Genomic DNA, 72089 nt, shown 5'->3' on the forward strand with positions numbered 1-72089 from the left:
TTACTAACATGAAGTGAAGGTCATAGAGTAGAATTTACTTACCAAAAGCTTCACAAATCCTCAAACCCGAATTTTGATTCAAATGAGGTCATTTCTTACACTTTGGAACCCAAGTTTTGATATGAAGTTAAAATGGTGATAAGATTTATTATTCTTGCATTAACTAAGCTTGAATTTCCATGAAGTATGAATTAAATTAGAGAGAGAGAGTGAAAGGAGAGTGTGTTCTTGGGAGTAAAGAAGAGAGAGATAAGAAGAATAAGGGAAGGAAAGGATAAGGTGGGTGGGGGTTGGGTTGACTAAGGTGGGTCATGGGTCAAGACTTTGATCCATGGGTTGACCCGTCAACATAACTAATTAGTTCAAAACCCACGACATTACATCTAGCACACCGTCAACCGGCTCAATGAGTATACAATTAGTCATTTAACTACTATAATTCATAACATGACACTTAAAGTCAACGGGTCAAAATTCATGGATGTTACACTGGATCTATACGGGTTAATCAGGGTGGCCTTGAGTCGACTTGATTAATTAATGGGTTGGAGGGTTGACAGGTCAGATAGGCTGCTTTGGGCTCAAATGACTTACATGTTAATGCTTTCAAGTGGGTAGATTTTAGGTCATGGTCAAATTGGTAGTTTTTAGGTTAAAAGAGATGACAGGTTAAATTGATTGGTTTTAGTTAAGTTAGTCAAATGAGTTGTTTCGAATCAAATGAGTTAGCGGGCTGGTAAATCATATGAGTTATTTTTGGGTTAATTGTTTTTGGTAAGTTGGATTTTGAGTTAGATCAAATATTGATAGCTTTATAATGTTAGAGTGTTGAAAACATTTTATATGCAACTGATTACAAAAATAATATTCATGGTTTCATACACATAACTCATTTGTAAACTCTTAGCTCAATATTTAATCTTGTATAATGTATCATGTGATTAGGACAATGCAATGTTTTTTGATCCAGATTTCGTCACGTAAGCGATAATTTTTTTCTTTAATTCTATTATATATATATGTATATAATCTCTTGAATCTAATTATTTGTTTTATTTTATTTTTATTCTAATAATGATGAACTAACTCAAATAAAGTTTTCGTAAACTATAAAATATATAAATATTTGTTTAACCCGGTCAACGATCGGGTATAGATCTAGTATATATATTGTTGGTAGAGCTAAGAGAAAAAAATAGTTTACACTTTTAATCTAAGCTATTAAAAATAAATAGCAAACTAATCCTAGCCATTCAAATAAAAAGTCAAACCATACATGTTATAAACTTGGTAAGTCTTCAAATATATTAAAAATACTACAATTTGTGAAATTCAAATTTAAATCAATAATAAAAAAGGAGGTGATTCTTTTACTTGTGATTTAACTTGCTATACTACAAATCATTTTTAATGACCATTTAGTCCTTAACATTTATTAAGACTTTTTACTTTTAATGATAAATTTTAATTTGTTTAATTATTTGACTTTTCCACTGCATACAAACTTATTTACCCTACTCTTTTACTTGTTAAATCTTGTCGCACGTCAACATGTAACTTATAGATCGTTATAGGATGTATATGCATTACCATTAAAATATTTATTTTATATTAGAAATTGCATTTTCATGTTTAATTCTTAGTTCATGATTAAGCACAGTTACTTTTTGAGATAACATCTCATTTTCGTACACTAGTGTTGATTCAATGAGGTTTTCTTTTTCAAATTGTTGATAAACAAACATCCACAGTTCCACACTAATGACTAACTTTTTGTTTTTGTTACAACACGATTATGACGTATTAAATATTCATAGTCATAAAAGCATATAGAGATGTGCTAAGTGCCAGAACATATATAATGAAAATAACAATTTTGAGTTGTAAAACTAATTTAACTTACCATTCGTAATATTAATAGCATACCTTTTTCGTATTACACCTTTAATTGAGGTAGGATTTTAACACAAAGGGCCGGTATAAGGTAACAGTGCGTGAAAACATCAAATAATTAAAAGAGTTATAATCTATCATTAATGTCAAGAAAGTGTTAATAAACGTTAAGGGCAAAATTGTCATTAAAAAAGAATTGTAGTACAACAAGTAAAATTGTAAGTGAAAAAATCACCTCCCATAAAAAAACGCCCCCCATATCCCCACCACTATTTTTTGGTATCTCGACCACTACTACTTTTTGCAGCGAGGGTCGCTGCAAAAAGTGAAAAAAAGTGCGGGCCCCCATGTCTATAATGGTAAATATGACAGAATAAAAGCGGGCCCCCTATCAGGGTCGCTGCAAAAAGTCTGGTCAGGTTACCAAAAAAGTGGTCGGGTTACCAGGCGCCTAAAAAAAACTGCCAAAAAACTTATAATCTCTTCACGTTTTTGATGTATGCATTGCAATATGGCATTATGGCAAGTTGTTAAAACTATAAATTGTTATACATCTTAAGTCCGAATTTTTTTCCCCATTATTAACACTAAGTTACTCTAATTAACAGTTAAGTTACTCTTATTAGTTTTTTTAAAAAAACGTTAAGGCTATATGGAAATATGAGGTTCTATTATTATATTATTATTATTTAAAACTAGATGTATGCTCGCGCAATGCGACGGCGATGGTGGTAACGATGACAACAATAGTGGTGGCGGCGAAAGTGGTGGCTCGGAATGTAAAATGAATTTATGTAAGAATTGTTTGTGTGGTTTATTTATGAGTTGGATGATATATGTTGTAAATTATTTCATTAAGAGTATTATAGGTATATTAGACGAAGACGTATAAATCAGTACATAAAAAAGAAAAAAGAGTAGTTTGTTTTATATATTTATATTTACTTTTATATTTACAAAGAAAAAAGATAAATGGGTAAAAATTGAACTCTCTGGTTCTGTATACCATCTTGGTACTCTGAGCGCACATCTGATAATCATCTTCACACATGAAGCATAAAATATATTTTTTTTCACTTACATTCAATAATGTTTCAACACTTTAATGCATGAATAAATATACTTTATATAAAACAATAACTAAAATAAATATAACTATAACTATAATATAAATATAACGGGTTCGAGTTAGCGGGTTACAAATATCCAACCCAATCCTGACGTGTTATCAAAATCGAGTTGGAAATCATAACCCAAAGTTGTCTACCCATCAACCTATATTCAACCACCAACCAAAAAAAAAAATCGGGTTGGTGAGCTGATTTCAAGTTATATGGATAGGTCATGGTTAGTCGGTTGATTTTGGTCACATGAGTTGCTGGTTTCACGCGTTAAATGGGTTGGTGAGTTGATCTCAAGTCATATGGGTTGATTTCAAGTCGAATGGATTGTGGGTTCTCAGATCAAATGAGTTGAGGAGTTGACCTATTAACAAACACGAGAGTAAGTACCCGCGTGTTGCGACGGTGAGATGGTAGGGGTGATAGCTAGATCATAGAGTGTGATATGTCATAGAGTATGATAGTCAAATGCCTTAGCCGTACGGGCTCTACCATCAGATTTAAAAATTCGTCGAAAGCATATAGAATGACATCTCTAATGAAAGAGCATAAAATTTTAAGAACACCCATATAATTTTTATAATTTATCGATGTACGGTTTTTGAGATAAAAGATTTTGAATGAATTGGAGGAAAAAATGATTTATGCAGGATAGAGAAAAGAAATGATTAGTTGAGATTTGAGGAGAGAAAAAGGGTATTATAGTTATTTTAGGTAAATATAAAATAAATAGAGGGACATTTTGGGAAAGTAAATGTTGAAACTTCAAATTTAGACATCGACTTTTGCTTTATAATATAGTATAGATTATATTACTTTAAATATAAATATTTTTGGGCTGGAGGGTTGACTTATTAACCCAAAAACAACTTGAACCCGACCCAAAAAAATCAAGTTGGTGGGATACTAGATCGAGATTCTACAACCCTAATCCAATTTTCCAGGTCGGATCCAAGCAGAATTTTGAGTAAGATCGAGTATTAGCAATCTTAAAATATATCAAACCGACTCTAAATATGTTACATCAAAAACTGTACAAAATGTAAGAGTTTATTTTAACAATTTCATAAAATCTTATTTTTGGGTAAACGGATCCTAAATTACTTGGTAACCCGGTCACCGACCAGGTATTAATCTAGTTCAAATAGTTTATATTAAGATCCTTGAGACTATCATTAACATAATAGTTTTTAAGCTTTTTTTTTTAAATCTAACCAGGAAATTAATTCAGAAGAAAGAATCTCATATATTTATCATCGAACCAAATACTTTCTTAGGCATTTCCGAATTGATTGTAGCTTCCATATTAAATTATTTAATGTGCATAAAACAACTTGTACCTTCCATATTAAAAGCTCATCCCTTGTTTTTCATGGTAAATGTACAAATAATTTATACAACTTAAACACAATTCTAAGGGCTGTATTTAGCAAACCCTTTTTTTTAACAACAAATTTAATCTACTTCTAATACATTAATTAATGGGTTTGCTAAATATAGCCCTTAGGGTTGTATTTAAGGTGCATAAATTATTTGTACATTTATCATGAAAATCAGGGGGCGAACTTTTAATATGAAAGGTACAAGTTTTTTTATGCACGTTAAATACAACCCTTATGGTTGTATTTAGTATTTCCCTTAATTAATACTAATTTATTTTGAGGAAATATTAGCTACATGACAATGTAGCCAATTAACTACAACAAAATCAAGTAAAAGATACATCTAGCCTTAAATTTAAATTAATTTCTAATCATCTTAATTTATTGCACAGTAAACATTCTCCTTGATTTCCTTCTGTTTTTACGAGTATGGTACCCACGCAATGCGACGGCGATGACAGCCACAATGATGTGATGGCATCGACGGATGGTGACGGCAGCTACAGCCGTTGGTGGCGGCAAATACATCAAGCGGTGTAGGTATTTGTTATAAGAATATTTGATTTAAAGTGTAGAGATAATATCTTTGGAAGATAATGGAATGATTGTAATTAATTAATTAAGGGTAAAATAGTACCTAACAAGTGCAACTACCCCATGGCAGATAATAACTACTGCAAAAAGGAACATGTATCCAACTGCAAGAGTTGTAGCATCAGAGAGTCTGGACCCCCCTTTAAGAATGTCAACTAAACACGACTTGTAACATTGTTTGGTGAACCATTAAGTCTAGTAGCAATCACATTTGTCACTTCTCCAAGATTTTTCTCATAAGTCAAATTTGAAAGTGCAATCAATGCATTCCTTGATGTAATATTGACCAAAGAAAGTGTTTGCTCAGTATGCAGTGGAACGGTCACCATTGGGCTGGTGGCAGATGATATAATCCATGATAGATTGTAGAGGGTAAATCGTCCTAGGTGGAAAGGCACAAGAACTACAATGCCAAGAAATACAATGTTGCGTGCAAGAATATGCAGGGTAAAAGAATAGTTATAGCAAAAGTTGTTCCCATTATACTCATATTGTAAAGACCGTTATGCACTGAATACATGCATGACATACATCAAATAACTTAATACACAACATCCATAGTTGAAAAATATACTCGCATCATAAGCAGTTTTTACCAAATCAAAATGCATTCCGCATGACAATCTCAACAGCCCTGCCAATACCCTGTGCCCCAACATGTTCACCATTCCCTTCACCAATAAGATTTCGGTTTGCTTGATCACGTTGAATCCCTCCAACACGAGCACCAATTCCATCACCATCATCATCTCTTTCCCTTTCTAGTCCTGTATGTTCTCGTAGATATATGATATAGTCTCTCAAACACCACACGATAAAAGGTAATAAATGCGACGCTTATAGAAAGAAGAAACCCATGAGCACAATCAGTAAGAATGGATGTAGTTGAGATGCGACTCAAGAACAGTCTTCAGGCTGCGCCAAAGCTTTTTGCAAATGAGAAACTCCATGTCTAGAAAGTGACAAATGATATGATCCAAAACCACACGGAAAGCTGAAAACTAAGATGGACGAAGCACTGCACCGTATGATGGTATTTCATTGCCATACCAACAAGAATTTCCCAAAAATGAAGTCATGCTGGGGCATTATCAACATACACATGAGAGAACGAAAAGGGGTATTTGCAAACCTGCGGTAGATGACCACCACACCAGTGAAAATATGAAAGTTGTACCCGACACAGGTATTTAATAGACTTCTCTCATACGCCTCTAGTGAAACTGATACACTAAAAACATAAAGTTTATTTGTGGCCTAAAATATAAAAATCATTACAAGTTGAGGATACAAACCAGAAACTTGCCCAAACTAAATAGAAAGAGATTAGCAAAAATTAAAAAAATAAAATAAAAATAAGCACACATGTATGGTTTCAGAACAATGGGACCTAATGTTTCCTATGCACTACTACCATGACCTCACTCTCGAAATAATCGATTCACCAGTCATCAGTGCTCAACACCCTTTGTAGACCATATGATAGTATCTAACAATACTGCCATTCAATCTTATCAAAGCCAAATGTCTTTTTAACTGATGAGCATAAATCAATTATCAAATTCACTTGGGCAAAGGCTGTTTGCATAAAATGAAAATCAACAAACAAATAAACGATATGAATTCTCACACACCCAATAGCTATTATTCATAAAACATGCTTCTGACATAAGATGTTACGATTCTATCATAATCACATGGCATTCAAATTCATATCCAGCAAAAAATCTTACCGGTTCATGTTTAACAGCCATGTCTTGTAAAAAACACCAATATCTCTAACTTTAACGTATTGATATCATATCTCAACTTTTCTTAATATTGAGAAACAACAATCCAGTTAAATGAAACTATCATTTGCCCAAACTGCAACAAACTTTGTTTCCAAAAAGTCACAGGAGTATACAGTTTACACATCATGATCAACCTGATGTTTTCAATGTACCAAACTATATCTATACAACCTCATTTCAATTTAAGATTGCGCAACATCAATAAGGAAGTGTCATCGTCGTATTTTTCTCTCACTTAGTGACACATCACTACTCTCTTATATCAACCGCAATCCACTATCAGCGCTGATATGCAATGAAAACTTTATACAAATATACATATATAGTGAAGGGATCAAGTGAGAACCAACATATATGGTGAAAACCGTGAGAACCATTAAAAAATCATCTCTGAGAGCTTTGCCCTTAGAGTTAAAGGCTACGCCCATACCGTATCAAACTGCCACCATCTCTTGGATCGCCGCCCATCAAAACCATACTATTCCCATATGTGTCCGGTGACAACCCCTTTAGAACGGATAAGGGCGTACCGAATCCATATGTTTAAATTCAAAAAATAATAAAATTAAACAACAAAATTAAAAAACCACACCAAAAAGGAGAAAGATGGAGGGAAACTAGTGGTTCCCATAGTTCTCTCCATATTTGTTGTTCTCACATTAACCCTACCCTATATATATATATATATATACACATACACACACACATATATATATAGGGGTTGGGTATTGTAAAACAAGTATTAAAGTAAAACAAATAAGATAAGATCTTGACCCCTAGATCATGGTTAAATTGATGCACGAAGATTCACGAAACAATTGATACACGATGATTTTCATGATGCACACCGTTCTTATTTTAAAATTGTTCTTACCGGAGTGTTACCCTATATAGGGGCAGGTTATATAGAATCCAGCTTATTTTGAGTCTAAAAAGGGTCCATATAACTTACACATGTGTAAGTCATGGTGGCGGTGGTCGCCGTTGCCGGAAAATCATGATGGTGGTGGTAGGAGGTGGTTGGTTTTTGAGGAGATGAAAGAAAATCAATTGATCCTTTTTGGACTCAAAATAACTTATCCCTAATATATATATATAGGGGTGAGTTATTTATAGTACAAACATTTAAAAAAGTACATGTGTAAGTTAACTTACACATGCTTGTTCCTTCCATCTCCGACCACCACCACCACTACCATCATCATCTCCGACCACCACCATGATCCTCCGGGGACGGCGACCATCTCCGGCGAGACTTGCACATGTGTAAGTATAACTTACACATGTGTAAGTTAACTTTCTGGCGAGAATCAGGTTCATTTTTGGGTGGATACGGTACGGTCCAGAGGCCCTCATCCGTTCTAAGCTGACCGTCAAGGGACGCATATGAGAATCGTATGGATTTGATGGGCGGCGATCCAAGAGATGGTGACGGTTTGCTACGGTACGGGCGAAGCCCTTGATGCCGGCGCCGCGCCGTGGTTGGGGTGGTCGGAGATGATGGTGGCTGGTGGTGGTTGTCTCACAAAGGGAAAAATCTATAAATTTTAAACCCTAAAATGCTAAAAAAGTTGTACATACACATGTATAAATTACTTACACATGTGTAAGTCTCGCTAGAGATGGTTGTCGTCGCCGGAGGATCATGGTGGTGGTCGGAGATGATCATGGTGGTGGTGGTGGACGGAGATGGAAGGAAGAAGGAAGAAGAAGGAGGAAATACCTTGTACTTTTTGTACTTTTTCAAACCCTTGTACTAAAAATAACTTTCCTATAGTGAAAAGTTATTTTGAGAACCATTTTTTTTGCGAGAACCTTTGAGAACTTTTAAAATTAAGCCCAACCGATGATTATTCTTTACATGAAAATTGTTTGTTGATTGTTTTCTGAATAACTTATGTGTAATTTTGAAGTTTATAATTGTGTGGAGGCATGGATTATCAGCCGTTATACAATTATGTGGAGATTTGGATTCTTGATTACACGTGCACGAATATTGCTATGATTATATGTGATCGACTTGCATACATGTGATCATAGCAATATTCGTGTACATGTGATCAAGAATTCAAATCTCCACATAATTGTATAACGGATGATAATCCATGCTCCACACAATTATAAACTTTAAAATTACACATAAGTTATTCAGAAAAGTTCTCAAAGGTTCTCGCAAAAAAAAGGGTTCTCAAAATAACTTTACCCTATATATATATATATATGTTAATTTTTTTAATATTTAAACTACCTAAAACATTCAACCGATATTGAATCACACATACATTATATGCTAGTTCAACTTTACACAAAACCCTAAGGTACTTTAAACCTAGCTTTTATCTATCAAAAGTTCAATTCATTTCTGTTTGCTTGCATAAATTAAAGCATCATCTAATAAAAGGTCACATACATCACAAAGTAAAATAGAAATAATAAATAAAAGGTCAGACATATCAACCTAGCTTTTGTATCTATCAAAAGTTCAATTACATTTATAAATTGCAGCAACATCTAATAAAAGGTCAAATACATCAAACAGTAAGTTAGTGTGTTTCATAGACTGCGCACCACCAGTTATTTTCCTTGGACCCATCAGGCACTAGGATTTCTTAGTTAATTCCTTATATGTAGGTAGGTTTGGGCTATATGCCGAAACACTTTTAAGTCTACATTCTATATGATTGCTCTTATATGTGTTTTTGTTAAACCTGTGCTTTTAGTTATCTAGGTCGCTTGTTGCTACTTTTCCTTATTCTTTTGTTGTCGGGTGTACTCAACACACAGTTTCTAGAAGACTAGGTGTTTAGCTTAGCAGCCTAAGGTACTTTGATCCGTAGGTTGTTTAGAAATAGTTTAATCCCCTTAGTTTTAGTCAATACATATGTATAGGTATGGTTGTCCTGGCGGTTTACGTTCCTCCTGTTTGAGCTCTTTGCTGAAGACTTTGTTTATTATGTTCCTACATTTTATGTTGTTATTTGCGTACTATGGTTGGTAGAGTTTATGTACTGTGCTAAGGTATTGTTAGGCCGTACGTTTGCTACTCTTCCCTACTCTTAAGGTAGCCATACCCAGCGGACCCAGCTGACAGGTATATCGTCTTATCATGTTCTCGACAAACAAGTATAAACACTTTACCCTTTTACGACTTTTACATTTTTTGGCCGGAGGTCCTTATGGAAGCAGTCTCTCTTCCTTTGGGTAGAGATAAGACTATCTACAACTCACCTCCCCCATACCCTCTCAGGGATTGGGTATACATCAAACAGTAAAATAAAAAAATAAATAAAAATAGAAATATCAACACCTCACAATGACGAGCGATGCGGAGATTGAGCCATTGAAGAAGACAATTCTCATGAATAAACTTTATACTTCCTCTACAAGCACACGGATACCGCAGCGGATTATTGATGTCTCCTGGATTGCGGCATATACGGCAAATATCTCCGTCTTCATTATTTGCATTATAAGTTACAATTTGTATGACATTATTGTTAACATTAGTGGAAAAAATAGTTGAAACATAAGAACCTGATGAAGAATCCGGTGCGGTTGTAGCTCCGCCATGTGCGGCTGGTTGCGGCGGAGCGATATCCATACGCCGATGATCGGAGGTTAGAGTGTGAGTGTATTTTGGAGAAGAAAAGAAGTAAGGATTAAAAAGTGGCGGTATAAAGAAAGTCGGTGAGGGAGTTTGATATTTATAGCGTAAGGATATTTTTTTTGGAAATCGGTTTGTGTCTTAACCAGAGTCCCATGGTTTTCCTTTTACAGTTTTACCGGTGAATCTTTACGCGCCCGATCAAAATCCGTCAACCGAATTACACAGTCAAATTCAGTTAGTTTTATATATTTATGACTCGGACCCTAGATGTCCACTAAATGCTACAAAGAGGAAAACCTTTGTAAAAAAAATAGATTTCGCAAATCTTAATATTTGAACATATTAACAATGCTATTTCGAATAGTTTAAACATGACTTTATATCACATCTCTTCTTTTCTTCTAGCACAAGAGCGGATAAAACTCAGCAAAAAGAGTGGTAATTGCTCCAACAGCTTCTTCTTGCTTACACATGTCACCGCTCCTTTCTTGAAAAAGAAGGCATTCTTGCAAGAATTTCGATTTCAAGATTATTGTCTATTCTTTTATTAGTTATTCGAAATGATCAGTGACAATTATAAGTTAATCTTAAAAAGAAATCAAATTTTATATACGTAAATTAATTTTTGCAAATCATTTCTAAATAAATTCTTTTCGGATGTCTAGTCATATAATATGATTTAAGTCTAACAATGGATCTTTTATAAAGTTATTCACCATAACATTAAAAAAAACACCAACCCAATCAACACATGAATTGGTAATTCTAGGGATTTTATACTTTAAATGTAATACCGTTGAACCTAAATTTGACATCTAGGGATTTTTTTCAAAATGATTACCCTTAAAATTGAAATTGGATATATGAAGAGATGGTGACAACATAGCTTAAGTTTGCCTTAAAAAAGAACAAGTATTGTTTTTAAGAAGAAGTAGAATGTACACCTCATAAAATGTACAAAATTTGTATGGTCAGTAAAAAAAATCATTGTCTATACAACTAACAATTCTTATCTTAACCCCTTGTTAGACATTTTGGATTAAAGTTCCACAGTTAAACTTTAAGTAGATTATATAGAGACATGGTAGATTTTAAGTCTTCTATCATTAACATAGAATAAAAGATACAAAAAAATTAATGCCTTGTTGAATAATGTCTTGCTAAAGAACTTCTTATACTAAGTTTTCCGCATGCCATTTTATAAAATGTAAATAGCGATATGACATGTTGAATAATGTGTGAATGTTCATATATTTTGCTACTTTGCTAGTAGAAAGCTAGATCTTACCACATTTCAATTTTGACGCAATCAGTTATTCGTATATTCTAGCGTGTTATAAAACCGAACGTCTATTCCTAAAGTCATAAGTTATTTAATATTTTTTTATTGATAACTAGATAGCTTGTATTATTATAACCTGTATTACAAAAGCATAGATGTCATTATGTCAATTAAACATAATTTTTTAAAAAAATAAAAATAAAGAACGTATAACAATGTCTAATTGACGTGTCATTTTGTTTCAACTAATATTTGCTTCACAACAAACTTGGTCACCCTCATTATCTAGTACACGTTCTTTAGTGCTGAATGTATTAGGTGGCTGAATGTATAAATAATGTCTTATTGTACTAAGTAAAAAATAAGTAAATGATGGTTATTTTTGTTTATTAAATCAAAAAAATAACATGAAATTTGGCTGAATACGTTAAGTTCTTAATTATTAAGTTTATTAAGTAAAAAAAGAACGGACCCTTAATAAACCCATACCCAATACCGTCTTTTATGTTTTATGGATCTCAAACACTTTCAATTTCAGATTTAGACAAAAACGTATTCCTATATTCATCTTAATATATATTATAAAAAAAACTTAATTAACTCATCACACATCCCATTTAGAAAAACAAGAGTTTTTTCTTTGGTCTTAGAAAGTATACATAACAGAGATTGTCCAGTTGATTGGGGCAACCTAAGGAGTTGATTCTATATTAAGAGTTATGTCAACACAACATACCACGACTGCGTGCCCCACTAGTCTATTTTTTATCCCCTCAGCACCATACTGAACCGAGGCGTGCAAGGAGTTTTAAAATACAAGCTTCAAAGCTCCTTGAAATTACACATATCCACAAATGAACTATTATGATATCAAGTCAATCAATTACCAGTACATTTATGAAAAACATGAGTCCTGGTTCTAACTTCTAACCCACTGCATTGTTTATAAGAGCCGATCATCAGATCATGTCATGTTTTTCTGTTTTGTAGTATATAATAAGATGCAACAAAACATCATCAGGTTTTGCATCTTTCTACTATCCTACCAACCTGCACAAAATCATATTCACATATTCTGAAACTCCAGTAGAGTTTGGTGTCTATACCTAAAACTTATGTCAAGTTGTCAACATATACCTCTTGCTTGCAACACATTTAAAGTCTCGACCTTGTGATGCTCATCATTTTAAGCTTCCCCAAAGTTATGAAGTCCCCGGCCAATCAAATAGCGGTCATCTCTTATTGAGTTGTGGAGATTGGTGAACAAGAAATGTGACCTCTTGGCACAAAAGCACAATAAACTCAGACCAAGGCATCCCAGCCATGCAAACCTATAAACAGCAGAGTTAGCTGCTAAACTGTACCCAAATAGAGGAAATACTCCACGGGTTAATACATAAGGGACACAAAGAGCCGTAAGAAGCTTCATCATGATGGGGGCCATGATCTCTCGTAGCACCATACGAGCTGGCAGCCTTGAAAGGCCAACTACCATTACAAATCTGAACGTTGCTTGCCAGCTTCTATTGATAAGAGGTATCGTATAACCGAGCATGACCTGTTTTGTAAAACAAACAAAATAGTAGGTAAATAATTTGAGTGGGAAACAATGGTGAGTCTCCAAGAGCAGATATCAACTACGCCAAGACTTTACTCAATGGGAAAACTTGGCGCCGGCTTACCACTTACCAATTTCGGTCATTTACTTATGAACGGGTGAATACAAATGATATTTTATCTATTACGGGTCAAATAGGTAAATTTTGCCCATAATTCTTTGTGTGTGCATGTGTATAAACCCTTCTAAATCATTTGTTACAAACTTTGAATTCTATTAGACCAACACTTCTCTGTAGGAAAATGAACAATTGTTTGGGTTCACTATCTTTAACATGTACTAAAAAGTTGCAAATTTGACCAATTACCCAACTTGCTCACTTTGCTGCCTCCAGATACAGCAATAGATTCATAAAATTTTTAAAATACATGCATTGGCAAATGCATCAAATTTATCGTCATTTATGCTTTGAGCAGAAAGTAAGTTAAGCAAACTTACCAGCCAAATCCAGAGCTTGAGAACACCAAGTCCAATCGCCCAATCATAATACAGCACGAACACTAGGCTTTCTTCCACAGATACCAACATTGGTAGAGATACCAAAAGTTTAAACACCAGTCCAATCAACACCGGGATAAAAAAATACTGTATAACAATGGTGTTAGTCATGGTGAACAAATATACAGAAAAGAACTTTGTGGCAGCGGAAGATATGGTCTTTACCCAAATTAACAACAATACGGAGCACTTCACAACTATGGCACACCATTTCCAGATTTTATTTTGCAGCACTGTAGCTCTCCTTGTTCTAATCAGATCTACACAGTACCTTATTCCAGCAAGGGCGGCCCAGATGACATAACTTCCAATAGCAAATGCATACATGTCTGGAATAAATGGTGACAATTGCATGTTAGTTTTGTCTCTCAAAGCAATAAACATGATCGTTATGGAAAACTATGCCGAAACAATCTTAATAGAAGACCTATTTCTTAAAAAACGACGTTAAAGGTTTCTTGGAAGATAAGAGACTTAACAATCACAATGCATAAACAGAATAATCTATAAATTATGAATCAAATGAACTTGAAGGTTTTATGCATTCTGCCCGTTCCCTTTTAGCTACTTTTAATTTATTTTTTTTCAAAAAAGTGTTAGAAATGGATCATAGCCCAAGTTGATCCATTCATGCGTTAATGGTCAAAAGCTGCTACCTGTACATTTTTTATGAACGGCAGAGCTACTGCTACATTTATTGGTACGAGTTATAAGTAATAACGACTGAAAAAATTAAACATCTATATGTATGGACCACAGTGACACGAAGGTGACGGTCTTAAAAATAAATTCTTACCCCTGCAGTTTGTGCCATGACTGATGGGGAGGAAGCGAACAGAAGCATTCAACAACACTCGTCCAATGGATAAGGGCACCACAATTGAAGCAGAAATGACGATCAGCAATGTCATCCAAGCCATCATTAAAAGAAGCACTATACCTCGAACAAACGCATATCTCCTAGAACATAGGATATGGTATCACTAAATGTGTTATAACACACAGACACAAATACGTGATTCATTCAAGCATCGTATGGAAGAAAAACCACAATTTATGGAAGTTATCTGCATTCCATTGTATTTAGTGGCTGTCAAAGAAATGTCGGTGCAACTATATGTTTTGTGCCATGATAATTTCCACTTGAAAAGATTTACACTAAACCTAGACCTAAATCATAGCTTGTTGTATCTCTTATAGAAATCTGAGCGGATGGGACCTATGCGTGAACGACTAACAAGAGTCATTTTGTTGCCTTTTATTCCTTTAAGGTACAATGTTATAATTTTCATGTCCATCCTTCTTGGATAGTAGCTTAAGGAAATCTGGATGAACGTGATGAGGTCCATGAAGATGATTAGTTTGGTGTGCGTGTGGGGGTTGCCTCCCCGGGGGGGGGGGGGGGGGGGGGGGGGATCGTATCATTTGGAATATCGAGTTTCCTACGGGGTCCAGTTATCACTAGAATGCTGCACTTATCTCCATACTCGCATATAAGGTTTTTATTAATTTCAGAGCAGACTGCATAATCTGATAAAGATGCAACAGTGACAACACAGCTTACTCTAAATCAGAGTGTCCACCACCATCAGCTTCTTCTGCAGAGTTAGCATTGGCTCCTTCTTGGTTCAAGTATTCGGAGGGAACATCTCCAAATACAGCTCGATCTTCGCCCCCTAGTTGATCATGTATCCTATCCCGCCCTCCTAGATCATTCTCAATTACTTGCCCACTGTCCTCATGTCTGCCCAATAAGTAATCTGTTAAACCAAGAGCCCAACCGACCGCAGTAAACCAATGGAGCAGAAGTGACTTGATTGTTGCATGCATCTTAAAATGCTCAACAGCAAATGGAATGAGAATTTGAAAGAAAAGTATGTAATTAGGAATCTCAGTGAATGAGACGGATACTCTGCAATGGCATAGTATAACTCTGTAAGTAGATAAGCCACATGGGATACAACTAGAAATGGTCAATGAAAGTAATCTTACGATATATCCAGAGGGAAGATTGAAGGAGCTATCCACATAGCAAGTTTAACTGGCAAAAATACCAATAGTACGATTATGCTCACGTGAAAAGCATTTGACAAAAGAATGTTAAGAGCATATCTATCCGTAAGATTAACATTCGTGAGTGGATTCATATTACGATCATCTGGATCTCGCAAGAAATAAAGAACTCCATGACGCAGAACCTACAGAAAACATATGAAACACAAAGTAAGAGGCTATAAACTGGAAAATAGAAAATGAAATGTAAAGAATTAATGGGTTAGCAGATTATATACCCTTCGAAGAAACATGGCAAATATGACTAGTTGTAATAAGTAGGCAATTCCTACAACCCAGTGAATCAATGAGCTTGCCAATGGAGATACCGAAAAGAATTCAACTCTTTGAGCAATTGACTTGCCAAACATCCTTAATGTACACACATCTATCCACCATCCAAGCATTAGAGTGAAGAAAACAAACTTTATCATAAGCATTATCATTGCAAGTAATAACAGTCTGAAAAGTGACCCTACAACTGAAACAATGCCACAGAACCTTCCAATGACCAGAGGCTCCGCCCTGCAGTACCTAACTAGTGCAACTACCCCAAGGCAGATAATAACTACTGCGAAAATGAACATGTATCCAACTGCAAGAGTTGTAGCATCCGAGAGTCTGGTTTCCCCACCAATTCCCCCTTTAAGAAAGTCAACTAAAACATGCCTTGTAACATTGTTTGGTGACCCATCGTGTCTAGTAGCAATAACATTTGTCACTTCTTCAAGACTTTTCTCAGAAGTCATATTTGTGAGTGCAGTCGATGCATTCCTTGATATAATATTGGCCAAGGAAAGTGCTTGCTGAGTATGCAGTGCAACAAGTGGCACCATTGAGCTGGTGGCAGATGATAAAATCCACGGTAGATTGTAGAGGATAAATCGTCCTAGGTGGAAAGGCACAAAAGCTACAAAGCCAAGAAACATAATGTCGCGTGCAAGAACCTGCATGGTTAAAGAATATTTGTAGCAAGAACTGTTCCAACTACACTCATATGTTTCATAGAGCACGCAACAAAACTTCAATTTCAACAAGTCAGACTGAAATCACATTCAGTATTGCAAAGACATTTGAGCGCTTGATACATGCATGACATATCATCAAATAAATTAATGCATAGCAGCCAAATCGTAAAGTATACTCACCTTATAAGCAATTTCTACCAAATGGAAGATATGCCCTTGCATGCCAGCTAACAACTCAAAAGGAGCATCCTCTGCATTCCTTCTGACAATCTGAGCTACCCTGCCAATACCCTGTGCCCCAACATCTCCACCATTCCCTTCACCAATAAGGTTTTGATTTACTTGAGCAGGTTGTATCCTTCCATCATGAGCACCATTTCCATCATCTTCATTCTCCCTTTCCCTTTCCAGTCCTCTATGCTCTAGTAACCTTAAACACTTCACAGCAATGGTGATAAATTCGATGCTTATAGAAAGAAGGAACCCACGAGCACAATCAGTAATAATGGATGTAGTTGAGATGTGACTCAAGAACAGTGTTTGGGCTTCACCAAAGCTCCTTGCAAATGAGAAACTCCATGTCCAGAAAGTAATAAATGGTAAGATCAAAAACCACATAGAAAGCTCAGAACTAAGACGCATGAAGAGCTGCACCATCTGATGGAATTTCATTGCCATTCCAATAACAATTTCCCAAAAAGGAAGCCTTGCTGGGGCATTATCAGCATACACACGACAAAACGAAAAGGGGTGTTTGCAAACCTGTAGTACATGACCACCACGCCAACGAAAATATGAAAGTTGTACCCAAAACATAAAGTTCAGTTTTGGCCTAATATATAAAAGTCATTACAACTTAGAGTTACTAGCCAGAACCTTACCCAAACTTAAGAAAGAAAGATCAGCACAATAATAATAAAGAAGCATACATATACAATGGACGGAGATGTACCGCCACTTGCAAGACACTAGGGCTCTGTTTAACAGCCCGATCTGTACTAATTTGGTCAGGGTTTCAGAACAATGGGACCTAATGCTTTCGATGCAATAATCGGTCCTCCAGCAGTCAATGCTCAACAGTCGTCTAGATCATATGATAGGATCTAACAAATTCTACCATTCAATCTTATCAAAGCCAAATGTCCTTCTAACTGATGATCATACATCATTTATCAAATTCACTTAGGTAAAGGTTGTTTGCATAAACATAAAAATGATAAAATCAACAAACAATATACGATATGAATTCTCACACACCCAATAGCTATTATTTACAAAACATGCTTCTGACACTTATGATCCTATCATAATCACGTTGCATTTAAATTCATATCCAGCAAAAAGTTCTTATAAGTTCATGTTATACCACCATGTCTTCTAAAAAGCACCAATATTCCTAACTTTAACGTATTGATGCCGTATCTAAATTTTTCTTAATATTGAAAAGCAACAATCCAGTTAAATGAAAATATCATTTGCCCAAAGTGTAACAGTTTACAGTCCACACATCATGATCAACCTGATGTTTTCAATGTACCAAACTATATCTACACTATTATATTAATCCAACCACATTTCATTTTAAGATTGCGCAGCATCAATAAGGAAGTGTCATCATCCTATTTTCTATCTCATTTAGTGACACATCACTACTCTCTTATATCAACCGCAGTCCACTGTCAGCGCTGGTATGCAACGAAAACTTTACACATACACACACACACACACACACACACACATATGTATATATACATTTGATAATTTTTTAAAAATAGATAAACTACCTAAAAATTTTCAGCCGATATTAAATCGGACATATATAATGCTAGTTCAACTTTACACAAAACCCTAAGGTAACTTTAAAACTAGCTAGCTTTTGTATCAATCAAAAATTCAATTCATTCCTTTTTGCGTGCTTAAATTAAAGCATCATCTAATAAAAGGTCAGATACATCAAATAGTAAAATGTAAATAAATAATAATAAGAATAATAAAAAAAATATAAATATTAACACCTCGCAGTGACGAGCGTTGCGGAGATTGAGCCATTGAAGAAGACAGTCCTCATGAACAAACTTTATACTTCCTCTACAAGCACACGGATACCGCAACGGATTATCGGCGTCACCTGGATTGCGGCATATACGGCAGATATCTCCGTCTTCATTATCTGCATTATTGTTAGTATTTCTATTAGTATATGTTTTATTTGATGAATTATTGATAAGTGAAAGGAATAATTGAAACATAAGAACCTGATGAAGAATCCGGTGTGGTTTTGGCTCCGCCGTGTACGGCAATCAGCGGCGGAGCGATATCCATACACCGATAATAGGAGGTTGGTGTGTGAGTGTATTTTGCAGAAGAAAAAATAAAGGGTTAAAATGTGGCGGTATAAGGAATTGGAAAATTTTGAAATAAGTGAAGAAAGTCGGCGAGGGAGCTTGATATTTATAGGCCAAGTTATTTTTGGAAAATCGATTTTCTTTTACCGGTCATTCTAACCCGCCATATGTCAGTCAAACCAAATACACAGTCAATTTCACTCGTAGTATACTATAACTCCTGGTACAAACTGCCCCCATCTATGCATTTCAAACGAAGGACCTTTTCCATGAGAACATACTCTCTAGTCTCTACCAGGATCCCAACCACAAAACGAAAGATACTGAACCTAACAATCTTGACGTCTTGCTGGATCATATGGAAAAAGAGAAATGGAAAGGTCTTCTCAAACCAGAATGTGAGACCAAGAAAAATCATGGAAGAAATTAAGCAGACGAGCTACCTCTGGATAACTGCGAGATCACAGTACAAACAACTAGACTGGAACACATGGAGCACTTTTAGTTTGTAATTTTTGCTCTATGATTTCATTGATTTTCATATATGTACTTTCTCTAGCTCCTTACTAGTTTCAAGTAATGAATAATACAATTTGCCGTTCAAAAAAAAATAATAATAACTCATGACTCGAACTGCTACAAAGCGGAAACCTTTGTGGAAAAAATTAAAGTTCTTACGGTTATGTAAATCCTAAAATGTGAACATATCAACAAAAATAATGCTATTTCGAATAACATAACTTCATATCATATTTGCAATTTTACAATAAGTTAAGCGTCTATTTTTAATAAACTATTAAAATGATCGATGACAACTATACGTTATTTTTATAAAAATTTATAATTTAATATTCGAAAGTTATCTTTTCAAATCTTTCCAGATTAAATTTATTACAAAATTTAACTATGGATTTTTTTTTTACAGATTTATTTATCACTAGATTAAACTTGCAAGTTGTGCGGGACTGACCAATAACATAAATATAAACTACAATAACTAATAGTAAATTATTGTTCATAATGTAAAAAAACTATTAAATTATGACCGATACAATCAATAAAATTATAATTTATAAATATATGATATACGTTATGTAAATATAATAATAATAATCATAATATATAAATATAATATAATATATGGAAGATGGGAGATCTTATACTAATACTAATATATAATAGAATATATAAATATAATATACCAATGATGATATAAATATAAAAAAGATTTAGATTTATTCAATTAACATACAAATATGACTTAGTAGCCAACATGTAATCTGGTCTAGCCGTTTTAATTTTTTTTTAAAACTTTTTAATTTTTTTATTATGATTTGATGATGATTAGGATAAAAAATGATTTTTAACAGAATGCTTAAAAGTAGGAAAATAATGTAAATATGACACATAAGAAAAAATCCTACATGACATTATTTCATAATAGCCAACTAATCAAAAAATTATCTTCTCTTAGTTATATAAAGAGATAACATTAACAAAAAACATTTACCTGTATATTCTTACTTTTAATAAGTTGTAGAAATATAAATCATAATATTTATAAAATTTGTATATGTTGTCTTTTTTATACTTTTATACTGTATTATAAAAAAGATGGCCTTCATATTAAAAGTTACATGAGAAGTGGTCTAAAATACTTTTAATGATTAGATTAAACAATCAATCTTTTTTTTAAAAAAAAATATCTCAATTAACTTTTTACATCAATTATCTACGTCACTCAACGTCGCCTCTACCACCAACAATCGCCCCCACCACCAGATTTTCACCGTCTGACCACCTTCACATTGTATGAGTACCGTGCTATAATGTAAATGACCATTATCCATGAATCGTATCATCAAATATAATTAAAAAAAAGATATAGCTTCAACTTTGTACGTGAACTTTAACATGATACATAGGACCACGAGATACTATTGGAATTGGATGAACCATATAGAACCAACTTCAATTGAAGGGTTTTTCTCTTGCTTACTTAGGGCACAAGGAATCATGTAGCCAAAAAGTTCAACCCTTCTAAATCTCACCAATCACATCTCTCCAACTCATTTTTCATTTTCAATCCTCCCAACTTAATTCTTAGGTATTCATCACTTTCTCAACCCTCCTAAATTTTTTTATTTTTTTTTCATTTAATTAAATCGAACATTTTATAATAAAAAATAAAAACATTTTATTAAAATAAACTAAAATTAAATATTACATAACCATAAACATAATTCAAAACCTACATAAATGATAATTTTAAAAAATAAAGACACCTAAATCAATGCCTCGATCGGTGGTGGCTGCCCATGTGGGTTGTCAAGGTATGCTAAGTCCAAACCCGATACGTGTGCTGTCAGATCATACCGGAGGCGATGATGGACTTCTTCGTCATGTAACTCCCTTAGCACGTTCCGGTTATAAACAATAGGGGCAGGTGGATCCATAATACGAACCGGTAATATTGCCCTCCCGTTGTCTTTTATTATCATGTTGTGCAATATACTACATGTGGCGACGATTTTCCCAATCTTCACCTTTTTCGTGAACCGGAGGGGACGCTCCAAAATCTTCCATTTCCCTTTGAGAACACCAAAAGCTCGCTCAACATCATTTCTTGCCACCTCTTGGAGTCTTTTGAACTTCTTTTCATCCTCTTCGACTGGATGCGGATATGCCTTAACAAACGTAGACCACTTAGGATATATTCCATCGGTAAGGTAATATCCACGCTTGTAATTTCGTTCATTTACGCTAAATGAACTGTCTAGTGCGGATACATTACGCTCAGAATAGAACAATGGCGACTGATTCATTACATTGACATTGTTGTTTGATCCGGCAGGACCAAAAAACGAATGCCAAATCCACAAGTCGTAAGAAGCAACACACTCAATCATAATAGTCGGCACCTTATGATCACCCCACGTGTATTGCCCTTTTACGTATTTAGGACACTTAGCCCACTCGATGTGTGTACAATCAAGACTACCAAGCATTCCTGGAATGTGGTGTCTTTGTTCATGCGCTTGTGTGATGAGAGCAACTTCGTGAGATGTCGGCTTACGTACAAACTCCGGTTTGTATAATTTAATGACCGCATCACAAAAATACTCGAGGCTCTCACGTGATGTTCTTTCCGCAATGCATAAATACTCATCACACGCGTCTGGAGGTTCACTCGTGGACAATTGTTTGATCGCTGATGTGCATTTTTGTAGAGCCGTGAAGCTTCTTTTTCCCCGAGCATCATATCGTGTTTGAAAGTACTCGAACCTAGCTTCAATATCATTAACAATCTTCAAAAACAACCTTTTGCTCATGCGAAAAATGATGACGGAAAAATGGCTCGTCGAATTTTGAGTTTTCAACAAAGTAGTCGCACATTAGCCTATCATGCGCGTCTACCCGATTTCGGTCGATGTACCTACGGGTGTCGTTAGAGCTTCCGGTGTCTTTGTATGCGTCTAAAACTGTTTGGAAAAACTGAAAAAGTGCTCCCGCTTGACGAGCCGGAAAAAGAAGGGGGAACACAATATGAAGACGAGTCGGAAGAGGAATCCATTTTGTGATAAAAGTGAGGTGTTTAGGGTGAAAGTTTTGTGTGAGAAGTGTGTGTAAAATGTATATTTAGTTGTTTGTGGTTGATTGTTTGAAGATAAGGGTTTAAATAGGAAATACTTTTTTTTTTACTATCCGTTGCATTCAAAATCGTGGGCCCCTCTTTTTTTTGACCGTTCAACGGTCATAAGTTTCATCAAAACCTCCAACCCGTGGCTGGCTTCAAATCCGCTCACCTCCAGCCCGCTCCCAACCCTCATGACCGGCGGGGGTGTGTTTCGAAGGGTTGGGCCAACCCGTGCTAGAACCCGCTCCCACTCCGTTCGCCCTTAGAGTAAATTAGCAGATACGTAATTCGAAAATTACTTATTCGCAGTCCACTAAATGTAATACGTACTTTGAGATTACTATGGTCTCCTTTTGTATTATCGTCTATCGAGATAGAATTTGGTGTCTTATTGCTATTTTTATATCCCAGGATAATGTGTATAAAGCAATAAAAAAAATGAAGTTTTTTCTATATATTTAGATTACCTGAAAAGATGAGTGGATGAGTTTTTATGGCTTAGATCTATGTGGCCTAAATGGGATATCCATTTGGCCATTTCTAGAATTCTATGATTTATGTGGCTTAAATGCGGTATCTTTTTGGCCATTTCTATACCTTTTTCTTAAAATTAGGGCATACGGAGTAGGTGGGAGGGCTGCATCGGGTTGGGCTTATACCGGCGGTTACACCACTCCAACTTACATCGGGCTAGGCTAGAGGGTTGCTCAAAGGTATCACAAGCCGGCTCCCATAAAATCAAATACGGTTGTTTGCATTCAATGCTTTTGCCCGTTGAAGCCAAATAAAAAAAAAAAATTCATCAACATTTGAAAAAACTAGCCGTTCCATATATACATATATAAATGTATATATATCTTCTTCTCCATTTTAACTTTTCACATCTATTTTAACTTTCTTCTTCTTCATTACCAAATCCAAACATTATTGTACTATCATAATGGATCATTGAGGGCGTGGGCGTGATGGTTTGAGCCGTGGTCGTGGTTTTGTAGAGGCTACTCGAGGGCGTGGGCATGATGGTTTGAGTCGTGGTCGTGGTTTTGTAGAGGGTACTCGAGGGCGTGGGCGTGATGGTTTGAGTCATGGCCATGGTTTTGTAACTCCACAGCCGACGTACAATCAACAACACCCGAATCTTCAACAAACGATGTCTCAACCATACCATCATTTTTCATCACTTGGAACATGATGTCTCAACAAGAAGCCGCATGATGATGAGAAAGACCCGATCGTATTGGAATGGGTGCTCAACAAGAAACACCACATCGCCAAAACGTACAATTGGCCTTTCGATGGTTAATTCATTCGGTTTTTATTTCTTGGAATGGACGTTTAATTACTTTTTATTTGGTTTTTATGTAATGGACGATATCGTTTAATCGTATGGTTTTTGCTTGTTGTAGTTTTGGCCGTAACATATGATTTTGATTTAGTCAAAATGGTTTATTTCTTTGTTTAAATACTTTCTTTTAATTTAAAAAATTAAAAATATTAATTTGGAAGGGTTGGAAATTTTAATGAATGTCAATGGATAAAGTTTAGAGAGTTGGTTGGGAGGGTTGAATTATAAGAATGAGATGGAAGAATTTGATTGGCTAATTTCGGTAGGGTTGATAAAATCATATAAACCACTCCTAATACCCTTATTGTATCTCATGAGGTTAGAGACTAAAACCTCTTGTAAATATCCTAAGATGTTAAGTACCAAGTCAACTTCAACATTTACTATTTTTACTTTCTTTTTTTCCCTCGGCATGTATATATCTAATTTTTAGATTTCATTGAAAAATGTTGCTCACAAATAAAGTTACAACAGCTTACATTAAAGTGTTCTTCCCAATTGAGATATTGATCACGCCACATGAATCCAACATGGCAAAGAATACGACCTGCATTTGTATATATTCATACTATAGACAACATCTTATAGAATTCTAATGGATTTTTTTTTTTAATTTTTTTTTTCATGTTTGTATCGCGGCTTCTTTCATTTCAAGTAATGCATCCTCAAAGCATTTTGCCAAGTTTTCAGGGTCGGGAATGAGGTCTTTGGCAACTAGAATCTGCATATCGGCCTTTCCGGCATAACTCACCATATGCATTGTGATCGCCTGCATCCAAATTCAACACAGTCGATTATAATTACATGTAAATATATACAAATGAATTGTACAAGTCGCTAATTAACTTGTACGTACATGTGATAAGCTTGATGATGTCGTCCTAATATAAGTAACCGGTATGCCAGCAATAGTGAACTCCTCTCTCGGGCCCACAATATTTGAAATCGTGAAAGACGTGTTGCAAATCACCTTGTAATTGAGCAAACTTGCAAACTACAAAGACAAGATTATATATTGATCCATCATATATATATACACCACTACATTATATTTTACACATTTGTTTCTTACGAGATTTAAAACCATAACCTTATACTTGATGGACAACTTACATACCATTAGGCTATGGCCAGTATATACTTAAATAAAATTAAATCAATGTGAAGACAGAGACGATATTAAAAAAAAAAAATTTAAGATGAGGCAAAATAGTATATTTTTTTTTATCAAAAGCTGATAAAAAAGAATGCAAAATTTAAAAGTATATAGATTATTTTTTTTAAAAATACATGGTAAAATTTCAATTTTGAGGAAGGTATTGGCCATATATAATATTTTACCTTTGCTCCAATGTATTTCATAGCGAAGTATCCAATTTGGTACGAAAGAAAGGCCTCCATGGACAACTTCTTTTGATCAATCATCATTTTGGCTCTTTTCAAATATTGAAGAGGATCGGAGCATTTCTTATGGTAGTAAACTGGTAGGAGCATAACACCAAATTTATTTCCCCATCCCGACCCTGCATTTTTCTTCATCAACTCTTTTATATCCTGATAAAAGTACAAATTATATATACTATTAGCTAAGACTATATGTGATGATTTTTGACGACTTTACGGTTGAGATCGATATGTAACCTGAAGTCCCGGTGATTGTCTTAGATTAACCAACGCGACACCGGTTATTTGGAGTCCCTCTTGAAGAGCTGGGAAAGACAATAGTGTAACAAACACAACGAACATAAAGAATGTGAACTTTATAATTTCAATGTTGATTTAGTATTATCTAATATAATGATGATGAAATTAAATAGACAAAAAAAAAGAAAAAAAAAGACTTACAGTTTGGTGATCGACTGTCCAAATATTTTGATAGCCCACTTGATATTACTCCAAAAAGAACATCATTTATTGTCTGCATTCAGCAAGATATATTATTGGGCTTCAGTTCATATATCAACAATATAACAAAGGTTTTAATATTTTTGCCTGGATAATCAGTTAAATAGAAAAAAAAATATATTAAAAGTAAAATTATGTATAAATGAAAATAATCTGAAGATCAAAATAAAAAATTTAGAAATATACTCAGTAATAAATGCACTTTAGTTAAAATGCAATAATATCAAAAGGCAACTTTTTTTGAGTTTTTTTTTAAAATAGTGTAGTGACTAAAATTATTTACCAAACTAGTATAGTTTCAAAATTATTTACCATTTTAGTATAAAACCTTATTAACATTATATTTGTTAAATTTAAAAATTGAAAAGAAAAATCAAAAGCAATGGGTAGACCGATAAACCTCTAGACTCTAACACTAATTACCTCCAATTCACATAACCTAAAATAAAATCATTAAATATACACATATAATAAATTAATAATGATACATTATTTGCCCAGGTAATCAAACACTCATTCATTTTTAGCTTGTGCGAACTTGCCGCCAACTTGGTTGGTTTCAGAGTTTGTTATTTAATAAATAATAATCATCGACGGCAGAATCATCTGATTGTAGCGCTCGTCGGATGTCATTGTTAAATTGTGAATTTGGTCCCCTGATTGTGTATCTCGTTTGTAAATTAAGCTGAATTCCACGCCATCTTAAAACCATATTTGTATTCATTTGGTTGATGAGAGGTCTATCATGCACTAAATTTTGTTATTGAAAGTCTAGTGACATTTACAATTTGAATTTACTTCCTCTTCATTGGCTTGTTTTATTTTAAAAATAGATGTATTGATACATGAATAAGTATATAGATTTATATAAGAGATGGGTAAATGATCTTTCTATATAAAATTTTACTAGATCTTAAAAAATGAAATATTATGGCTTTGAGAACTGGTGAGTGATTAGTGTTTATGAGTTTGTTTCCTGGTCTACAAATAGCTTACAATCTTTATAATTTTAAAAATAAAGTTTTCTACTAAAATGGTAAATATTTTTAAAACTATACTAATTTGGTAAATAATTTTAGTCAATACACTATTTTAGAAAAAAAACTCACTTTTTTTAGCCTTTAGTAAATTTAATTACGGGTAGTAATTACTACAAAATAAAAAACATATGGAGCTCTTTATCCCCTTTCATTATTCGGTAGACAAGAAGAAACCACGTACAAATTAACATCACCATTGGTTTGATTTTTCTTCTCTCTTATTTGATCTACAATTGCTCTCCTAATTTCTTTTCCTTATTCCTTTTCATTTCTTTTGTTTTGGATTTTTTTTAACAGTTAATCGGTATTCGACATCAGAGAACACCTAACCGTATAATTGTGTAGACTATGAGATGTAGACCATAAGCCGTTACAAATGATTCAGGGAAAAAACCCACAGGCTTGTCACTCCTTAGTAGTCGGACCAAGACCTGTGGGAAAAACTATGGATGAAAAAGGTTTTTTTTTTTTAATGAGATTTTTTTATCTCTTTGGTTCAGGATAATCTTAGGATAATAATTTACTTTCTACTTATTATAACGGTTAATTAGGCTTCGTTATAGTCGGTTCAACCGATAAAAAGAGTAATGGAAAAAGGATTTTATAACGGCACGATTAGTGGACCTTAATTAATTCTCTAGAACTCTCAATATTCATCGAGATTTTATGCAAATAATAATGGACCTACATCTATAATATATATTGCCGTGTTTTGGTGGATATTTAGTTGGCCAACCGATAAGGACGATTTGCAACCAATTCAACCACATACAATACAATACGTCAATTCATCGAACTCACACTATACACCTTGCATGCTTTTAATCCTAACGAAATATCTAACAGAATCTATGATATATTATTTCTTAAAATTTATAATGTTTAGTATTTTCATATGTATCCTATTTAATCGTTTACCATTTACAGAATTTGTCAAAAGTCATAATTTTTTTATATATAGTATAATTATATTTTCATATGTTAGACGGCCCATAGCTATGGTCAGCAAGTCCGTCTCTCCGACACACCACTTGTTTCATGTATTGATTTAATTGAAATTTACGAACTTTAATTATGCAAAATATACGTTCTTCATTTGTAGTCTATACATATAGAGTGATGTAAAAGAAATTTTAAAACTTACCGCATTAGTGACCGCATTCTTCACCGTTTTCATGTCGTCAATACTAAACTTCGCGGTTGCAAGTTTTCTCGGCCACATTTCTACCCCTTCTCCACCACGAATCCCCGTCTTTTCGTCTTTCACCCATAACGATCGCATTAAAAACTCAAACATATAAATCAAAGTAAACCATACCATTTTCAACCATGTCAAAACTTTTTCAAACGTTCCTAACTCCACACTTTTTTTTCTTGATGAAACCAAGGGTTGAATGGTAGGCGTTTGACTAGGATCATCGAGTTTTTTACACAAAGTTAACATCAAAGACATCAAAGAAATACCGTCACCAAGTGCGTGGTGTAAACGCAGCACCACGCACTTGTGAGCAGATAATAAATGAATCTCCCATAACGGTTTATCCGTACTCAAAGGACAAGAAACCGTAAGGTCAGCTAGAAATTCATTTATTGCGGCCTCGTCATCATCCACGTGATCATCAGAAACGCGATCGGGGTGGAGGAATATGTGACGATTGATATCAAGTTCGGTTTTTCGCCAATATTCATGGCCTTGATCGTCCGTGACTAAAAGGCTGGAAAACCTAGGGTGTTTGATCATAAGAGAATCATATACCACATCTCGAGCCTCATCGAATTCGATGGGTCGAGATAGGCCGAGAGCGCAGTTTATGATTTGGTGGGTTAAGGGTTGTGTGAACAAACGACCGGCTGGTGTTAATGGTTCGTCGTCGGAACCGAAAGTCATGTTTTAGAGACCGTGGGTTAATTAGTTACGTATATACGTTATCGATATATATTGGACTGGTGTGGTATACACGTTTTACGTTACTAAAATATGATGATATAATAATGATATTAGAAATTGTATCTCCTTATAAAGTCTACTTTAAGTATCTTTCATGAAAGTCGTTATCTTAGTTTTCAATTCAAATTTGTATCAAAAGAGTTAGCTTTTTTAATTAATATATTCTAGTCTTTTCCTTATTATTGGTATAATAATCTATTTAGTTGGTGGTTGACTGTTGGCTATCGACTTAATTAGTTTGTATTAGTTGTTCAAAACTTAGAATTGTGCTAGATTACTTGAACAAACACTTAATTAACTTTGATAAATAAAATGCAAACTATTTTTACTGACCCAGTTTTTGATTATTAAAATTTTATTGACTTCCAACATTTAATAATTGCTACAATATTTTCATAACCTATGGGAATATTCCGAAAATATATATATATTTCTAACCTTTACATACCCTGTTAAACGAAACTGGGTTGTTGTTATGGTGTGGTTTTTATTGATAGACACTATATTTTTATTAATGATGAAATATTTGAATTCGAGATCGAACAGTACTATATAAGTAATTCGAGCTCGAGTAATTATTGAACAATCCAGACCCAAATTTTGCTACTCAACTCATTGCAACTCGCTTAACAATCCTGCTCATCGAGTTATCGAACGTTCTTGTCCGGCCACATGGGCAGATGTGTGTTTTTGACTACCAAAACGTTGTAATACTATATTAGATATTCAAAGTGACATATGAGACTATACATTGCCCACCAAGACCAATACCTATTTGCTAATCAAATACATACGAGTAAACAATACTCGTAAAAAAGATGTCACAGTTATCCATTTTTAGAACACCTAATATTCAAAGACCGTTTTTTTTAACAAAAGCTGAACATAGCACCATTGACCATTCTAACTAATAACTCCATAACTAAGCAGCCAGCTATACGCCTACGGAATATCATATCTAAGAGTTGGTGTACCAAAAAAAAAAAAAGACTGGTTCAATTTGACCAAGAAACAATCTTTTTGAAGTATATACATTCTCCCATATGGCCCTGAGTATGCACATGGAACAAGCTACATTAATTAGATTAATGTAGTAACTTATTTGTCCAAGAAAAGACCCAATTACTTTGACGGGATAAAACTTCGTCCTCGGGAGCTCATGTAAGAGCAAGCACACGCCAATGGAACTTGACTAGTCAAACGAGCCTACCTATAGTGAATTATGTGAGTTGTCTAACTTTATATAAGATTGTTTGTGACCATAGCACAAGCCTCAAGTTTAAGGACGAGCAACTCAACCATAATTGAAATAGTTTTATATAACTGAACAGGTATCAATCTTGAACCAAAAATACAAAACTATGTAAGGAGCTATAAAATAACAAAGTCATAAAAAGTTATTCAAGCTTGGCAATGATGAAATATATGAGTTTGAACTTGAACAACAAAGTAATTCAAGCTCAAACCCAGTAATTATTCAACGGGTAGGGCCAAATTTTCGGCTACTTGACTTGGTGCAAATAACTTACACCCATGCTTGCCCGACCACTTATAAGTAGATGTAGGTATGCATGTAGGGATGTGCACGGGTCGAAACCCGGCCCGACCCACGACCCGTGAGCATGAAAACGTGACCTGTGATCCGGCCCGTGAAGGTTCGGGTTCGGGCGGGTCGCGGGTTTCCTTCACAATTTTTCGGTTTTTGCCTTGACCCTGCCCGCCCGACCCGTGACCCGTGAATGCACTAAAAACGTGACCCGTGATCCGGCCTGTTAGGGCTTCAGGCGGGTCGGTTCCGGGTCAGCGGGTCTTTTGCTCATCCATGTATGCATGGAAGAAAAGGGGGAAATTTCAGACTGTCAAAAAGGGGATGAAAATTGAAAAACAGCTTGAACATAAGACAATCATTTTGACAGATTTTTATGGATGAACATAAGTACACTAAACTTGCCAAGGTTGAAACCCTCTTAAAGGGAACACTCACAAGAATAAAATCGACAATCAATGATCTATGAAACACTACAAAGCCGGCCCAACAACCCCTAGAGACACAACTGGTGCACACAAGGTTATCAATAACTTTAAGATAATAGATACTACATAAAATAATTAGATAGAATTGGCAGGAAAGGTCTATACTCTATGGTGTTCCTTGCAAGGCACTAAGGGGGTGTTTGGTTCATAGAATTTCTAAGAATTCAATGGAATTGGAATTTGAATTCCACTCTTTCCCTTGTTTGGTTGGAGAAAATGATGGAATTGGAATTCAAAACTTTCCATCAAATTCCTTAAAACAAAGAATTCCCAATTCCTTCACAATATCAATGGAAAGTTTGCAATTCCATTGGAATTAAAACAATTTTACTAAAAAGCCCCACATAATGAAAATATATTTACCTATGTCTTGAGCTTTGTCTTCCTCAACATGTCCACTACTATAGTGCTATACCGCCACCAACCAACCAACCACCGCCACCAACCACCGAACCCAGTTGCACCGTCAACAACCACCTGACCATGTACCATGGTAAACAACAACACCGTCTTCCTCAATACATCACTACTATACCGCCACCAACCATCGCCACCAACCACCACCGTCAACAACCACCTGACACATTTACCGTGGCAAACAACACCTGATGCTTTTGTATATAGTATTGAGATGATCTATTGAATGAAAATACATGATCTATTTTAGTTGATATATATATATATATTATATATATATGAGATAGATTCATTTTGAAAAAAAAAATGGAAGAAAGGTGGATGCAGATTACAGAGGACGAGAAAGTCAAAGAAAAGAAATAAAAAAGAAATGAAGTAGGTAGTAAATGGGATAGTGTGAGGAGATAAAAAACTAGAGTATATAATATATTTTTGTGAACATAAAATTTATTTTTCATCCCACAAAAATAAGCTGGAAATCTTTTATGAAAAAAAAATAGAGGGTAATTTTGTCATTTGTTATAAATTACTTTCCAATTCCATTAAATAAATTCCAATGAATTCCGTCAACTAAACATAAGACAGATTTTAAAACTTTCAGATTTCAATTCCTTCAAATTCCAATTCCATTCATAAATTCCAATTCTTTCAAAAACATTCTGTAAACCAAACGCGCATAAGAACTTCATATCGCAGTGCATGATGGCCCAAAACTAAACAGAAAACCATATTTATAATCAGAGGAACATATGATAGTGCAAGTTGACTATGGTTATCTTATCACCTAAACCTAACTTGTCCAGTGATCTAGTAACAACCATTTATGCACATAATGGAAAAACTGTTGACATTCCCGTGATACATTAGTTACAATAATATATATATATAACATCAAGATATAATGATACAACACAAAGTCTTCAAATTAAACCCTACAACCCTGATATGTTACCTCAATGATCAGACAAGTGCCATTTTAGTTGGTTGTCAACAAGATTGCTAGAAGTAATACTTTTGACTACACCGACACCATCATGAACAGTTTGCTACTTAAATCAATATATCTCTTACACCAGAAGCATATGTATTAAACTGTAATTTAGATCACTGTACAGTTGATCTAAACACGAATAGCAGACGTACATATGTGCACTCTATGCCTAGCACACCTGACATGGTGTAAGTGTAACCGTGTAATCAACAAACCGTGCAACCTTAATCCCTCAAGGTCAACCAATCACGTGGATAGAAGAGCGTCTACAAGTTTGCTTGAAGCAATGTACATAGACATTGTGAATTCAGGGGTGTTTGTGATTACATATATCATACATGTGTATTCTCAAAAGTTATAAGAACCTCCGATAATACTTAAATGGGCACACTTATTTTGCTGTAAAATAACCATAAAGCATAGCAAACACAAACACACTTTTACACCTAAAGCCAATTTTCTTAAATCGATAAAATTGGCTATTTGGATAAGCTAAGGGGATTAATAGTGTATCTGCATTATAATTAACCTATTAAATTCCCTGAAAATAATTAGATGGGCTTTTCTAAAATATACTTAATCCCCATTCTAATGACACTTTACGATTAAGCATAAGCTTACACAAACACCTCAAAGTACTCTACCTAGCTTACATACAACTTAGATCACTATAATCCATTGCAATCAAACAAACACACAACAATGTAGGTATATTTAGCATTAGCATAGCCCATAATACGAAACACGGAAAACCGAAAACATACAACGAACATCCTAGAGACAAATATATATATGGGGGAAGTGAGTATGGGGTTGTCCCCCATCCAAGCTTAGATGGGGAACCCCTCACATTTAGTTTTTATAATCATAAAAATCATGGGGGCCATGTATTTATTTAAAATTCAAACAAATATTAAAATATTTGTATGTGAGAGGTTCCCCATCTAACCCCATACTCACTTTTCCATTTCTATATATATATATATAAAGGGAAAAGTGAGTATAAAACTCACCCAACTTGGGTGAAAAACCCCTTACATACTAATATTTTAATATTTTAAATAAATTCATGGCCCCATGATTTTTACCTTTTAAAAAAAAAGCATGTGAGGGGTTTTTCACCCAACTTGGATGCCTAACAGCCTCATATTCCCTTCCCCATATATAAGACCAACACTATTATCCTAAACAATACGAGTATATAATACTACTAAAATAGCTAGGCAAAAATCTGACAGAAATATATCTGCCAAAAAGTCACAAAATCTTCATTCAAAATCAAAAACAAAATTCATAGAAACTAGACATACTCCAAAAGACATTATTATACATAAAGCCTATCTAACGATAAGATTTCTGGAACCTAACACGAGCACCACGACCACCAAACTTTTTAGGCTCCATTCTCCTCTTATCAGCAACAGACAAATTCCTGTCATATCTAACCAAAACATCCTTAATCTCTTTCTTTTGTTCTTCATCAACATATTTCTGATAATAAGCAATAAGTGCTTTTGATATGCTTTGTCTGATTGCATATATCTGTGAAGTATGTCCACCACCTTTGACTCTGATCCTCATGTCAACCCCAGCAAACCTGTGTCGACCCAAAAGTAAAATGGGCTCGAATACTTTGTATCTGAGGATTTCGGGCTGGATTAGCTCGATGGGTGTTCCGTTTATCTTGATTAGGCCCCGACCTTCTTTGCAATGGGTTACGGCCACGGCTGTTTTTTTCTTTCCGAAGCATTGGACGGCGTTTTTTGGTGGTGGTGCTGCCGCCATGGTTGGTTAAGTTTGGGAAATTTGATGGGAAGGGAGAGAGATATATGTATATGTGTATCTAATCTGTATGTATAGGTTTTAGGTTTTCGAGATGGGTATGTGGATTTAAGTTGGTAGAAGTGGGCTTTTTTTTGGTGCGAGTTTTGTTTACGCCTCAAAGTTTAGTGGGCCATCGAGAAATTGGTCTAGCAAAATAATACTAGTAACTTATCAAATGTCACATAACTTGGTAATGTCGGATACATAAATCACAAAGTTATTGGATATTGTTATTCACAAATACACTACAAATCATATTGCATTTGTTCACATTTTTAGGTGAGTGTGTTGTCACATTTTTTAGTGTGTAGAAATATATTGAATTAAAAGTGTGAACTTTTATTTCTATACACTTTTTAGTATATAAAAATTTCCATACACTTTTAATTCAATATATTTTTACACTAAAAAGCGTGACAAAATTTTTAATTTGTTCACACTTACCTAAAAGTGTGAACAAATGCAATATTATTTGTAGTAATGTATAATACGTTGTTTGCTGGTTATACATTATATGTAGCTGACAACTTGACAATAACGTTTATTTCGTCATTTTCCAACGTTAGGGGCTTGCATTTTAGAATGGTCATTCATCATTATGCTATCGGTGTTTTCAGATGATGGCATCTTTGGTGAGTCACTAATTCACAGTGTTTATGTAAAGGCCCTCGTCCACATAAACCATGTAAATTTCCATCTATAAACGCAGACATAACTCGATCACAAAAATAGTTTGCACTAAGAGGATTCTAACATTGGATCTGCACATTTATGTCAGAGTTATCACCAAGCTAACTTGTTACTACCAGTTATAATATCGTTAGAACTTCCAAATGTTTGTATCAGTGCATTTTAACATAAAATTATTTTGATTTCTATGATTATTTTCATCTTGTTTGGTAAACTGTATTTGCTTATAATTATGGATGAAGTCTTAATTATATGTTATCTATTGAACACTTGTGAAAATCGCACTATCCTTTTCCTTGAACACCCTTTAAAAGGCATAATTTAGCTTGAACTAAATCCATCTGTTCACGGAAAACTTGACTGTGTCAATCACGTAGATAGGGGTTTGAGGAACCTTATCATACTGGCTTGAATATCCCAATTCAATCATGAAACTATGGCAAATCAATAGTTGGACTGAACCAGGATCCTTTAAACACGTTTGCTGTTGAACTCAAATCCCATCTAACTCAACTGCCAAGTCGCTTACAGCACTGTTATAAGATCTCTTTATAGTTCAAAACTTGAAATTATACAACTGCTATAAGTAACAAGCATGCAAGATAGCTATGGCACCACGCCGTTAATGTAAAATTACAACATCCATATATCATCCAGTGGTGGTTTTTAGCTCAGCTCAGCCCAAACTAAAACGTGTTTATGACAAGGGTGTCCTGCTAAAGTATGGGCTAACCTACTTGGATGGTCTGACTGAGTGAACCTAAAGATGGTCAATGAAGCTAAGTGCAGAGGCAAAACGATCCAGGTGGATCCAATTCAAACGATTAACATACCTAAATAAAATGATATGGGAGGTTGTATTACATTAAAAGTGATTTTCAACATGTTTGGCACATTCCTCTTTTTGCTATGTTCTCATATTTAACCTATTCGAGTCGTTTGAGATATAAGAAAACTAGTCAACATCGACTAATTCATGAATGTATGATCCAAAATTGTCGCCTTAATGCTTCATTCAAGATTTCACATGTATAAAAAACATATCTTAGAGTCTTAGACTCATCGTTTTATTGGCTCAACCGAACTCACTATATCAATTAGCAAATACCATGACAAAAAAAAAAAAAAAAACAGAAAACCAGATCAAGTAACTTGTTTGAATTTGAAAAAATGAAACAAAATTTACTTGTATACCTTTACCTATTTCAATTAAGAATGTTGCACATTAACGTCTTCTTACTCTTGTAGCCAATGTACTTCTAATTTCAAATGCCTTTTGCTCATTTGAACTATGCAAAAAACTAGTCTCCATATGATATTTCGGGCTGTCACTATATCGCAGATATTCATCCTGTTCTTCGGATAAAGAAGAATAATCTTCCCTCATAAGCAATGCATTATGAAGAATCGAACAAGCACCAATATAAGCCACCATCGTCTTAATCTTTTCCTTAATTGGTTTACTCAAAACACCCCAATTCTTCAAACTATCAACTGTCCTAAAAGCCGAAACCATCATTGAATTATGTACTTTGTTAAAATTCTCTTCATTCGAATTCACCATGGGTTGGACAAATGGAACCATTAACCATGAAAGAAGAGGGTAGCCTTGATCACCAACCAAGTATTGTGGTATAGATACACCTTTTAAATCTATAGGTTGGTCATTTAGCAAGTTATTTGACTCAATATCTTTATATAAACTCGACGATTTAAGCACAAGTTGACTACTACTTTTCCCATTGTATCCAGCAAAAATGTTTAGAATCTTTGAAGATGAATCTACAACAACTTGAGCAGCTATGGGCTCTTGTTCCTCTAAGTCAAAAAATCTAGTACAATGTATAACCCCACAACAATTTAGCAACCCGGTTAGTCTCTCAAACGATTCACTAACCGGGCCCAACTCATTTGGGCTAGGAAACCCAACCCAAAACCTAAAATCTGTGCATAACACCCTACACAACTGATTAACACAAAACCTCGCTACAGGTTCTGAAACATTAAAACGTCTAGAAACCTCGACGTAGTCAGAACCTGTAGCGAGTCTAAAAAGCCCGATACCAAGTCGGGCTTCTACGGGCAACTTTAAAGGTTCGTTGACCGGGTCACGACACTCAAGCAAAGGCTCAAGTAAGGCCGAAAGCCACTCGAATGTAGACGATTTCATCTTAAAACAAAGGTTAAAAGAATCCGGGCTTCTAGGTATTCCGGTAAAGGTTTCTTGGACATAACGGGTGGTTTTAGACGGGCTAATAACGGGCTCATCTTCAAGTTCGGGCCGTTTTCGTTTGTTGGAAAGAAGAGAAAGAGTGGTGATGGTTTGTGAGATCGAAAGGAAGTTGATGAGAAAAGGGGTGATCGGAAAAGATGATGGGTTGCCGGAAGTATGGGGGATGGTTAAGAGGGTGGTTAAGAGGTCTGAAATGAGGGATGAAAGTAGGGCCGCCAGGGCCTTTTTGTTCATATTTGTTTGATTTTGTGTGTGTCTTATTTTGTGTCAGAGCAAAGATTTGGGGGATGATGATTGGTGAGTTGAATGGAATCTTTGAATATAAGTGGTTGACACCGTGGGTGTTTTGGCTTACGTTGTGACCATGTCCAAAATAACTTCTAAGGTAAGGTTTTTTACTTTTTTTTCTAATGAAAAATTTGACCTTTAACGAAATTAAAAAATACTCGTAATAAGTAAACACTCGATATCAATTTTATACAAGTTTTTTAGGTCGTAATACTTTAAGAGTGTAGTTAAAATGTAAACACCTTGTCTTACGGCGGTATGAAAAAAGTGTTACCAAGTTTTAGTTAAGATAAAATAAAAAGACCTTTAAACTTATCCACCCTTGCTGATATTGATTATGGGTTTTGATCGTTTGAAAACTAAATTTTTCGTGAAAGTAAAAATACACTGTGTTCTGAATTTAACAAAATGTGTTTTTAATATATTTTTCGAAAACACATTGTGTTAAGTTTATATCACAGTGTGTTTGAACAAATTTTTGATTTACAACGCTATCAAAAACGCATCATGATTTAAAACTTAACACAACGTATTTTAGATTAAACAATAAAACACATTGTGTTTTATAAAAACACAATTAAAACACATTGTGTTAAATTCAGATCACATTGTGTTTTTGCAGTTTTCTAGTTTTCACAAAAATTTTAGTTTTCAAATGAATATTTCACTATTGATTAGTATAATTCAAACTTAACCGACTTAAATTTATTGGTGATTTATATACTCAAATTCAAATTTAAATATAAAATTTATTATGAAATAATTCATGTCCCCAGTTTAAAACTTTTACTCATACTATCCAAACCCAAAAAATAATTAAACACAAATGGTTATGTTTTGTAATGAAATATTCGGACGTTCATTATATTTAATGAGCTTTCAAATCTCGGTTATTAGGTGTACTCGACCAATTAAGAGCTTGTAAACTGACAACGTAGTATTGAACGTGACAATTTCCATGGTTGTTACATATAACTAAATACATCTCATAATCAAATTTAAAAGTTATTTATATACTATAGGGTTAAGTGCACCAGTGTGTTAATAATTAAGAATGAAATATTATAGTGTGCACAAAGTTTTAAAACCTCTATTGTATGAAAGAATTTAGTAAAATATTCAAATTGTATAACTAACTATGGCTGACTAATCAAAATTTTACACGTGACAACTCATATAAGATGACACGTATACCATATTACGTAACATGGACACTTTTATTAAATTTGTATATATAATAGAAAATTTGGTAGTTCACGCATACTATGACATTTCGTATTATAATTACTTACTTTCCGGTGCATTTATCCTTATATTATAAACATCCAATTAAATTATTATACAAGATAACCATTATGTCATCATCCTTACAATCAGCCTATCTCTATTTCTTTACTCTTTTATAAAAATTCTAAACACCTCTTATTTTTGAATAGTTACATAAAGGTTATATTGAAAATGACCAATTTATAAACTCCTTTTAATCAAAAAATATTATAAATTACTCAAATTGACTTAATAAACTAATTTATACCATAAAAACTTGGGGTGAGTATGGGTCGGTTTTTACCTAAAACTGAAACCCGAACCGATTTTTGGTTTTTAGAAAATCAAAACCATTGGATTCGATTTTTGTTCGATTCAGTTTGTCGGTTTTTCAGTTCGGTTTGGATCAGTTTCAATTTTTTTTTATAATTTTCTTTTACGTTTTTTGTTTATTATGTTATAAATTTAACTTTCAATTGTTAAGAAAAAAAAAGATATAGAAACTAAAAAATGAGATGTTTTTTATTGACTAATTATATATTTTTTATTTTTTAGGTGTTAAAATTGATAACTTTTATAAACTGAATTTATTTTATTAACGTTTTCATCTAAAAGATACAATTTATATAGATTTGTACACTAATAAGACAAAAAGTTTAAATATATTAGCATATTTACAAATTATAAATAGAATAAATACAAATGTAATATGATATCAATATAAAAATAAATTAAAATATATGATTCGGTTCGGTTCGGTTTGGTTTTTGATTAGTTTTCTGACATATAAAACTGAAACCCGAATCGATCCGTTCGGTTTGTAAAAAAACGAAAACCAAACCAATGGATTTCGTTCGGTTTTCAGTTTTTTCAGTTCGGTTTTATCGATTTTTGATTTTCCAATTCAGTTTTTACTCACCCCTAACAAAAACCCTTATATTTCTAATTATAAGCTTTTAGGGGGGTGGGAGTGGTTTCCCCAACCCCAAAGTTCCCCAAATATCCACATCACCATCTTCCAATAAAAACTCTCCACCTCAAACTTCCCCAATTCACCCCAAATCATCCCAAAATGGTGGCGCCACTCACCCCAACCCCAATTTCCACATCATCTTTTTTATTTCCATTTATTTTTACTTAACAAAATCACAAATTATATTAAAATTAAAAAACATACCCTTTTATTATATTAAAACAAAGAAACATTACATAATACTTAAAAAAAATAAACATTACATAATACTTAAAAACAATAAACATTAAATAATACTTAAATAAAAGAAACATTACATAATACTAAAAAAAAACTAATCATCGAGATACGCCAAATCTTGAGCCCATACGTGCTCCGTAAGATCATATCGAAGGCGATGGTGAACTTCTTCGTCAATCAACTCCGCATACACACTTTCATCGAACACCGGTTGCACTGGCGGGTCCATTATATGGATCGGTGAGATTGCCCTCCTGTCCCTCTTAATGATCATGTTGTGTAAGATAATACATGTATGAACATACTTTCCAATTTTGTCTTTCGTTAGAGGTCGAAGAGGTCGTTGAAGAATTTTCCATTTACCTTTGAGGACACCAAAAGCTCGCTCGACATCTTTTCTGGCCGCCTCTTGCAATTTCTTGAATCTTTTTTCCTTAGGGTCGGTTGGATACGGGTATGCTTTAACAAGTGTTGACCACTTGTTGTAGATCCCATCACTAAGATAGTAGCCACGTTTATAATCTCGGCCATTCACGTGGAATGAAGAATCCGGAGCCGTTCCGTTACGCGCTGTGACATACAAATCGGATTGGTTCAACACGTTGATGTCGTTGTTCGACCCCGGGACACCGAAAAAAGCATGACAAATCCACAAATCTTGTGACGCGGTGATTTCAAGCATAATAGTTGGACCGTTGTGGTTACCCCTCGTGTATTGCCCTCTCAAACGTCTAGGACATGCCGACCACTCGACATGTGTGCAATGGATGCTACCAAGCATCCCAGGCATATGATGTCGAAGCTCGTGGGCCTCGAAGATGCGTGCAACGTCGTGTGACATAGGCCTGCGTAGGTACTCTCGGCTATACAACCGAATGATGGTGTCACAAAAATAATCAAGGGTCTCTCGTGCGATTCTGGCTGCCATGCACAAGTACTCGTCATACTCGTCTGGTGCGTTACCCGTCGCGAGTTGCCTAACGGCGGATGTGCATTTCTGTATCGCCGTAAAACTTTTTCTTCCTCTTGCATCGTAACGTTCTTGGAAATACGGGAAGTTTGCTTCAATGTCGCGCACGATATCTAAAAACATGGTCTTGTCCATTCGAAACTTCTTTGGAAAGTAATCGTCTTCGTATTTTGGTTGTTGAACGAACCAATCGTTCAAAAGAGTATCAAGACCAATTTCCCGACGCCGGTCCGTATACCGTCGAGTTTGAGGAGCACTAGAAGTTGCCGTATCTTCAAGAAAGTGTAACGCGTTAACAAAGAATTCCATAGAGCTATCGTTTGACTCGTCGGGAGAGTCGCTCGAATTATCCAAAATACCGGAAGCCATATTTTTTGGTGTTGGGTGTAAAAAATTAGTGATGAAAAGGTTGGGGTGTTTGAATTTTATAAAAATGTAGTGAAAATGAGAGTACTTGTGTATTGTTTTGGGAAGAAAAGAGCGTATATATATAGAGAAAGAGGTAAAAGAAAAGAGAAAAAAAAGGCAACGGCTAGCTTCCCCCGCTCCCCTCGCCACGTGTCCAGCCACCATTGGTTCCTTTCCTGCGAGCGGGCCCCATTACCCTTTCTCTCTCCTCGGTGAACCTTGCCCGTTTTCGGCGAACCTTGCCCGTTTTCGGCCAACCTTTCCCCACCCCGACCCACCGGCAGCGGTGTTCCCACGCGGGGCCGGGGTTCACCGCGCCTCACCCCACGTCGACTCCCACCCCCCTTATATTTTAAAATCACTCCATCAAATCGTCACCATCATCCTACCACCGCCACCTCAGCATTGCACTAGTTGGTATCATAAGCATATTCCGATTCCATATATCTCACCATAAACCCACCAAAACACGAATCTTTTTTCCCAATGAAATGAAAACGAAAATCTAACAACACCTGCTCTCTCTCCCCCCATTTCTTCACAATGACTTCAGATTCCTTCATCAATCCATTCTTTCGTTATCTTCTTCTTCATCATCCCACCGACTAAAACATCTCCACAAATTTCAATCCACCCTGAAATTTATATCAACCGGTAAATAATTTCTATCTTCACTCCTTTTGTTTATTTTTTCAAGTTAATCATAAATTTCAGATCTTTTTTCTTTATCTGTAACAGCAACAAAATTATTCCATCAATTTATTTTTTTATTATCATTTTTATTCATTTTTGAAAGTAGATAATAACTGGGGTTTCACTTATATTCACAAAGTTGCTTCCTTTATGATTATATATTATAGAATGCTAAAAAGTTGCTTCTTTTTTTTTTTGTGTCAGAATCCCTACTTGTAAATGGAAATTTCAATAAAAAATATCAAATTTTGCTGCAATTTTTTTTATATACATTTTAAAGATTAAGCCTTTTATTTAGAATGAGTGATTATGATATATTTTTGAGCTTTGAAACTATTGTTAGGTGACTTTTCGGATAGTGGGTCAAGTTTAGTTGATCAAATTTGAAAGCTTTCAACTTTGCAAGATGCAAATTAATGATTTTTTCTAGTATTTATTTATCATTATGTTTTTGGACTATGCAATGTTTGTTAGCTATTATCTTTTCATAAAGCTTTGATTTTTTTAAGGCAAATGTCGATATCGATATCCTACACACTTGTTTACACATTTGTCTCTAACTCGAATTGAAGATATGAGCCCGTAACCTATTAATTGATATGTCACTTATAATTCCGCTAGACAAAAGCCATCCGGTTTAAATCTTTAATTTTTAATCATGTACTGAACTAAAATGACAGAACTTAATGTTTGAATCTTTTAAGTACTCGCAATTTTGGCCTAACTTTGAATATGTAAGTTATGCGTAATGAAAATTTAAGCTCGATAGACTAGCTATGACATGGAAAAAGTGGTATAAGAATGTTATCTAATGCTATGTTAATTATTGTTAGTTCATAAAGATGAAGCCTTGGCAGGATTTTATCGGTTTGACATCAGGTTTAAAATGTTCGAGTACTTTTTATAACTTCCATATTTGGATTTGATATATTTTGATTGTTATTTAGTTAAGTGTTCCTAATTTGATTATAAATGTATTTATATGACCCTAACTTTGATATATTTATTTTTTTCAGGAACATGACTATATAACATCAAGAGTTTGTGGTATCTATGCATTCAATATAAGTGAAGAGTTCTGGGGGGCGTAATGTGTGAACTGCTAAGTACTGTTTTGTGTTTACCATTGTGATCATTATTGTAATTTGGACCTAATGCCAGGTCAAAGGAGCATTTTTGATCCTTTCCCTGAGCCTGTTGATCTGAATCAGGGGTCAAATTCGAATAGTACTAGTATGGATGAGTCTGATGATTGGAACATTTTATCTCCAATGGAAAGACGGTTGTTAAATAACGATCTTTCCAGGGAGCTAAATATCAGTAGTGTGAATACAAATAATCATCATAATTTAAGAAGTTTTAGCAGCTGGGATGTTGGAGAATCAAGCTCTAGAGCAAGTTTACAGGATCGCGTTTCTAATGATGGTTTGAAACCGGACCATGATTCGAGATTAAAAGAGCACCGACCTAAATCATCAACAATCAGTACACATGACAGTTTTCCTGGTGGCCAGGTTGCTGCTGGCTCATCAAGTATCCATATGAATGTTAATTTAGATGTTGGATATGAGGGCCCTGATGGTGATGATAATGGGTTCCATTTTATGGAACTTTACAAGTCTGACAGAACCGAGTCTGCGGCTAGTGGTTCCTCTCATGGTATCGGCCCTTCTGAATGCGAGTCTGGGTCATCTTTGGGTAGTTGGGGTCTTAAAAGAAAAGCCTTAGAAGGGACATCTTCACAGTCTCTCACTGGTGGCAGCTCAAGCTGCTTTCCAGAATCTTCTAGAAGCCTAAATATATCTTCAAGTCTAGTCGACCCTATGCCAGTGAATTGCCAGGAGCCTCCAAACACACAAATTGGAGTTGTCACGAGTGCTCCAGGAGTTCCAGAAAACTCTCAAACACATTTTGGCCATAGAGGTTGGGTTCCTTATAATAATATAACATCAACCAGAAACTCTACTAGGCATCCAAATATAGACACATCTCAGAGATCGTCTAATAGACAACTGTTACTTAATGAGTTTTTGGACCAGACATCCAGAGGAACTGATTCAGGTAATATATCAGACCAGCAACCCCCGTTAATGCATATTCCCAGTATGCCAAGAAACACGAATCATTTCTGGTGGGGTAGTAATATCAGGTCAAGAAGTGGTAACTCGTCAAGTTCTCCAGGACTTCCTCTAGAGAGAAGTTCTGAACCAAATATTAGAAACCATGTGCAGCATCATAATTTTGTTCCATCATCCGAGAGGAACTTGGTGCAAGATCCAACTCGTTGGAGCTTAGCTACCGGAAGTGTAAGCACGAATGGAGGTGGTGGTGCACCACCTATTTCAAGGAATGTTAGTGGTTCAGGTGGTTTTCATCCATTTAATTCTCTCTGGACCCCACAGCTTAATTCCACAATGCCAAGTCAGCAAGGATCAACCGAGTTACCGCCTTGGACTCTTTTTCCATCTGCAGGGGTGGAGTCTGGAGGGCAGAGAGGCCCCTTTCCCCTGTTTCCTGCAGGCTCTTCTTCTACCTCAGAAGACGGTCATATTTCATCTAGGGTTCCTAGTCAGAGACATCATTATCAACCCTTTCCAAGGTCTGCATTACTAATGGAGATACCTGGGGATGATTGGCGTGCTTTAGCTGCTGACATCGAGGGAAGACAAAGGCTGGTGTCCGAGGTTTGTGTTTCGTATTCTCAGTTTTAAGTATTATTCTTAGAGGATGCTGACTACTGTGTGCCTTTTTTTATTTGTGTCAGTAACATTGTGTAGAGTACTTTCATCTTAGGTCACTTCCACCCTCCCACCTCCTCCCGTTGCACATAATTTTGCTAGCTTTGTTCTTGGATTAACATTAAGCTATAAGAAAAGTCAGAAATGTCCAGTTTTATATGTTAGGCACCCCATTGTAAAACAAACTGTATATTAAGAATCCAATATGCTAGACTGCAAAATCTTACTCTCATATGAGCATGGTAAGACATGCAAGTAAAAGTACGTTGAAGGCATAGTTAAATGTAATAGGTATACTTGTATAGTGATTATGGAATTCTATGTATGTATATCCATTTGAACTTATGCACTTATGCTATCATATACGTACTTGTATAGTGATTAGATTATGGACCTATGATAACACAAGGGCACCAGAAGGTAATCACTATGTGTACTTCTTTTTGTTGGGTAGGACTAAATATGGTTGACTTGAATATTAATTGGCTGTAATCTAATTCTAATGTTTACGTGTATTTGAAATGGAAGTTTCTTTTGTTTTTTCTTATTTTCACTTTTATGTGTATATGTACATTGTTAATGGTTTCCAATGGGGTGAAACCCCGGTGGTACCGCTACTATGAGTCACCGGGCATGGGTTCTATACGGTGTGCGCCCTGGGTATCAATATAGTACATGGGACCAGAGGGTTCTCACCCGCTTACCTTTTTTTTTTACATTATTTATGGTTTAAAATATTATGTAGAATATATTTCAGTTTTTGAATGGTGCCCCAAAGGTTTTTTAATTTCTAATGCATATATCATGCTAAACATTTCTGGGTATAGAACAATAACTACTTTTTTGTTAGTTGTATTTGTAGAGGTTTAGTTATTATGTTGTTTGTGTAGTCATATGTTAGGTCCATGTAAGTTATTGTTAAGATGGAAAAGGAGAAAGGTTGAAAAGAAACTTTTCCTTTTAAGTCTAGGGTGTAAGTTGGAAAAGTTGGAGGGCTTAAATGCAATTACCGCTGAAATAGATGGCTAATATAGATGACATGTCACCAATTGGAAACATGGGATCTTTCCTTTAATAAAGATAGTGGTTTTAAGTCATAATATGTTGTTAAATACGGAAGCCGAGGTTGTATTGTAACCAAGTGAAGAAACGATGGCCACCTTTCAGTATCAACTAGAAGAGCAACCACACTATGCAACATAACATATGGGGAGTGGTGGCGGCGGATGTCCAGATGGTGGAGTGACGGCGGCAGTTGGTGATGAGGGGAACAAATCAACAGCCAGTTATTGTCCCCGTTTCCATGTTAGGGTTTTGTTTTTCGGGAGGGACAAACCACGTACAAAATATTGAACAAATGAGAAAAGGGTTTTTTGTTTTATGATAGGGTAATGTTGATATTCTTGGAGATTGATTGATAGAATAGTAATAGATGGGAGGGGTCAAATAGATACATCAAGCTGTTTTTTAGGAGGAAAAAAAAAACGGGGAGGGGGGGTTATCTTTTTTTACATAAAACTATGAATATTGAGGGAGTAATTTCCATACCGACTGAAAATATCACTTTTCCATTCAGGGTATGTATGTAGATGTTACTCTTTAGTATCAATTCTAGATAACGGAACCTGAATATATCAGACAATTATAGTATATTGCATGAAACTAGCAACTTGCAAAGACTATCTCATATATGTAATGAATTACAACAAGAGTTATAAGGTTTGCAAATTGCTTTCTATGATTGAATTAAATATCTATGTTTGAGGTTTTAGATATCGTTTACAGTGAACAGCTTGTTTAGGGTGTAGATAGGTGATAGCTTCCAGAGTTGAAATACAATCTGGAATTTTGGAACTTGATTCACATGAAGATGGCGAGATTTATATTCTTGGATATATATAGGTTAAATTTACAATTGTGCCCATTAAATCATTAACAATGAATAGTAGCCTTCTATTTAGTAATCGGCTAGTTATCATAATAAACATTCCCTTACCAAAAAAAGCACTTTCTCGGAGAGCTGCTTTAAACTAATCCAGATAATGGTCAAATAGGATATGTTTAACGTGAACTATGTGCTGATTCCGCCACTTCAGTTTTCACCTTCCACATTATAAAGAAATGATATATGCATTTCTGCTTGCATGTCTTATTTCGTATGGAATCTGTCCTATGTTTCCTCTCTTTTATTTGTGTAGTCAGTACTCATTAGCTGGAAAGTTGTATTGTTTGACATAGGCATCTCTGGATTTAAGCTTTTAATTTTGTTGTATGCATATGCATCTCCATGACTTGTATGCATTTCTTATTTACTATAACTGTGTTTTTTTTCTTGTTAATATCTAATTCACCAAAAGTTTCTCAAGTTCTCGAAACACTTCATTTATTGTCCATGTTACAGATCCGACAAGTGTTAAATGCAATGCGGAGGGGTGAAAACTTACGGGCTGAGGTTTGTTGTAGTCTTGTACACTCTTATATGGCTTTACAATATTGTTTCTAGTAGTATATGCATTTTCTAATTAGATGCAACCTGCATATTTGATTACTTGTGAAAATACTGGTGGCAGAATGGGTGGCTCGGGAGATTGAGCAACAGGTCATGGGTTGAAATTTCAAGGGTCAAAATGGCCTGTTTGGGTGGGTTGGCTAGTTGGGTCGTCCTGCACTACTGCCTCACATTTTATTTTATTTTTTGGTCACTTTTGGGTTCAATAAGTTATTAAGCTCTTATATATGATTATTAAACTGTTACTACAATAATGTCCCAATGTTTTTGAGTTAAACAATACAACAATTCGGAAGGCCATAAATACGTGGTCATGGACTACTATTTTCAACCCATTAGCCATAGGTTTATTTCACTTATAGCTAAGTTATGTAATTTTGCCTATTTGACCTGTTAGCTTTAAAAAAAGTTGGGTATCAGATCTTTTGCGACATTGATATGAATGCGGTTCATTTGAATGGATATTCATTTACAGCCAGAGTTCATGAGGCTCTAATGATGATACACAAGAAGTCCTTTGCCAGTAGCAATGGTACAGACTTATCTGATCTGATCTTAACAAACAGTTTGTGATATCTGCCAGGATTATATGCTGTTCGATCCGTTTATCAATGGGGTCGCTGAGTTGCATGACAGGCATCGAGACTTGAGGCTAGATGTTGATAATATGTCTTATGAGGTGAGAATTTCCCGTCTTTAATTTCCTCTGTTTACTCTGTACTTAAGTTTTGAATAAAATACGAATTTCGTTCCAGGAACTTCTAGCACTGGAAGAACGTATAGGAGATGTGAACACCGGGCTAAGTGAGGAAGTCATTTTGAAGTCGATGAAACAGAAAAAGCATATAGCATTTATGGCGTTTTCGACCCAACATTTGGAGCCATGTTGCATATGTCAGGTGAGGAACTAATAACATTCTTCTCTTTTAAATATAATACACAATGTTTGAATAAAAGCGTGTTGATTCAGTCGCATTTGTTTCTCTTTCATATTCTACTCTACAAATCGTATTACCGTGTGTTCTTACTCGTGCTATTGTATTGTAGGAAGAGTATGACACAGGGGACGATATCGGAAGCTTGGATTGTGGACATGATTTCCACAGAGATTGCATCAAACAGTGGCTAGCTCAGAAAAACATTTGCCCCATTTGCAAGATGACTGGGCTGGCCCCTTGAAAGAAAAAATGACAGTAAAAAAGAAATCTTCTAAAAAAGTTTTACATTTAAACTTAATTGGGTGCCCCGACGTTCTGTAAGTTTACATGTCCTTTTTGCAGCCTCTTTCTGTTGCTCTAAAACAAGAGGTGTAAGATAAGGTCATAAAAATATTCATGGAAAAATTGAAAGTATTTATGGAAAGTTACCGTTTGGTTTTTGGATGTTTAAATGGTTCTTTTTCAATTGCTCTTAGATATGCCAATTGATTTGCTGCTATAATGTCACGGCCCTTAGCCATATGAGTTTTTACATTTTTTCTTGTGATGGTTTGATAAATCTTGTCTTGTGATTTTATTTGGGAACTGATAATAGGTGCGAAGCCACTCTATAGCACACTTCTATTTTGGAACTTATTTAAGTATATTTTTGATCATAATCTTATGTTTTCAAAGCTTGTTTTTTAAACCATTTGTAACCTTTTACCTTATCAAAAATACTGTCATGCGCATTACGTTTTCACTACTATTACTCTTTATTTTTTTTAATTAAAAATCGACTTGTAGCCTTGTAGGGTTAGGGGTTGGCAACAATTTGTCCATAGTGACGTTGTTTGTGGTTGTGGTTCTGTCGTTGCTGGTAATTTGTTCCAAAGATCGGGATTTTGTTAGGTAGATAAAGATCGGTGTTGAAAAAGATAATGCTTTGATTGAAAAATTAAATTCACATAGAAATAAGTTAAAGTGGGTGTTTATAAGAAAGAAAAAAAATTATTTTCCACACACATATATTTTTTTATACTACAACTATAATTAACACCCATCCATAAGACAATAAGTACAACAATTTGCAAATAGATGTGAAAATGCAACTCAATCTTCTCACAAATGCAAACTAAATGAGTTGCGATAAAAACAAAAACAAAAAAAAAAAAGGGATTTTCTAACTACAGCAGGCTGTTTTTAACAATTAATTACTTCCTAAACATAATTTTATTTTAATGAAAACTCCCCCAAATTAATAAATGATGAGTCCGTTTTGTTTCATTCTTACACACAACCTCAAAATTACATGATAATTCTTCGTCAACATTTTGTTCCTAATTATTTTTATTAAAACTCAAAACTTTTTCTATACCTTTTATTTATCAAAATAAAACTTACTTTCTCCATCAGTTTGTTTTATATGATCTCTGTATTCATATATTTGTGTATTGTATCTTCAAAACTCTTCTTTTTTATATTTTTCAATTAAAGTATGTTTTGTTTTGACATACACTAGTCCTAGCTAATACCCGTACGATATACGGAAGCTATATAGATTTTACACCACGTGTCATTTAAAGAACATCTTAATACTGTCTTAGTTTATTAGTAGATCATCTGTTATTGTTAGCTTTACTTGTTTGTGTATATGATTCATTCATAACTTTTCATGCTTGTTTTTTATTGTTTATATATATATATATATATCCCCATATATATATATATTCATACGACATGTGATATGTTCAGATGCATATTTCGTATGATATATGTTAACTTTGACAAGTACCAAAAGAAACGGACTCATTAGTTATTTAAATAAATCTGCATTTATGTTAAATTATAAATTATGTTTAGGAAGTAATTAATTGTTAAAAACAGCCTAAAGGGCTGTAGTTAGAAAAACCCAAAAAGAAAAAGAAAAAAAAAACCCAACATCGTTTATGCTAATTCACATGACCAAGTAGTTGAGGAGTTAGAACTCACAATCACATGATACATCTATCCATCACTCAGCCTTATTTAACCAATGTATCAACTATTCGACGATATAGCCCCCTATATTATAAAAAGACATTTTTTTAAGCGTTGCATATTTTTGGGTTATACCAAAGATAGTAAAACATATAGATTCCCGAATCTTCCAGAAAGATTGTTTTTTAATTAGATGATATGATGGTTTTTTTCAGATATATATATTGAAAGGGAATTGAAAATATAATACTCCACTAATTAATAAACATGCATGTTTTGTATGTATGTAGAATTGGCGGTAAATGCTGCAAAATTGATGTTATTATTAGACAAGATGTCTCATACACTGTGCAAGATGCAGAATCGTGAAAAAGTCCTTGAAGCCGTAACTCTAAGTATCCCTGGAACCGCGGACATCAAGAAGGGGGGGACTGGCTTCAGGGTTTTCCTAGATTTGAAATTAAGCCAATCGTTCTGATACGGTCACGGCTGCATCCTGCGGACGTACACGATAAAATGGACACCCTTTTCTTGGAAGCTGAAGTCGTCCCGCGTGGTCATCATCAGACGTTATTACAGCAGGGTTAATTTAGGAAAAAAACGACATTATTTATGAGTGTGGCGATATCCATATTATAGATGGAGGTATAGTAGAGGTAACTCTTCACGAGTACTCTCCTAGTCGCCACCCGGACTTTGGAAAAAAAATCTGATAATTAATTAGAATCAATAATATCAAAGATGATGTAAACCCTTTCATTGATCGATTATCTTCTTTTATTAAATCCTATATGTTAATTAATTATAATTATAAAATAATTTTGTACGTGTGTTTGTTATTGTTTTTGTTGAAGAATCAATTCAGGAACGTTGGCACTTTAACACACACATACACCTTTCTTGTTTTTTTTTTTAACAGCAATGCATTATATATTAGTTACTAGATATAGTACTTCTTAGTTAGCTCAAGTATCTGAGCACATGCCTTACAAGTAGGAGGTCTTGGATTCAAGATTTGGGAAGTATATAGGAAGTCTTTCTATAAAGGCTTGGCTTAGGTATAACCAGGTTCAAGTCTGAGAGGGCAGGGTTTACCCCTATTGATCGTCGTGTGTTCGGGCAGATTATTAGGGGGTTTTCCTCCCATCAGGTATTTGAAATAGACATTTCTACTACGAGGGACAACGTATGTTAGACCTTCCGCTGTCAAATCGCGACACGAAGTTCTTAAACGAAATTCACGTTTCAAAAAAAAAATTATAAAGATAAATGACTCGCGTATATACACAGGTAATTATATTTAACTCACATATTGGTTTGGTGTGATTTTTGGTTAAATAAAAAAACAAAACCAATTATTCAGGTTTTTAAAATATTAAACCATTTATGTTTGGTTTTTCGGTTTATTGGGTTCGTTTTTGGTTTATAATTCGTTTTTGTTTTTGTTTTATATGTGGGAGGCTCATATTTTATAAAACCATATCATAACAAACGGAATTTTGCATAATAAACCTTTTTTGCATAATATCAAAAGTCTAACTAAATAATTATTCAATGAACAGCTAATCTAAAATTAAATACAACATATTCAACTATTTATGACTTCATGCACGTATCAATGCTAAAATACTCAAAGTTTACTTTCATAATCCATATCAAATTTTATATGCTCAAATTACAGATGTATTTTTACCAGGGATATACATATATGCATGTTAAATGCTAATGTCTAACTTTATTATGTAATACAAAATATGGTTGGTTTGGTGTTTTATATGCATCCAAAAATTAAACCACTAATATGTTTTTTTCAAATACGAAAGTCATAAAATTGGCTTCTTACTTTGGGGCACGTATTTGGTTTGGTTTTTTTGGATTGTCATGGTTATAATGATTTTTGTTTTGGTTTCGCTCAATCATAATAATTTAGACATCAAACGAATTTTTTAAGCGTTTGTCTTTACTACACAACGTATTTTATCCTTATCTATTCTAGGTCAAACAATAGAATACAAGGAAATCAAACCCAAAATAATAATAAATCATGCATTAATAACTTCAGTATCTTCAATTGTTTATAAACTTTTAGGTATTGTTAAATAAAGTCGACATATGGCTTTAGTTAAGGTATATAGAATAGTTATACATTTTAATAAAATTCAGGAAGTATGCTTTTGATATGAAAGATATAATTGTTTTATACACCTTAAATACAACCTTTTGAACTTTATTTCACATTTTTTTAAAATTCATTTTACCATTAATGTGTCAATGTATACCAAAATAATGCGTTAATAATTTCATGATCGCCTGATGTCTATAGAATTTTAACCATTTGATTTCGAATTCGTCATTATATTATCTTCGTTTCCATTTCCTAATGCGTTAAATTATAACATAAACCCTTCAACCTTTAAAATAACCACATTACTTCTTCATGTTTCGATCTCTATTATTTTATTAAATAAAAGTAGGATTTTTTTAGAGTAGGATTTTTTTAGAAAATAGTTAAGATCGAATAATTATTAGAGTAGGATTTTTTTTTTGGTTAGATGGTTTGAAAGGGAATTGAAAATATATAGTACGTACTTAACTACATGTATGTATTTTTATGTAGCATTGGCGGTACATCTTTTTGGATCGAGATATAGTATTAAACACGATGCCGCATACAATGTGTATGTAGGATGATGAATCGTGAACAAGTCCTTGAAGCCGTATATCCCTGGAACCGCGTAGACAATGAACGAAACGCCCTTTTCTTCGGTGCCCATATATTGAAAGCAGATAATAGCAGCAGCAGATATCATAGCAGCAGGGTCAATTTAGAAAAAAACACTACGTATAACTGTGTCGCTCTCGAAATTCAAGATGGGGGTGCAATGGCAACTCTCCAGAAGATACGATGCACGGAAACGCCTATTCGGGTCTAGTAAATGGATAGACCGATACTGCACACATTTCCAATTAAATTTAAGGCTTGTTCTAATGATGGTGTGTGTTTGTTATTGTTTTTGTTGAAGAATCAATTTACTGCATCGTTACCACAAGTTGCTTCAAGCCTTCAATTCTTTATTTATATTTCAGTCTAGGATACATTGTTATCAAATGACATATCCTTGCATATATTTTTTTAATCTAAATGCATATAGGCCTATTCTGCTTTTTCAAAGTTGATCTAATAAGCAGTCTCTTCAGTGGTTACTCCGGCTCTTATTGTATTTTTTTTTTCCTTTATTTTTTGGTCTGGTGTCTTGACACCGAGGGTGACCATCACCTTTGCCTCCAAAGGATATATATGCAATGATCAATCAGGAGGAAGTTTAAGATTACAGGCTGATGTTCAATGATTTAATACATGCTTATATTGTCAATGCTAACTCAATCAGCAAAACTATATAGACAATCTGTAGAACGCCCATTTAGTTTGACACACAATCCAAAATAAGTCAGTGTAGACCATAATTATCTTAGGATTCCAGTCCGGAACCTACAAATCGGCCTGTATTAAAACTTAGGCCTTACCCCATCCAATTACCAAAACTGTGTTGGATATTTTAGTGTAATTGGATTAACTTGTTTGATCGAAAATGTATAATAATATATCATATAGGATTGGAGGTGCGGAGTGCACACCTATTTGAATTTATTATGCCCCTAAGGTACGGGGGTCCGGGGCCGACATCACCTCTGGGAGTGAGGTCAAGGGGCCTCTTCTTTTTCTTCTGGTTCTTTTCTCTCAAGCATAATGACACGGAAAATTAATAATTTTTTATTATATCCGATTGAATAGTTTGGGTGAACCGTCAAATTGAGTCAATCTGAAAGCGATCACGCCCTTTAAAGATTGTTTATATCCAGTTATCTGTTAATTATTTGCGAAATTCCAACAAACCGGCCCCTTTCTCACTACTTCATTCTCCCAGTTACAAGTTTACAACGATGTCATCCCATCTCTTTCCCATCTGTATTATTAGAAAATGCCTCTACCAACCGTATCTCCTTCTCTCTCTCTTTTTTTTTTATCTCGAATATTTTATATATTGTATCGTTAGAAAAAAAAAGAAGGTTATTGGTTAAAAACTACCCATCTCTTTCCCCGGTTTCTCTTCGGAAAACACTTTTGAGAAAACGTTTGAGGAACTTTGCTACAAACTTGCATACCCTCCAGATTTTCTACAAAAATACATGTTTGAGCTGTTATCAGTAACTACACCATTGGTTTTTCATTTTACATGATTATTTGCAATTAAAATCATTATGTAGTGGATACAAATTTACAATTATCCAAATGGCTAAGTTTGACACTTTGTGCAAGACTGAAAACAACAGCTATATTATAATCATTAACAAATGAAAATAGTACTTTATACAAGGATGTAGTAGAAAGCCCAAAATGTCCACACTGAAGTCATGGGTTTTAGTTTGGTGTATGAAATAAGTTCTCTTATGTTGATCGAGGACAGGATTCATGGATAGTGCCATACTAAAAAAAAACATATCTTTCTTGTTAGTTGCTTTGCTTTTGCCTCACATTCTATCATTGATTAGACAATCTTCTTGGTCAAGTTAGCTATTTAGTCCTTTCTTCATCATACGTTTGACCAATATTTATATTGGAAGTTTGCTCTTTAAAGGTCAAAACAATGATTTTGCATTTCATGAAAAATGGGAATACTGTTTATGTTTTACAAGTACCTTACTCTAGCTTTAAGAAGAGTTTAAGATATGTAAACTAACTAATTATTATATTACTAGCCTAGTACCCGCGCGCTGCAACGGATATAACTTACAATGCGCGAGATGTCGAGATGACAATAATGTACAACTTTTAGTATGGTACTAGCACGTTACAATGATATTTCTTAGATAGTGGTCGTGAACAGAGGCAGTATTGGGTTGTTGCTTCACTATACGAACAAACTAATGGGTTATGTGTAGTGGAATAGAGGACAAAAATATTACTAAAACAAAAAGCAAACATGCAAAGAATTACATGTGTTTTTATGACATTAGTATTATAAGTTGTGATATTTGTGTTCCTGTTGCATAAGTTAATACTTGGTCATAATAATTATTATAATGTTTTAAGAGAGTTGGTTGTGATATAAAAAGGGAAAAAAAACAACTAATAGCATCAACGTAATTTGAGAAACAGGTATCTTAAAACAAAATGTTTGATCCTTACTCGACCAGCCACTCAAAAGTGAGAAGAATATTTGTAGAACTTAAGAAACAACAAAGTTTCTGAAATACTTATTCAAAAAAACTATTGAGAATATCATATGTTAGTAGGTAGATCATGAAGCACCTTCGGATGCTACAAAAGTCCTGGACTACAACGAAAAGAATAGAGAACCAATCACGTAGCTATGTAAAGATAGAAACTACACCTCGAGAAAATAGTAATACTTGACATTATGTGGTATGACAATATAATAATACCAGAACCAAAAGGATAAGATATATATTATTGGAAATTCGACAAATGAGTTATTTCAAAGCAGACTTGAAACATAATCGAGAAATTTTTCTTTCAGGTTACAATCACCTTCCATGAGTCCTTTATTCAAAGGATTAATGTTTCAAGAGGTGATATGTAATGAAAAATAATACATTAGATCATGTCTCCAACTCATGCAACACTTAGAAACATTTGTTGCTCTTCAACAGGTGTTTCCATTAGTTCCACAGATGTATCAAATATATTGCAAGATCTTGAATCTGACATATATTGATACACATTTAGATCATAAAGTCAGTAGCTTAACAATGTCGCAACTGATATCAATATAGCTAGTAATTACAGCATACCTTAAATGGAAAGGGGTTGCTTTAGGTTGTCTAAATTGGAAAGTATCGTTTTTTGGGTCGTAGTATATGGATCAACTTGTTGAAACATATCAAAAGTTGAAGTGTTTAGGAATATAGTTACCTGTATCGAACATCAGGTACATTTAGTCAGACCACCATACCCATACATGATTTTGCCACAAATAGTTTTAGATATCATTTACTTAGTCCCGCCACTTACTTGGTATTTCTTATAATAATACACCAAGTATACAGTTAGAAATTAGAAATTTACTTGTCTATCTTCATCCATGGATTCTTTATTCATACTCATTCAATTGGAAGTATGGATCTAGTTTTAAAATGTTGTTTCAGACTTTCATAATCCAAGTTTTTATTTATTTTTTTCTCAACTGTTTACAGTTTTGTATAAAGTTTGTAAAGCTTTTTTACACAAAAATCTTTTATACTTCTGAACCAAAATACAATTTATAAAATGGAGCAATTTTGATGACATTTCCATTTCACAAATACTTTATCTATTATATAAGGAGATCTCTTAACTTATCAACCACGATACATGATTCACTAATCACATAATAAAAAATGGGCTATATATGATACAAACTCATTATGGACTCATATACTAACCTCTGTGAAAGGCAGCAAGGAAGCAGCCCTAGCCGTCATCCTTTTCCATTTGCCCATAACCTTAACTCGAAGCTAATTCAGAACTCTGCATAATCAAAACTGATAATCTCAATTAGCCCAAATCAATAAAAAAGCAAAAAGACACAACACAATGTACATTCTATAGACAAACATGTTGTTCCCTTCAATCCTAGCCAATGCAAATTTGTTACAAATATAAATCTTAATCTTCAGATAATAAGGATTAAGGAGTTATGTGCTAACAATTTACATTTATGCCTTTTCAACCACTTTCACTCGTTTCAACCACAGTTCCAATTGACTCACTCATACATTAATTGATAGAATTTCCCGCCAATAGCTCTAGCAGAAAATTGACATACCTGTAAGCATTGCTGGTATAGTCAGTCACGAAAACGATGATAAGTCTAGCCCAAAGGCTGGGATAGTGGGACATACACGTAAGAAAAGTTGGATGCATACATACATGCCCAATAAAATATATGATAATAAAAATACAGACACCAAATGGCCTGAACCCTGCTTGCACGGAAGCACCCCTAACCCCACAAACAATTCTACCAACATCATATTGTATAAATTTTGACATTCTTCATCATACAACTCTCCTTTTTCCAAACTCATAAACGTAAATGTAACTGGAACACCCACCTAAAAGCTCATAAAGTAAATATATATTTATAAAAATCATATATTGTAAAAAGATAAAATAATATAACTATTTCTAGAGATGACTAATGAAGTAAACCAAGAAGTAACCAAATCATGCATTACCAGGAGTTTAAGTAACGTGAAGACCGTTAGAAAAGAGTCGTATCATAGTCATCAGAAAGTATGGTGGTTCAACAAAACACACCCTTAAACGTCAAAGAAGTGCCATTTTGGGAAGAACTTTATTCAGATATTAGATATTGCATTATCCGTTCGTTAACTCTTTTGATAAGTAAGAGAGACCCTTCAACATGCAACAACAGTACCGTTCCTTCAACCTCCATTCCTGCAAATGCATTTTTGCTGACATTCCAAAACCCGACATAGAAATAATGATCAGTACCAAAATAATTGTCTACAACAACTTGCCCGACCCGCCCATTTTGTTACCTCTACAAATTATTGTAGTATCATATATAGTATAGACATTAGAGTATTTCATCAACTGCTCCACATAATTAATCACATATCTTCTTTATACTGTTGGTATCCTCTTTAACAAATACAGTTTCACTAAACTAAGAATAAAGAGGTGTATTAAGTATGAGAATCATTAACCGCTTTAAATAGTTCAACATACAAACCACATTTGACCATAGAGAAAATGTGAAAAGCAATTAGGCCATTAGGGTGTGCAAACATATAAAGGCAAAAGCCATATATCTATCCTATAAACACACAGATCTGATTATATTTGATCATAGAATATATTGTGGAAAAAAAATTAGATGTTTTTTGCCATCAATATATCTATCCTGAGAATACTTTTTAAAAAAATCAAATATACCCGGCAAATTCAAAACGAAAAGAGAGAAAAATACCAGTAAAAGATGTGATTATGAGAGATTGGTGATGGCAGAGGAGGGGGTTGGAGATGGATACCAAATATGGAGGAGGAACAAAGAATTAAAAAATTCAAGAAATATGTACATGACATCAAATCATCGCAATTAAAAACAATATTAATAAAAATAATAATGGAGGAGGAACGAACCGAGTTGCAAATATGAAAAATCTGCAAAAAAGTCTGATGGAGATGGAGGGAGATGGTGATGAAGGGCGGCGGTGATGCCAATTTATGGCAATGGTGGAGATGGAAGGCGGCGGTGACGGACGGTGGCGGTGGAGATGCAGGGCGATGGTGGTGAAGGGCAGTGATGATGTTGATAGCGGCGGTGAAGATGGAAGGAGGTGGTGGAGATGGAAGGCGGTGGTGTACATAGAAGGCAGCGGTGGAGATTGAAGGTTGGTGGGTGGTGGTGGAGGAAGATGTGATGAACGGCAGATAGGTTTTACGGAGTATCTTTTTGTAAGGGCATTTTCGGAAGAAACAAAAGTGCTTAATCTCTTAAACTCAATACTCTTTATAAGGGTTTATAGATAGAATGAATAATCAAATGATTATAAAGCAATTAATGGTTCATTCTTAATTAAATCCACCTATCGGTTGGTAAATTCCTTTTTCTTTTGACTGAAACACGAGAATCATAAGATAAACATTATGTGCTTTTTAATGGATAGATATAGTCTACAAAAAAAAATCAGACAAGGACTATTAGAGACATGTATAATCTGGTCTACTTTTCGGTTTGAAATTCAAAAAGCCAACAACCTAAAACAAGTAACTGTACTAGACTACTAGTAATGTGTATCTTGCATTGAGCATGTCATAACTCATAACATCTATTGTTGATTTGTTGGTTTACATGGTTTGCCCTCAACTCTCAAGTTTCAGCCCACATAATAATGGGCTTACATCACTAAATTGGGCCTTCCATTGACCGAATTCTATACTTTTAACAATTTACCTTCACGGTTTCAATATCCCTGGTTGAACAACATTAGAGATTGTGTCATTCCTCACTTTTCATATACTCCCATACTGTTATAAGGATGACTACATTAATATCTCTTTTTTTATTTGTACCTGAATATTGGTGTCCAACCCGAAAATTAACATGTTATAAAATTTTTATCATCATATGGTCAAAGATACTATAGATTCACCATAAATGTGTATATATATGGACTATTTTTAGAATGCTTATAATGAATGTTTTAATTTTTGAAAATGTCAACTTTTTTTATTATTAATTTTTATTTAATGTTTTTATTACTATATAGTAATTTACATAACTATTTATATTTTAAAGTATTCTAGCAATAATAACAATTAATATTTATATCATTTCATGAGACATAACTATTAAATACATTACAAAGTGAACAAAATGGCACGTTACATAGTAGTACTCAGTTCTTAGTAGAATTGAAAGGTTAGTATTGAGACTGCTTGGATACTATTTTGAATTTGAGAAATGTTATTACCAACCATATGTCCATATCCCTTGCTAATCTTTATAATCTTTAAAATATAATAATATTATAATTGCGTCCTTGCAATATGTACGACAACATAATGTATTCTAATTATTATTTTAGCAAAGATACACGGTTAAAAGGTTGAAAGTGGTGACATCAATGTAACAGTTATGCCGATTTTGTATGTATTTCAGAAATATTTATGTCTTAAGAACAAGAAACATGATCACCCTTGTGCCCCAATGTGAAAGTATTTGATATTGTGCTAACAAAAGAATCATATTCACAACCTCCATAAGCGATAGTAGATGCTTACGCCATAAACCAAATTCCACGATTCTCCTTCCACATTAATTCACTTCTAATGGTGAAAGACGAGAGCATGGGCCCGAAAATGAAACACTCAATATGTTACTGTTTATACAACATTATTTATTACGGAATTACATTCTTATTCTTGTGAAATTAATCATCAAATTGACTATTGTATATATATACATTTGTCACATCAAAAATACTCTTTTGAAACCATAAAAACAACTTGAGTTACCTATAACTCTCACTTTTGATTGTTCATTTTTCCTACATACTTGAAATTAATTTGAGCAATCCATCTTTTGGCCTCACGAAAAAATGCAATACCTTGCATTATGCAACAAACAAAATATCATTCTTGACACAAATATCATCACATCATCAATATCTATAAGTATAAAATAAAATTGTAAAATGAAAATAAAGTTCACTTATTAATTACCTCTAAAAAGTAATTAAAATATATATAATAAAAAAAATGAGAATACAAACTAGGTAAATTGCAAAAGTAACCTTCAAGTTTTCTATTGCAAACAAACCAATCCCTCCATCAAAATTTTCTTACATACATAACCCAAAGATACAATTTGTATATACCCCCACCACCTTCTAGAACCTCAATACACCTTTTCTTTTCCTTTTTACTTTCCTTTTTCCTTTCTAAAACAAAAAGAAAATAAAAACAAAAATAAAAAGTCAAAAAATCATCAAAATGGAACGACGTCGCTGCACGCAAAATTGTCCAAACTCCTAACTGATTTTTCCGGCCACGAGTCCCTGAGCAATTTCAACAACATTTGCGCTTTCCGTTTCGCGCGTGCAGTACACTCGCTTTGCACAAGCAGCAACAGCTGCGTCAAAACCCCCGCCGCCACCGCCTCCCGTTGCAACCGTTCCGCCGCCGTGCACAACGACAACAAGGCACCAGCGGCATACTCCGTCGCTCTATCAGATATTTTCAAAATTATTTTAACTAACAACGGCACTGTAAGCGCGTGAGACGCAAACGCCGCACATCCTTCCGGAATCCGGCATAGTAGCTCCACTGTAGCTAACGCGCGTTCCGCGTCGCATTTTTCGAAATCGGACAACCGGTCAATTATCGCCACCACTGCTCCGGCCTCCACCGCTTTATTACGGTGCTGCTTTACTAAACATAATGCAAATAAAGCTTTTATTCCTATCTTTATAGCGCGTGGATACGTTAATGGAAAGTTTAAAATATTAACAATTCCGTCGAAAATTCCGTCAAAATCGCTCATTTCAGCTCTTTTTTCTGAAGATTTTGTTCCAGCGACCACGTTTTCGATCAACGAAGCGGAATTTACGCGAACGTCGATTGACGTATGTGAGAGGAGAGTAATAAGTTGCTGAAACCGATCAGAATCGGCCGAAATTAGCGCACACTCCGATTCCGATAACGGAAAGGAAGATAAAATCGCTAAGGATTCTATCTTCAGCTCGGAGTGTGTGTTTGTAGTTTCGGAGAACAAAATACCGATCAGTATCTCACGTGCGTTATGCGTGGAGATTACTGATCGGTTTTTATCCGAGTCACGTGCTAGTCCACGTAATCTGCGTAGTGCAGACAGCCTGGCATGTCTAGTATTAGACTCTGATCCAGCCTGGTTAAGCAACGAGCGTACCATAATAGGGTCCGCTGGTTGCTTAGGTGTTGGAATCCGTTCCACACCGTATGACCTGTTTGCCACACACCATTCTTGAATCAGACGTCGTAACGTGTGATTCGGGATAAGTGTGAAATCCATTAGTGGCAAACGAGTCACTGGACAAGTCGTGTTTCCGGTACTCACCCATGACTCGATACTCGACCTGTCGTAGGTTTGACCAGTGTTGACTATGACTGGATCTCTCATTAATTCTAGAGAAATTGGACACCTGAAATGATATGGAATTTGAACATTATTTACATCTAATGGTTCTAAGCTACCAGGCATGTTTGGTGGTTATATTTTTACCAATTTTGAATCAGTAAATTTGGGAATGGATGGAAATAGATATGGGTTTTGGCATATATATGAAATGGGAATGAATGAAACAGAGACAAAAGATACAGAAATAGAGAGAGAGAATTGTTTTATTTCAATTTTTTTTTTTGTTTTTGTTGTTTTGGAAAGGAAGAAGGGGGTGGGGGGGTGTTATACTGTTATCTGACCATGGGGTACTTTGTTTATTTCACCACACGTGTGAAAGTACACCACCATTAACATGAGGGTTAACCATGGTTGTTGAATGGAGTGGGGTTTGGTCAAAGGTGAATGGGACCCATTTACATGCTGGAAGAGTGGAGGAGAGGATATCTTCAATTTACATCAATATGGGATTCCACTTTTTTATTTGGTTTGTTTATTGCCTAATTTGTATGACTTTGGATTATTGGGGTGTTTTTGTTTTTTAAACATTTTGTTTTTGCAGTTTTTATCCTTCTTTTTTGATTGTTATGCTATTCAAGGATTGTAGTTTTAGCTAGGTAACACCAAAAGCAATGAATCATTTTTTCCGATATTGTGATGAAGTTAATTAGATGTTAATCAAGGGTGTAGGCTTCAACAGTATGCTAAGGGGGAGGTGGGAGATGGAAAGGAGATAAAATTCTGGCTCGATAATTGGGTGTGCAGTGAGCCACTTAAGCCACTTAAGGTATTGTTCCCTTTATTGTTTAAGCTTGATAAAGATAAGAAAGCTCTTGTGGTAGATAGATATAACGACAGGGATGGCAGATTCGATGGTAAGTGGCAATGGTTGAGAGGTTTAGCAAGCATGGAGGAGTCGAGGGAATTTGATAATCTTACTAGGTTGCTTGATAGGGACTAATATTAGGACCAGACCCGATAAATGGGTATGGATGGGGGGAAAAGATAATGTTATGACGGTGAGAAATGTGAAAGAGTTTTTATGGGAAAATCTGGATGCCGGGAACAGAACCATTTTTGAGGAATGCAAATGGGTACCCAAAAAGTGCAATATTTTTATGTGGAGAGTTGCGTTGAATCGGATTCCCACCATGGTTGTTCTTCAAGCTCGAAACTGCTCTGTTGGGAACCAGGTTTGCGTCTTTTGCGAGGAAAGAAATGAAGATGTTGACCATCTATTTTGTGAATGTGAAGTGGCGGCAAGGGTGTGGCACGCCATCAGTAGGTGGTGTAGGCTGCCACCTTTTTATATCTTCAACATCAAAGACCTCATGGATTTTCACAAGCAGCGGGCGTGGAACAAGGAAGAAAACAATTTATCAAAGGGATTATTACGATTAGTTGTTGGAGAATCTGGAAAGCGAGGAACGAGATCAAGTTCGATAATGGAAAAAAGAATGTGTTGAAGATCGTTCAAGACATAAAATCATTAGGGTATCTATGGTTTAGTACAAGATCAAAAAATAAAAGTATCACGTGGGAGGATTGGTGTAATTCCAAATTCATGTAAATTGTTGTAATTCCAATTCATGTAATTATTTATACCGCCGATAAGTTGCCAGGGTAAGTGATAATAGAAACTTTACTTGTCAAAGAAAACTTAATGATGGTAGATAGAAAGAAAGTGATCAAACATTTTTACGAATTAAGACCCGACATATCAAGTTTATCAATCACGAAAAAAATAAAACATATATATAAATAATAAAATTGGATCCACAACAAACCGTTCATCATGTAAAGAATGTATTGTGAGATAAATTTAAAATAGTAGATTTTTCAAACTTTATAAATATATATCTAATATTTACTCCATTACAACTTTTATGGCGCGTTTGGTTCACAGAATGTTTTTAAAAAGAATGAAATATGTCAACGGAATTAGATTCTAAAGGAATGAAATTTGATGGAATGTTTTTTGTTTTCTTAAAATTCAAGAGAATGAAGGAATCAAATTTCATTCAATAACCCCAATGAATGGAGATTCTATCATTTGATGGAATGTTACATTCCAATGGAATGAAATTCCATCATCTTTTGACAACCAAACATATCACGGAATGAAATTCAATTTCAATTCCATCAAATTGCATCAAAATATGTGAACCAAACGCGTCTTTACAATGCTACCTGAATATTGTTTAAGATTCAGACCAAAGGGAATACTTTTGATTGATTCCTTCCTCATATCAATTATAAAGATTATATGAATTATAAGTTTGATTTAGTTATGTAAAAAGCTAGACAAATTTGGTCTGCACAATTCACCTCCTTTAAATTGAAAATGGATAGTCATGTAGGGGCCTAGTTCGGTTTGTCGTTTAAGACTATATTAATTTGCTCAATTATGAGATAATATTGGTCATATTCGAACTCAAACTTCATTAATTTGATACCTGTGTCGTTGTTGAATACTAACATGCTAAAGTCAGATTATGACCTCAATATCGACTCTTCCTCTAATTAATGAAGTAACTCGTCATTAAATGAAAGAGCTAGCTAGTACACTAAAACAATTACACATTGGGTATATTTGACAAAACTAACTGGTAGCTGAAAGCTGGTGGCTGGTAGCTGAAAGCTGGTAGTCGTAACTGATCAGCTGGAAACTGTAGCTATTAGATATATTTAGGTGTTTGTAAGAGTAGTTGTAGCTTTTAACAAAATGTGTAAATGACAAAAATAGACAATACTAAGCATAATGATGATGATAGATTGGTATGTATATATACAGTTATACACACATATAACATAAGACTATTAGGAATAAGGCGTTCTTTTTCTACTTTTCACCTCTGGAAAGCCTGGAACATTACCCCAAGGGGCTTTCTGGATAGAGAAAAGAGGGAAGGCTTCCCTTTTTGGACGCCTCTTTCTACTATATTTTTTGTGAGCCCCACCTAACACTCTTCCGCTTTCTTTTACTTTTTCTCATTTTTTTATAATTATTTTATTTAATTAATAGTATATAAATAATTAAATTGTGGGTCCCTATGAGAAGCCTAAAGGGAAGCCTTGCTCCCACAAAAACTAAGGAAAGCCCTTTGTTGATTGTACTGTCACGTGTCGTGAGATGCCCCTATGAAAAGCCCTAAAGGGAAGCCTTGCTCCTCATAGTCTAAGGACATAAGGTGGTCATAATCAATTCAATACCTCATCATCGATAGCAAATTAGCAACTAAAAACGTAGCTAAAATTTATTAGGGTCGTCAGAAAAAACGTAGTTATGTTAAAACGTATTAGGGTCATCACATGCACCAATCCAGTTCCGAAAAAAACATAGCTATGTTAACGATGATCTTTAGAGTTCAATTTAGCATAATCTTTAGCATTCAATTTAACATAATCTTTGGCAGGTTGAAGTAATTTGATAATTCCATGCTACAAAACAATAATTTTCAGCATTCAATTTAATTAACATGGTTAATTATAAATGATTTTATATAAAACTTAAAACGATTAAACGTAAAAGCATTTAAAAAAGATTGGATAGAAATTACGAGTAAAACAAAATAGATTGTACATACCAACCGTTAAAGCTAGAGATTAAAGATCCGACGAAACGATTTTTGACGAGTAATCAAAGACATATGACAATCTGGAAGAGAATAAACGTGTGGGTTTTTATGGCCGGTAGTTTGGGCACCGTATGGATTAGAGAAGGGAGGAAGAAACTTATTACGTGGTGGATAATAAGGTTATATAAGTAATTTGAAAACTAAAAGCTTACAACTTTTTTTAAACGCTTGTGTTAATAGCGTTAGATAAATGAGCTTTTTCATCTAACACAAAAGCTTCTACCTCATTTAACCAAACAAGACTTTTTATTGATTAGAAGTTTTTACCTAAATGCTTGAAACACCTAAAAGCTCTTAAAAACTCCATGCCAAATATACCCCTTGAAATGGTAATTTGATTATTTGCATTAAGAGTAAGCTTGGACTCAATTACATTACCATGTCTTAAATTTTGAAAGTATTTTGTTCATTTCAAGATTTAAAATTAAAACTTTTAAGTTTTAAGTCTCCTCAATTATCAATTTATTTATTGATTATTGGTTGATAATATGTTTGATCTAGTGACTTTTTTATTACCACTACATGATTTCATAACCCATTGCCACATGATGGCATTGTATATTTGTATGCAACTAGAGTATAAAATTTTGAATTATATATTGGGAATGTATACATCTTGTATCTCCTGTTTAAATATATGTCAGTTTAGTTTCATTAGAATGGTCGATATTTTTGACCACTGCTTTGGCACATGTAGTCAAAGAACCTCATCTACCATTCAAAACCACTTGCATTGGTCAAAAATAATGTGTGAAATTTATGATTTATGCCTTATGGTGCTTCTCAAAACAACTAAGAATGATGTCATCCGCATACAATAATAATTATTTACTATATTGAGTTAGATGGAGTGATTGCCTCAATCTTTGAATCCGATGTAATTGTGTATAAATCTATTGGAAAGGGACATTTAATTTGTTTTTAATTAGTTAAGTGGGTATGGGTGTCTTACAATTGCAATTCCAATGTAGGCAGTTTGTTAAAATGTATGTTGAAAGTGCTTTACAACCAAATTTTGTTGTCATTGTGCAAATCACAACTTTAAAACTGCAGTTGGCCAAACAAAGCAGAGTTTGTGGTCTTCTTTTGAATTTGGACTTACTTCACACCCCTATTGGTTGGTTATTATGGCCGAACAGGAAATATATTACTCGTAATATTAATGTTCATAGTATTATATATAATGATAAAGGCCGTTTAGATTATTTAGTTGGATGTACACGTTTACATGTCATAACATTTTGTTGGACATGCTATTTATAATGAAAATTTGTTGGTCGTTAAAAAAAATAAAAATCATTAACACTCTTTATAAGAAATCCATAACATTTAATATAATAATTTCTTCAAGAAAATTAATAGATTTACTTTAATCATTTCAAAAGGACAAGTTATTTCTAACGCGAACCGGATTAAATCAACGTATGCTAAATTTTCCGTTGCAAGTAATCCACACCTAAAAAAAAAGATAAGTTATTGGTTTCTATGTTTCATATTTTTGCATAGAGAAGATTGAACATAGATATTTCTATCTCTTATATTAATAAAAAAAATATTGTTTTCATAAGCTATATTTTAAAGAATAACCAATATGTTAATTCAAACATTCATTTTTTATTTCCTTTTATAAGATCATGATATCATAAGATGTTTTGTAATTAAATTTTTTTTTTTTTAATATTTCATTTCTCTATGTTACCATTTTTTTTTTTGAAAGTGATATTCGTACCACAACTATTGATACATTTACCACACAGTTGTTTTACCGCAGCGTGTTATAAAATTTGTATTATACGGTAAATACATCAATAATAGTGGTACAAATATCACTAACTTTTTTTTTAATCTTAAACTTTTTTTCTCTTAATTTTTTTACATAAAAGCTTATTGCTTAAAAAACAATGAGTTTTTTCTTACAATTGTTGTTCATCTTGGCTTCATTCTTTATTATAATAGATTTTATTTATATACAAACTCGATTCGTTATTATGAATAGTAAGAAAAACAATATGTTATTATTGGCTATAAATCTTTTAATTCGAGTAGCTTTTACATCGTGGGTTTTTTATTTTTTTAAAATTTCTAAATTTTTTTTTTTAGGTTTTGTGTGATTTTAATGTGATTTAATGATTTTAAGGTTCGCTTGCTAGATTTAAAGGTTTATCTTTTTTCATGTCAGTTGCTAGATTTAAAGATTTATCCTTCTAATGTGTTTATAATATTTTCATAAATGTTTTTTTTTTCCAGAATATAAGAGAAGATGGTTAATCTCATAGAGATGGCAATACTAACCTATTAATCATTATTAGGTCTATGCGAGATACACACAAATCAATAAAATATTAATAAAAGTTTTATTAAAATACCTGGTTTAACTTGATCTGAGTAGCTAATTTAAAGAACATTATAGTAATTTAACACATTTAAAAGTTTTAGCAATTTAGTAAATCAAACTTATAGATTTATTGAGCCATAAAAAGATAAACTTTGCCTATAAATAGGTCACATATCCGAATTCATTCACAACTTATCGCATAAAAAGATAAACTTTGCCTATAAATAAGTCACATATCCGAATTCATTCACAACTTATCGCATAGTAAGTAAATAAAAGTAACATTGTCTAAGATTGATCCTTAGAGAAAATTAGTTTGGTTAGAAAAACTACATATTACCGTAGATCAAGATTTTCGTATCAATTTAAACTTTTTCTTAAATAGTTATAAAGAAAAATTACTTAAGGGGTGTTTCGAAATACGTTTTGAATTTAGATTTTACGCGCATCTTGAAAAAGCATGTATATACCTGCTTTTTCAAATTAACGTTTTTCCTATAATTTATCGTAAATAGTTATTTTTATAGTCAAAGATTGTTTCCGGTTATTTGTATTATACAAACACAAACACAATAATCAGATAATTAGTTTAAAATGCAATTTCAAACGTTGTTTTAATGAATCTTAAATTGCTACTGTTATATCCAACATTAATATTAAGGAAAATGATAAATTCTCTTAACCAATCTTCCTAAAAATCCTCTAAATATATCCACTTGTTAACATATGGAATCCACTAATTATCTCTTCTAATCTCACCCCTTGATTTTCCACATATCACAATCTTATTAATTAGGAGAATTTTTAAGCATAATTTAGGAGAATCGATCATTACTTTAATATTAATATTATAGTTTGTAACTTTATGAAGTGTGAAAGAGTTAAAAGGTGATGCAACTGTGGAAGTGTAAGAAAAGAGAAGAAGGTCGGTTCAAAAAGAGTCAAAGGTCAAAGATGAGGAGGAATGTGCGGGGGCCAGGTTGTCGCTTCTTTCCTATTCCCTTCTTTCTTTTTTTATTTTTTTTATTTTGTGCTCCCGCCCGTGGATAACACTAATCTCAGTGGGGCCCCACCCCCAAGATGCTTGATACTCCGGTCCCCATCGTACCCCTCCACTTTTTTTTTAACTATTTTTGTTCTTTCATGTTTCTTTTCATATTTTCGTCTTACTTGCGTGATGAAGTGTGGATATTATTAAAAGTCACTATTTCGGTATAAATTTTTTCTAGGCTTCTGGGTCAAAAGTTTAGTAACTTTGTAAGATTATTGGAGCTTTGTATAAAATATTTTGGTCTAAATTTTGTTGGAGGATTTCAAGTGGAGCTTTGATTATATGATTTTTGATAAAACTGAAATCTATAAAGGTTGTTACGGAGAAGTTTCGAAACAAACATAGATAATCGGAGTTAAAACGTTTATATCTCAAAGACACTTTCAGTTTTCCTTAAAGTTTTGAGTTTGAATTTCAAAGATGACAAGTCTTCGATTTTTCATTCTGATTACTTGTAACGGTTCATGATCAACATCTCGTTCGTTGTTTACGATACGTGCAATACTTCACCATTGAACAATGAATTTCCCACGATATCGTATACCCACGTTTATATTTGAGTTAAAATATTCGTAATTTTAATAACATAAACAAAGAAAATTTCATCTCTTTACCAATTTAGTTTATGATCATTAATTTTAAGCCCAAACCAAAACCCGCTACAAATAAAAAACACAGACTAATGGTTTTTATTTATGTAAAGTTATTGTAAAGCCGAAGTAATAGTTTGGTCTTTTTGATGCATGTGAAATTTAAACCAAATAAATCAAACCAAACCATTTATACTTTTATATTTACATTTATAGTAGTATACTATATAAAAATTTTACATCTTCGATGAAAAGTTAATAAAAATAAAGATGCGAAATAAACTTCCTATCCCTAATGATTTTTTTTTAAACTACCCATACCTTTAATGAGTTAATTTACACTATCAGTCCCTTGTCTTCTGATATAACTTCACTACGCCTTTTGAACCAATTATCTTTACATCAATTACCACCATTACTCGACACCGCTACCACCAACCAATAGTTGCCGCTGTCACCACCCGTCGCGACAGCACCAGACCGCCGTCGCAACCATCGTAGCTGCATTATCTAAAGTACAATATAAACAATCTAGAATACAACAATTACACATCTAGATTCTAGCTACACGGGTTTTTATGTGCAAAGTTTGTAAAAAAGTTGAAAAAAATTGTGTCAATTATAACACTAAAGACACAAGAAAAATTATATATATATATGGTTACATCATTTTTTGTATTATATATGTATTTTTTTTAATCTTTTTAGTGTAAATTCGGAGATAAATTATAAATTTATGATTTAAAAACAATCGAATATGTAATATTTTGATAAATGTACTACGATACTTATATTTCGTTTCTAAATATGTTACATATATAGTTATACTATATAATGCTATATTACTTTATATGTAAAAAATTTTTGATTTTTACAATTCAAATCACGAGTAGAAAACATTTTTCGAGTCTAAGTGAAAAACATATTGTTTCATTTTCTCATTGAGTTATCTATTTAACCTTCAGTGTTATTGTTAATTATAAATAACCTTGTTTTTTCTTTTTTTTTTTTTCCATTTTGAAAGTTCGTTATTATGGTGTTAAAACCTTGCCCATTGAAACAATATAACCCATAGTAAAACAAAAAATTATCCAACAAACTGACAAACCAAACTACTATAGGCTATACGCAAAAAGATTTGACATATATAAATAAAGAGAAATTATATATTCTCATAATAAATAACCTAATACGAGTAATTTTCCTAATAATCTTAAAACATGACAAGTGTAATTCACTAATTCTTATTTTTCTAATCACATTCTTTGATTATACCAAGTGTCATGACCACATAGTTAGGAAGATTAAAAAAAAATTGTTTATTATCATTTTTTTTATATATAAATAAGACATTATGGAAACACCATTCATTTCGTTTTTCATAGTGTAAACCCACACTCATCACCCATGGCTGTTGCATCAAACCTCCAACCGTGTTCACGTAAGTCACCAAAGCCCTTGACCGTACGTTATAGACGTCCTTTTTTTAAATTTCTTTTAAACATTCAAAAAACTTTCATTAATCTGTAAAGTCTAGCAGGAGTTAGAAATATACAAGATGAAAACAAAATAGAAAAAGCAACCCATACAGGGAAGTTAAAAATTAAAAGAAGACCAATTTCTCCATTCTATGTAGGGAATGTTCGATCTATTTGATAGCCACGAGTAACTTAAAGTCTTGAGCTCCTTTACAGCGTATCTGATCGGGGGAAGTTTTGCTGGAGAAAACGCATTCATTACGTATTTTCCAAACTGTCCACCAATAGTTTGTTTATTTTAGCGAATTCTCGGAATGAAGTGGAAAATAAATTTGGCTTATTTATAGTTTCTCTTTTCCGAAATGAAACTATATTTATAATTTGATTTTATTTTTAATATCCGCTTAAACAACGTATTGGGAAAAAAGTTTTTTTTTTTATTCCGAGTAGCTTAATTAAAGGGATGGGCTTGAGAATTATAGTTAATTCTGTTAGAATATATGAACATAAACACATAACAAATCACGAGTACGTAGCGAAAAAGAAACGTTTATGCAATCATATTAATTAACAAAGTAATGAATAGAATATGTGTACTTTTGTGCAAAGCTTCCAATAAAGTTGATAATTATTATTATTATTATTATTATTATTATTATTATTATTATTATTATTATTATAGGGTCTAAACTAAAAACCCTCTACGATCGAACACTTGACACCCTTATATCGTATGCTAGTACCCGATCACGAACACACAAACCCGTTGTGTTTTTTCCCCTTGATGTCGAACCCATTAATTAACAAAGTAATGAATAGAATATGTGTACTTTTGTGCAAAGCTTCCAATAAAGTTGATAATTATTATTATTATTATTATTATTATTATTATTATTATTATTATTATTATTATTATTATTATTATTATTATTATTATTATTATTATTATTATTATTATTATTATTATAGGGTCTAAACTAAAAACCCTCTACGATCGAACACTTGACACCCTTATATCGTATGCTAGTACCCGATCACGAACACACAAACCCGTTGTGTTTTTCCCCTTGATGTCGAACCCCAAAACCCTTTGGGTTTTTGCCCACGGCCG

General features: G+C 33.9%; 8 protein-coding genes across 10 annotated transcripts; 1 reads left to right on the forward strand and 7 right to left on the reverse strand.

Annotated features, from left to right (window-relative positions):
- Positions 1–12542: 12542 nt before the first annotated feature.
- Positions 12543–19057, reverse strand: LOC122591859 (probable E3 ubiquitin ligase SUD1). The gene is made up of 9 exons (XM_043764088.1): positions 18824–19057; positions 16989–17570; positions 16080–16787; positions 15781–15986; positions 15353–15700; positions 14585–14748; positions 13954–14117; positions 13729–13875; positions 12543–13230 (listed from the first exon to the last, which is right to left on the reverse strand). The coding sequence occupies exons 1-9, from the start codon at positions 19055–19057 to the stop codon at positions 12859–12861; spliced, it is 2925 nt and encodes a 974-aa protein (XP_043620023.1). The 3' UTR covers positions 12543–12858.
- A 2381-nt stretch (positions 19058–21438) lies between these two features.
- On the reverse strand, positions 21439–22485 carry LOC122591860 (protein ANTAGONIST OF LIKE HETEROCHROMATIN PROTEIN 1-like). The gene has a single exon (XM_043764089.1). The coding sequence runs from the start codon at positions 22483–22485 to the stop codon at positions 21439–21441; it is 1047 nt and encodes a 348-aa protein (XP_043620024.1).
- A 2067-nt stretch (positions 22486–24552) lies between these two features.
- Positions 24553–29066, reverse strand: LOC122593601 (wax ester synthase/diacylglycerol acyltransferase 5-like). Its single transcript, XM_043766030.1, has 6 exons — positions 28225–29066; positions 25981–26053; positions 25777–25844; positions 25477–25689; positions 24992–25129; positions 24553–24904 (listed from the first exon to the last, which is right to left on the reverse strand). The coding sequence occupies exons 1-6, from the start codon at positions 28966–28968 to the stop codon at positions 24758–24760; spliced, it is 1383 nt and encodes a 460-aa protein (XP_043621965.1). The 5' UTR covers positions 28969–29066; the 3' UTR covers positions 24553–24757.
- Positions 29067–33715: 4649 nt separating this feature from the next.
- On the reverse strand, positions 33716–34366 carry LOC122593384 (40S ribosomal protein S16-like). Its single transcript, XM_043765781.1, has one exon. The coding sequence runs from the start codon at positions 34253–34255 to the stop codon at positions 33812–33814; it is 444 nt and encodes a 147-aa protein (XP_043621716.1). The 5' UTR covers positions 34256–34366; the 3' UTR covers positions 33716–33811.
- A 1747-nt stretch (positions 34367–36113) lies between these two features.
- Positions 36114–37489, reverse strand: LOC122594353 (protein ALP1-like). Its single transcript, XM_043766823.1, has one exon. It carries the CDS (start codon positions 37449–37451, stop codon positions 36210–36212), a length of 1242 nt encoding a protein of 413 aa, XP_043622758.1. The 5' UTR covers positions 37452–37489; the 3' UTR covers positions 36114–36209.
- A 2589-nt stretch (positions 37490–40078) lies between these two features.
- LOC122591861 (protein ALP1-like) lies at positions 40079–41323 on the reverse strand. The gene has a single exon (XM_043764090.1). It carries the CDS (start codon positions 41321–41323, stop codon positions 40079–40081), a length of 1245 nt encoding a protein of 414 aa, XP_043620025.1.
- A 496-nt stretch (positions 41324–41819) lies between these two features.
- On the forward strand, positions 41820–48692 carry LOC122592902 (E3 ubiquitin-protein ligase MBR2). 3 transcript variants are annotated; one of them, XM_043765228.1, is made up of 7 exons: positions 41820–42016; positions 42889–42943; positions 43072–44739; positions 47195–47245; positions 47886–47981; positions 48058–48201; positions 48350–48692. In XM_043765228.1, the coding sequence occupies exons 3-7, from the start codon at positions 43210–43212 to the stop codon at positions 48479–48481; spliced, it is 1953 nt and encodes a 650-aa protein (XP_043621163.1). In that variant the 5' UTR covers positions 41820–42016; positions 42889–42943; positions 43072–43209; the 3' UTR covers positions 48482–48692. The 3 variants fall into 3 exon arrangements, with proteins under 3 accessions (XP_043621163.1, XP_043621162.1, XP_043621161.1); XM_043765227.1 differs by having other exon boundaries at positions 42889–42934; XM_043765226.1 differs by lacking the exon at positions 42889–42943.
- Positions 48693–60450: 11758 nt separating this feature from the next.
- LOC122592803 (U-box domain-containing protein 26-like) lies at positions 60451–62152 on the reverse strand. The gene has a single exon (XM_043765118.1). It carries the CDS (start codon positions 61968–61970, stop codon positions 60720–60722), a length of 1251 nt encoding a protein of 416 aa, XP_043621053.1. The 5' UTR covers positions 61971–62152; the 3' UTR covers positions 60451–60719.
- Positions 62153–72089: the final 9937 nt, after the last annotated feature.

The sequence above is a fragment of the Erigeron canadensis genome, chromosome 3, assembly GCF_010389155.1.
Source record: "Erigeron canadensis isolate Cc75 chromosome 3, C_canadensis_v1, whole genome shotgun sequence".
In the NCBI taxonomy this organism is placed as follows: domain Eukaryota; kingdom Viridiplantae; phylum Streptophyta; class Magnoliopsida; order Asterales; family Asteraceae; genus Erigeron; species Erigeron canadensis.

Bases quoted from the DNA above. Each gene is read 5' to 3' on its own strand.
- LOC122591859 (XM_043764088.1), bottom strand. From the start codon at position 19,057: ATGTTTCAATTATTCCTTTCACTTATCAATAATTCATCAAATAAAACA. The intron at 17,571-18,823 runs GTGTTAATATTT...CATGTACTACAG, and splicing joins GCAACGCTCGTCACTGCGAG to GTTTGCAAACACCCCTTTTC. The intron at 15,987-16,079 runs GTATATAATCTG...TGTTTTCTGTAG, and splicing joins TTGCCATGTTTCTTCGAAGG to GTTCTGCGTCATGGAGTTCT.
- LOC122591860 (XM_043764089.1), bottom strand. From the start codon at position 22,485: ATGAGCAAAAGGTTGTTTTTGAAGATTGTTAATGATATTGAAGCTAGG.
- LOC122593601 (XM_043766030.1), bottom strand. From the start codon at position 28,968: ATGACTTTCGGTTCCGACGACGAACCATTAACACCAGCCGGTCGTTTG. The intron at 25,690-25,776 runs GTTACATATCGA...TACTTTTATCAG, and splicing joins GACAATCACCGGGACTTCAG to GATATAAAAGAGTTGATGAA. The intron at 25,130-25,476 runs GTAAAATATTAT...TTGTCTTTGTAG, and splicing joins TGAAATACATTGGAGCAAAG to TTTGCAAGTTTGCTCAATTA.
- LOC122593384 (XM_043765781.1), bottom strand. From the start codon at position 34,255: ATGGCGGCAGCACCACCACCAAAAAACGCCGTCCAATGCTTCGGAAAG.
- LOC122594353 (XM_043766823.1), bottom strand. From the start codon at position 37,451: ATGAACAAAAAGGCCCTGGCGGCCCTACTTTCATCCCTCATTTCAGAC.
- LOC122591861 (XM_043764090.1), bottom strand. From the start codon at position 41,323: ATGGCTTCCGGTATTTTGGATAATTCGAGCGACTCTCCCGACGAGTCA.
- LOC122592902 (XM_043765228.1), top strand. From the start codon at position 43,210: ATGCCAGGTCAAAGGAGCATTTTTGATCCTTTCCCTGAGCCTGTTGAT. The intron at 47,246-47,885 runs GTTTGTTGTAGT...GATATCTGCCAG, and splicing joins GTGAAAACTTACGGGCTGAG to GATTATATGCTGTTCGATCC. The intron at 47,982-48,057 runs GTGAGAATTTCC...ATTTCGTTCCAG, and splicing joins TTGATAATATGTCTTATGAG to GAACTTCTAGCACTGGAAGA.
- LOC122592803 (XM_043765118.1), bottom strand. From the start codon at position 61,970: ATGCCTGGTAGCTTAGAACCATTAGATGTAAATAATGTTCAAATTCCA.